This window comes from Schistosoma mansoni, chromosome W (genome assembly GCF_000237925.1).
Source record: "Schistosoma mansoni strain Puerto Rico chromosome W, complete genome".
Lineage (NCBI taxonomy): Eukaryota > Metazoa > Platyhelminthes > Trematoda > Strigeidida > Schistosomatidae > Schistosoma > Schistosoma mansoni.
In genome coordinates this window covers 16454267-16526355 of record NC_031502.1, presented here as the reverse complement: position 1 = coordinate 16526355, position 72089 = coordinate 16454267, and the positions used below count along the sequence as shown (strand labels likewise).

The 72089-nt window shown below is 34.2% G+C and overlaps 4 protein-coding genes across 4 annotated transcripts in view; 1 reads left to right on the top strand and 3 right to left on the bottom strand.

Annotated features, from left to right (window-relative positions):
- Window positions 1–12511, top strand: part of Smp_150770 (putative teneurin and n-acetylglucosamine-1-phosphodiester alpha-n-acetylglucosaminidase) — a gene marked incomplete at both ends in the record, with an annotated part of 72881 nt that extends 60370 nt beyond the window's left edge. The window contains 7 exons of the mRNA XM_018788770.1: window positions 1–21; window positions 847–991; window positions 2705–3316; window positions 5929–6189; window positions 8201–9172; window positions 10473–11171; window positions 11630–12511. The exon at window positions 1–21 is cut by the window's left edge and continues 212 nt beyond it. Coding sequence (XP_018654280.1) covers window positions 1–21; window positions 847–991; window positions 2705–3316; window positions 5929–6189; window positions 8201–9172; window positions 10473–11171; window positions 11630–12511 — 3592 coding nt within the window. The remainder of the gene's footprint in view (window positions 22–846; window positions 992–2704; window positions 3317–5928; window positions 6190–8200; window positions 9173–10472; window positions 11172–11629) is intronic.
- A 26806-nt stretch (window positions 12512–39317) lies between these two features.
- On the bottom strand, window positions 39318–39572 carry Smp_203470 (uncharacterized protein; the record flags this gene model as incomplete). Its single annotated transcript, XM_018788769.1, has 1 exon — window positions 39318–39572. One exon carries the CDS (start codon window positions 39570–39572, stop codon window positions 39318–39320), a length of 255 nt encoding a protein of 84 aa, XP_018654279.1.
- Window positions 39573–44206: 4634 nt separating this feature from the next.
- On the bottom strand, window positions 44207–46975 carry Smp_053420 (hypothetical protein). The gene has a single exon (XM_018788768.1). It carries the CDS (start codon window positions 46900–46902, stop codon window positions 44338–44340), a length of 2565 nt encoding a protein of 854 aa, XP_018654278.1. The 5' UTR covers window positions 46903–46975; the 3' UTR covers window positions 44207–44337.
- A 23484-nt stretch (window positions 46976–70459) lies between these two features.
- The window catches only part of Smp_053430 (hypothetical protein), a 2492-nt gene continuing 862 nt past the window's right edge, over window positions 70460–72089 (bottom strand). The window contains exons 4-6 of the mRNA XM_018788767.1: window positions 70947–71065; window positions 70682–70903; window positions 70460–70642 (exon numbers count right to left, since the gene is read on the bottom strand). Coding sequence (XP_018654277.1) covers window positions 70559–70642; window positions 70682–70903; window positions 70947–71057 — 417 coding nt within the window. The 5' untranslated portion in view covers window positions 71058–71065 and the 3' untranslated portion in view covers window positions 70460–70558. The remainder of the gene's footprint in view (window positions 70643–70681; window positions 70904–70946; window positions 71066–72089) is intronic.

Here is a 72089-nt window from a genome sequence, read left to right as displayed (position 1 = left end):
ATTGATACTTGCATATACAAAGTAATTTATTGTTTATCAATATACTATCTTAGGAATATAACTTATTGAGATAATTTTCACTGTATCCATGGTCGATAGTTGGTGAGGAAACCGATTTCCAGCTGAATCCTAATCATCATCTTACTGGTTTTGACTACTCACTATTATCGATAAAACTCAGGAGTCATTAGACATTTGGCTGTAGTGGAAAAAAACTGTTCCATGTTTTTCTTATTTACATGATAGCTGAATGTAGTGCGTTTGATGTTTGAAGTAGAATTAAACTCAGCTTAGCAATTACGCGTTATAGCTCAGATACTTAGATACGCAACCAGCCATTAGAAAGGTGATGATTCACTTAGTTTCCTTTTAATTCAGCCACCATCCATGTGTAGATTAAGACAGCAGTATTCTATGTTCCATGTTAAATCAGTGTACTAATAAAATAAACTCTATGCTTATCTGTAAAATTAGTGAAAATGTATGTGAACAAATTAATTAAGAACTTAAGCCACATAAAAGAACTTCAAAACAGGTTTCCCAAATAGAAAGCTACAGAATAGTAGAGAGAATTCTTGGAAAACAAAGTATCTATTGGTTCCACTATAGTTGTTCCGTGTTTTGAATTATAACTAGAAAGAATTCTTAGTACTATGTTGTGCTTCTATAAATACTAATGAGATGGTCTTTATATTCATCTTTTGCAAAGTTGCCAAGATATATGTGACTAGTTTGGTTACTTAGCTGTTGGCTAGTGAATATTTCTAACTGTAACGACAGTATAACTGAATTAATTATGAATCTTTAGATAAAATAACCATTCGCTTATTTTTCTTGACTTTCTAGGACTGGACATTTAAGTGCAGTTGAGTGGGGAAATACAAGTTACCATTTTTCCTATGATGTTCTGAATCGATTGAAAGCAGCCGATTTAGGAAGACCTGCAGATACTCTATCATTTCAATATGGAATCCAAAATATTCCATTTCAGGTAATCATTAATGTTAAGCTCAGACTATATTGTAGCCGAGTTAAACAGCTTTTTTGTCTTTTCCGAGAAACATTTTGGTTTTTAAATTTTTCTCAGAAACTAGCTCCGAATAGATTAGTGTAGCAATTAATACTTGTATGAATTCCTAATATGACAGTAGTTCAACAGTTCCTATGATAGGAAAGGGAAAACAGAACAACATAGAACTCCACAGAAAGCTCATAGTTTCAACTGGTTACCACATGAGCGTACAAAAATTAAATAGGTATACAGTACTCAGATGTTGAATACTCAGAGGAATATAGGTAGCAATCACATTTACACGATTGTGACCGATCTTGCTTTATATTATTTAAAGTTTGGGACTACTGAATTTTGACATCTTGATCATTCTTATCAAACAACATTAACTGTGTTGTTTTACCCTGGTTAGTTATCAGTGTCTTTATTGACTAGTTTGATCACCCTTCGCCTTTTTCTAACCTATCTCTACGTATACCGAAATTTTGCATCATGGTAGGCCATATAGAAACACATGTCTCAGCTACATTGCTTGTCCGTAAGTTACCAGTCTTTCTTTGTGTGTGTATGTGTTGACATAAATCGGCAAATAGTTATGATAAAAATGCTAATGAAGTTCAGATACATCATATTTCTTTTAGTTTTTTTGTAGCGTTAATGCCAACATTATCAGTGAAAGGAAGAATGTATTACTTTTCGACAAACTAAGATAATGAGATTCCCACAAAAATATATATTATACAAAGATAATCTTTTCTCATAGACCGACATTAGCTGAAAAACTAATTAAGATTGACGGGACAGAAGAAAACTGCTTAATTTGTTGTGTTAACCACAATATATATTTGTTGTTTTAATCCTATCACCTGAAGTTAGTATTTGCCACCTCGCCATTGCAAACTAATGTTGCTTTCTAATTATTCTTTTGCTTCAACAACACTGTAACCTACATTTCAATGCTCAGAATATTTGACAGTCTTATTTGTAGAAAGAGAATTGTATATCTTATCAATTTTCAAAGTAATAACCTGAAGATGATCATTGAAATCAATGTTTAAATTACTAAGTAACTATTGAATTATGATGAAGTATTTTTTGTCGGATGAAGTATTTGTTTTCATGTTGATTTATTTCTATGAGAATTTAAAAATCATGTCTCCTATAATATTGATGACTGTAATTTTACTTCAAGTAATAATGTCTTGGTCTACTCAGCGTCGAAATTCAAGATGCTCTCATCGAAATAATAAACGTGTACTACACTTTTTAAATATATTGCGCTGAAAATTTAAAAGAATTATGCTTTAAGTGTAGTCTTCATTATGATTCTTTCTTCCCTCTACAGTGTCAACTAGTCGTCTAGTTTTTAACAAAGTTATAATTACCTGTATTTGTTTACCTTCTGATTAGAAAATAAAGTGTTTTGCTATCGGTGTATAAATGAAGCTGGAAAATAACCCGGAATTTAAAACTGTTTCACTAATTGAATGCTGCTCACTCAGATGACTGAGCTGTAAAAAGCCTACACAATGAATAAGTCTGATTATTGTGCACATTAATCATTAGTTGACATATATTGTTTGTTGACTATTTATTTAAAATTAATTATGAATTACTTTAATTGTTCTATTTATTTATTTATTTATTTTATTCAGTAAAAATTGTATATTCTTATCTGTTTGCAACTTACAGCCAACAATGGTTTCTGTGAGTGGATCAGGTCTCTACACATTACTTTATTCTGATAGTTTTATTGAGTCTAGTGAATATCAAGAAGCTAGTTCATTATCATCATCAAAATCAGACTATATGGGTCTCTCTGGAGTTATCACTCCAACTAGTCTCAGACGTCAGTTTACTCGAATTAATGGAATAAAAGTTAATCGTTTGATGTTTACACCATGGCTGGACTCACCCGGTCCCTGGATCTATGAATGGGGAAGTGATGTTGGCAGTTCTATGAAATTATCATCAGATCATTCACACTTGCTTCGTTTCATATGGCCAAGTAATTATAGGCGTATATCAATATTTCCTAAACAAAATTTTGTAATTTACGATAAAACATCAGTTCGATGGGATTCCAACGGTTTGAAACAACCAATTAATATATTAACTGCTCCACTTGTACAGTTAACTGACACTGCATCTGGTTTTCGGTTACAATATCAGCGTATCTTTCAAGGAAGTTTATTACAGTCTTTGCATATTAATCACCGACTACCAGGTGTAAAAACTGCCCATCCTAATCTTGGAGGAATCCTCAATGCTAAATTCACTTATGGTTATGACTTAAATATGAATGTAAGTTTTCCTGAACGAGTGGGTTTTTTTATTAGACATAATGTTATATGTTATTACATTTACTTCACATAAACCTCTTCAAGAATCATTATAATTGTCAACTACTTTGGAAATCCCTCAGAAGACTGTACAGTTGTCTTTTGTCGCGCACACACCTAATCACTTGATAACAGTAATAATGTAGAATAACTACTCTCCTCTTTATTCAGTGACAAACATATTAGTCCACCTGATTCTCATAATATAATGTTTTGTAAAATTTAACAGTTGAATATTAACTATCATATGGAAGCTATCATACTTCAGCTATGATCTCAAAACAGATGAACATTAGTACTAAACTAAGATTCTCAAACAGCCCTTGCAACTTCTCATCCAAACTTGTTCTCTGTGGGTTTTATTGTTTCATTCATGATTTCACTAAACGAGTATACAAGTAGGAGTTATATAGTCTAACTGAACTTCTCAATGTCCTCCACCGGTCGATCCAAACAGTACCTGTGTGTATATGCCACTGACTGTTGATATTCACACTGACCAATTGTAGGTAAGTGAGTAATTCAATGTTATTATGTTGTTACATGTAGGTTGATGTATATGTCTTTGAACAACAATGCTTTGCGAGGGTTAGTGAATTCATTGCATTAGTTTATGAGCCTGTAACCTATTGTTTGAAAATCTATTTCTTTAACCATTAAGTTACTGTTGCACTAAGTCATTTCTCTAAGGAGCCGCGATCTTTCTTTCTGTTTTATTTTCAATACTTAACGTACTGCTTTATTACGGAGGCTTTCTCAACTAGCCTGCTGTTCTATGCAAATCTTTACAACTTTGAAATGAATTACCTAACTAAGGTAAAGCTTGTGTGGAATCAAGTACAACGTTAGGGACTTGTAATATATCCTCGTATTAAAGTGGAAGCATAAAATATCAGTATGAAGAGAGTTTTTATCAGCAGACTTAATTACGACAATACTTACAAATTTAATATCCTCTTAGTCTTAGTTTATGTATTTATATGAAGTTACGACTAACCAGTACTACTATTCATTTTCTCTCTTATTTTGTTTAGTAATATTCTGTTTCCCATTTGTGAATGAAATGCAAAAAATGGTCATAATTACTCAGGTTATACACAGAATTTATGTTTAGTACCAGAAATACAACAACAACAACAACTAAAGTGTGATTTAAATTAAAACCATAGTGAATACAGATTAAATTCCAGGGTTATACATTTTGTTATGTATCAAATAGGCACAAATATGTCTTTTTATGGGGACGAACTTGTATAAACTGATCGTATGATATGAAGTCCTGTAAACTTTATCTGATTTCAAACGTAAAGGATTCCAATTAGTTTCGTGTCTTCTTATGCCCTTAACGTTACTAAATCAACAACATTATGTAAGAGGGTCAAACACAAAAGTTTTTTGAGCGAATATATGTGAGATACTACCTTGCACCAGACTAAATTAAAAAGAGTACATAGTGTACAATACGTGAAAGAATTTTTCAGAAAGGTTCAATAAATCCTTGGGTACATATACAAAACTCAAAACGTACAATTTTCAAAATTGTGATAATTTATTAAAGAGTACGTACCAACAACAGTACACCACAGCAGTTTCATTAAAAATACTGATTTTTTTAATTATCTTCATCGGTAAGCGAATTTAGTTCATTAGTTCACTACTTTATGTAGTGAAAACTCGTCAAAATTCGAAAGAACAGTCTCACAGGAATTATTCCCCAAGTATTTAGAAGACACCATATATAGAATTATATTTTGATTTAACTCAGCAATGAAAAAATTTTCACAAAGAAGATCAGGCCACATTTTCAAGTGAAATATTTGGACTATATAAGTTTATATAAGGAGTAAAAGTAATTCAGCGCAGAAAACCTTTATTTCTGATATCATTTTCTGAAACAGTACAATCGTATCTCTGATGGTTTGATCTCCTATTCTTTTATAGATTCATACACTTATTAATTCACTATAAATACGACTGTACAGCTGTAGTAAGTGGTATCATCGGAAAGAGAATTTTCCTAACCAAATTACCTTCTTTCAGTGTCACAATAGGATTTTTTCCTTGTAATTGTATATCTAATATTTTAAACAGTTTGAATAAGACTATATTATTACACCAATGGAATTATGGAAAATTTACTTGCTCAATCTAATGTACACTGGCCTTTTTCATATATTTTGTCAGGATAACAGCTATGGATAAGATACTAAGTGCGACAATAGAAAATTTAAAATATCGTTTTCCCAGTTTGTTTGTGATTAGAAGATTGGTATCGCACTGCATCGTGATTTTTCTTATACACTGGATAAAATGTACGAATAATAGGCTAATAGGTGGATTACTGTTTGCTTATCCTGACCACAGCCTAATACTGTGTTTCATATGTACTTGAACTAATCTAAACAGTTGTTTATTTCTGTAAAAGTACTCAAAATATTTAGTCTGACTTGCCTCGAATAATAATACATGAACCATAATAGGAAAACTAAATTTTAAAAATTCTGTTTATACAACTGACTTTTTGTAGAATTTGACTAATCTTTGATTTATCATCTTTATCACTTCCTAATTTAGCTTGTAAGTATTCATACATCATTGTTTATACGAAATAATGAAGATGATTTTGGTAATACAATTAATTCTGATGATAAGACAGTATTGAATGAAGAATCATCAATCCGATTAGATTCATTAACTGGTCGTGTATTAACTATGAATGAATTTACTATCAATTATCAATCCTCTTCATTGCATATAACTTATAATTTAAAAAATATGCAACTTTATCGTCAATGGGATGATCGTCAACGTATTATACAATGCGTATTACATTCAGTAAGTAATAGTTCATGTTTTTTGTCCCTATTTATATTTTCAAATACATCATAAATGTTATTAAATTACGGTTTTCCAAGGTTAAAAACGATGTAATGTCAGTTACTATGTTAAACCCACATAACTTATTCTAGCTTCTGGACAGGTCAATTTATCCATTCTTCTCAAGCTACATTTCGACCTTGCTAATTATTCACATATCAACCTTGATTGTTTTTATGTGAGCGTATGTGTGTACACTTTTTATCCTATGCATCGTATTTCTGTAACTTATTTTTGCCTGATTATAAATGTTGATTAACGCTTGATTAAATCGAGTTGGCTCACACGCCTCCACTGCGCATCATTTTGCTCCGCTCTCTTCTCTTCGCTCCGTTCCTCTGATTGTCTGTTCAGATCAATGAGTGTACAAAATATACGTATTCAAACATCCATCCTCGTACTTGACTTATTTAATTCCGCTATTCATTAACGCGAGTCAAGTCGATAATTTTATACGAGGAGTGAAGATATAGGTATTTCGACAGCAATCATTGAATAACAATCATTTGTACGATCTAACTGGAGTCAAATCTCGGGCCACAAAAACGAGTTCAACTAAAGTATATATTTATATAGTTATACTTTGATCCGATTGGCTTAACGAACTGACTTTAATAAGTAATGACTGAAGTTTAAGATAGTGAATAAATCCTTGTTCTTTCATACTGTTTTAGAGTTCGTTCATTGAAAAATGTATTTAGCTTTGCTTTCATCATGATTTCAAGCTTTACCATTTTCTCCTTTCGTCGATTACATTCATTAATTCAGATACTTAAAGCTAACTTTTGAGCCCTATCGATAAGGTTAATACGTGTTCTTACCATTATCTCTGCTGATCCGGATTCCCCAAGGCATCTAATACTTTTACATTTTTGTTAAATAATTATAGGTCATAGAAACTCTCTTAATCTTTTGTCGAAAACCGGCGAACTAACTGATAACTGGCTTGTTTTTTTAAGAGCCCGATTCATAAAGATGAACTTCTGGGTATTTTGATAGAAGTGAGTACACTGTCCAGCAGTAGAAGTAAGTTGAGGGACAGCGAGGTGTGGCTAAACTAAGGCGCTGCATCAGTCCATAAGGTCATTGGCTGTTCGTCTAAGTCATGTTGGTGGATGCAGACTGTCTACTTGAATCCTGCATGATAGCTTCAACCAGTGATTGAAGGCTTTGGCTGATATGGTTCTGAATCAGTCAAAATGGCGCAGATGTATTTACTCCTTACCTTACCTTTGATCATGGATTCTAGTATTCCTTTATACATACCTTTCCATTCCTTCTTTTCGAACCATATTCTCACTGTTCAGTCTCATTGATTATGGCTGCTATTATGCTGCTGCTATTACTATATTAAACCTACTAATATAAAAGATATTTGGAAATATATCTCTTCGAATCCTGTTGAAACACTTCTATGGAAGAAACAACCTCCTAATCAAGGATACCTCAGTCTGAGAATTTTTCGGAGATTGTAGTATTTTCACAGTTAAAATAACGAGTCAATCTAAGCTAAACCACCACTGAGAACCTGGAAGCATTGGACGGCCGTTTCGTCCCACTGCAGGACTCCTCAGCAGCGCACATCCACCATCCCTCAAGGGGAACTCGAACCCAGGAATTCGCACGAACGATTAACCTCTAGACCACCGAGCCGGCATCCAATAATGTTAATGTCCAACTTCAACCAGTCCATGATCTGGCTCAACCAGTGCTTCTAGGTTCCCAAGAGCGCTCTAGCTTAGATCGATTAGTGACTTCAACTGTGAAAATTGGTGATATGTTTCATCGTACTTTATTCTGTTTACTTAATATGAGTACAAAATACTAAATGGAGAAATTTCGACTATTCATTATACATTTTACCGGAGATTGATTGCGAAATTTATTATAACCGTGTTACTTGTATTTATTTGTTTGTACTTGTTTCGTGAAACGTTAAAATTTTTGATATTTTTCTTTTGTTAAATAGCTTAATAGCAGACGTGAATTGTTATATAACTTGTCATTATCATATCAACCAAACGCTTTACAAGCCTTACAACAACGTGAAGAACGTGAAGGTCAAGTACCACGATGGATCACATATGTACATGGTCCAGGTGGACGTTTAGAGGCTGTGGACCGTGAAGAAGCTGGCACAAGTTTAAGATCACATAGCCAGTTGATTTATAATGCTGAAGGACGAATAGCACATCTTCGTATAGCTACATCAGATCCTCAGCTACCATCGAATGAGCGATCAGAGTCGGGATTAACAAGTCGTTCAGAAGAACTACAGTTCATTTATGACTCAAGAGGTTTATTGGTAAGACGAGGCAATTGGCACTATAATTTTGATGAAGATGGATTCCTCGTAAAACGCCATTTGCACAATCTTTATATTACAGATCAATTTGCTTACAATAGTAAAGGATTGCTGATATGGGCCGAGCGTACAGTTGACAAAAGTGTTGATTCATCGTCCATGAACAATTTTCATTCAACACCATCATCATCACCACTGGATCAATGGGCTTTAGAAGATGACGCAGGTTTAAAGCGTTCTTACTCAGTTCAATTCATTTATGATTCTGAAGATCGGTTGATAATTGTGCGTGATACTTTAATTGTACGGGATTCAGTTCAATATTTTTACGCTGATCCCAAACACCCTACACGTGTAACGCATATTTTTAATCATGGACGTTTGAAAACTATCCGACTGTTATATGATCCTATACATGGTCATGTATTTGCTTTAGAGCAATATGATAATGGTGGTTTAAATGCAAATAACGGTAAGAGAAACCATCTGAATTCTAATAGTATTCCATCTCCAATGAACTCATTCGATGATAATCAGTTTCATCATGATTCTAATACTTCGGCACAAAAACGTGTATTTTTCATAATTACTAACCATGAAGGTAGTCCAACTGCGGCCTTTTCTGAGAACGGAAAGGTATGTATGGATTATTTTCCTTATATCTGTTTGTTTCAATATCCTAAAGTTAGTGCACGATAGCAAACATCCTTGTTTTCCTCATATAGGGATATATTTATAGAGCTGTATTGAACTTCCTATATCGGTTAAACGGCACAGTCGTAAATACGACTTAATAACGATGTATATATTCATGCGGCAAAACGTTAATGGTATCTGATTAGTGCATGAATTTTTAATAACATTACTCAGTTGTTAGTGGACAGAACTATATTTGAACTCATGACTCAACTTTCAAGCAGTTAAATGCTGAAATATTTGAGACAGATCTATTTACATAATTGTCATACAGAAATAAAAGGGGGATTATTCCTTTATAGTAGTCAATTTGATACATTAATGGAAAGAATTGACGTTTAAATTGAAAATTAATGTAAAAGAAATATATCACATCCAATTCTCCTCAAAAATATACGTTAGTTTAATCTAATACATAAGATTGGCAGTATTATTACTTTAAAATTGGCACTTTTTCTGCGTTTAATCACGTTACTATAAAGATGGTTTGTTCCTTAATCATTGGTATTTTTTTTAAATAAATGATTTATTAGGTACATTGCTTTATAAACTAATCCGTGTTAACTCTGATACATAGTGTTATTTTTTTTATTTTGACCTCAGAACTCTTCTGTGATCATTACTTACAATAACATACTTATAATGTTATTGTTTAGACAACGTTTATTAAATGTGCGATGATTTTACTATGACCTGTACTACTTAAACTTGTGTTAATTTAATTCGGTTATTTATTTACTCTGAAGAAATGGCTTACATTTAGTCACGAAACGTCAGAAATACAATTTTTCTACTCATTGGGATATAACAAAAATTTATTTATTATTATACCAATAATGATCACCATTATGAAAAGAATTACGTCGAAAGATGTCAATGATACTAAAGTTATCGTAGGTTCCTTTAGTGTCTCTAACTTGTGTTTAGTAATAAATGTACAATTTAAAAATAATCACTAGTAGGTTATTACTTTTGAACGTTATAATAAGTTTTTTTTCATTGTAACATATCCAGTTATTCGTTTTATCATGTGGACTAGTGAAAAATAACTTTAATTATTTTGGTAACCCTAAACTTTTTTATTGTTTGGTGTATTAAATGTTTATTAATGATAAGAATTGTAGCGTATAGCACATCAGATGATAGTCTAGGACAAGTCATCATTAAAGCTAAATAAAGAAATTTATGTATTCCTGTTATGCTCTTTTAAATATGAATATTTTTTATACCATCTCCTTAGTTGGCATGGGCTGCTGAATACTCCGCTACAGGAAGTCGACGTCTAACATTATCTAGCCGCAACAATTTCTTCACACGTGCCCTTATTGAAGAAGTTGACTTACCACTGGGTCATGCCTCTTGTATTACCGATTTTCATACTGGATTTCTTTTCTGTCCACCAACTAGTCGTGCATATGATCCTCTTGGTGCAACATTTACTAGTCCGGATTGGCATGGCCTTATTTCCACTCGACTTTCAAATATTAAACGTGATCCATCAGTATTGGATACTCATAAATGGGGTCTGATTGAACAAGAAGCGTTAGGAACTGGCCCAAATGGTCTCTTTGCAGAACTTCGTAAAGCTATGACGTCACCTATTTGGTGGCTTAAACAAGTTGGTTTCAATCTGGACAATTTTCTGACAAAATTTGATACGTTTGAAGGAAAGGTGGAAAGCAGCAAAAACGCACTCAAAAATTCATTGCCTTTATTTCCCATCGATATGACATCCATTCATTCATTTGATCGCACTCACAACCAAGGTTATAAACAGTTAAACAGCAAATTTGAGCATCTCAGTATGCTGAAGTCTAATCAGTTAACTCCTGGTGGACCACACGGTAGTGGACTATCAAGCTTTCTTCTAGACTCAACAGATGTTAATGATGAAATGTCTTTGCCTCTGTCACCTCCAAACACAATGTTCGGACCCCAAGTAAGTTTGCAATAATTTATTTTTAGGATTGTTATGTTCATTTGTTCAAAACGGGTTTACTATCAACTCCATTGCTAACAACGGCTTGATACCACTTTAGTTTCTCGATATTCTCTATCTCGTATAATCTAATTGTATTTCCTTTTATAGTACTCAGTGTTTTTAAGTATAGACTCAGATTTCCTGAAGTTATTGCATTTATAATTCAAATTACATAGATTGCATTTTTTTCCTAAACGAGTACGTGTATCATTTTAGGAACTTTCATACAGTTTAGCACATCCTTTTACAGAGTAATTTCAGTTAAAATCACCATACTAAATGTTGAAATTCAAAGTATTTTCAATAGCTAATGTCATGAATTCTGCTGTAACAGAGATCGAAGACAGAATTACTTACATTTTGATTGTTCCATTGTTTTTGACTGCTTCTATCTCTTCTTTTTTTATCACCTCAAGGTCAGTTATGTAGTTGACGACGATACTGGATATGTTAAAGTTATCTCGATCAATCAATCCCAGACAACCAAAACTCACTTTAAAGCTGCATCAATCGACGGTTCACTAGAAACAAAACTTGCTTCTATACTTGTATCAGATACAAACCTTGTAGATTGGTGGAGTTACTTGAAATCATCCTTCCCTTCCTCCCCATCACCATCAACAACACAAACAGAAGTACCACAGCTTAGTACAACACTGTTCACTCAACTATTTCTATCAACTAAAAAGGATTTTCATTCTACAGTAAAACAGTTAGCTACATTAGGTTTCCAACTACCAATGTATGATCGCGTTAATGGTATCAATTTCACAATAATGAATACAAATGAAAAATATAAAGAATTGTGGATTACACGGTATAATTTACAGTGGAGAATAAGATATTTCAATTCACCATATCCATTATCACCCATGACAGCATGGTCTGTTCTAGTCAATTCAACTATTGACGATGCTAAAAGACGTGGAAAAACATTAGCTTGGTTAAATGAAGTTAAATTAATTCAGCAATTCATCCCAACACTCAAATCAACACCAACATCAAAAATCGACCATCTTAATATCAACCAAAATGATTTTGTCTATCATAAACTAACATCAAAGTATATTTTGGGATTTAATTACCCATGGAATAGGCATGAACTCAGCGAATTAGTACAAAACAACACTGTTATGAATTATCGTTGGATCCCAACAATAGATTTTCTACAATACTCATCTTCTCCCTCATTATCTTCTGACACTTCTGCAATGTGTAGGTTATATGACCATTCAAGCATGTATCAGATACGACCAAAGGAATTGCATAAGCACAAAGAAAAAGATTTGCAAAAATGAACGAAAAATTTAGTTTCCAGTGTATATTATAATCAATATTTTTCAAGGTTAGTCTATCAATCACATGTTGGCTTTTTTGATGTTTTTTTTATCTAAATGGTCAAGTTAGCACTGAAGTAATTTGTTATATTATTCACAAGCCTGTATTGAAAATGCCACAACTAAGGTAAACTGAATTTGGAAATTCCACCTTGATTTCTCTTAGAAAACAAAACATTCAAACCACAATATATTGTCTATTTGACAATATCAAATATCAATAATACCGACATAAAGACTATACTCTATATATGAGCTGTATAATTACTGAGCCAAATCGGTAATCCTGCCTCTCCAAGTCTTGATAGGTTAATTAACGAATTCTTATTCTGATTGTTTATGAGATCCAATTCGAGGCTTCCAATCCTAGTGAAAATTATGTCTTATCAAGAATATTTATCAATGATATATATATATATATATATATGATCGAAATTACTGTTATCTTCTGCCCATAAGGCTCAGTGTTTAAACAGAAAAAAATAGAAGTTCTTCCAAAATTAGTTCAGTTAATGAAGCAATAGATTTAGATGTGATTGCAATTAATTTTGAAATTAATCGACGCATTACTAAGTTTAATCAGCAAGCATTCATGATCATTGTTCTAACAATCATATTATTATTGGTTGCATTAGTAGTAGTAGTAGTCTTGGAACACAATAGTATTATTGATAAATAGGATATTATGATAAACAATAAAGCTTTAATTATGATTATTTTCTAATTGTTCCTCTATCGATTAATTTTTGTTTGATATAACTATGTACAATAAATACCCTATACATTTGACCGAAGCAGAGAATCTAGATCTTCATTAAAAAAATATGATACATTGTGTAATACGAATAGAGTTTTAGGTAGCTTAATTAATGTAGTCATAGAATATCACTGTTGTACATTGAGAAGAAGGAATTCTGTATTATGTGAATGAGTAAGCAATATGTCAGATTATCTTAAATATCTCTATTTTCAAGGAGACTAGATTCCGAAAATAAAAGAACCAATTCAATAAATGGAACGCTTTTAAATAAGGGATTGTTGCTCAAAGAGAGAAAATGAAAAAATCCCATTAAAAGTCTATTTTAAATATCCGTCCTATCGAAAGTAAAGCTAATGAAAAATGGTTCAATCAGTAGAGTAGTTGTTTCGAAAAAAAGATGCTCATATTAATTAAAAGCCAGTATGGGTATAGTTTTCGCACTCAAAAGTTTTGTCTTTCTATAATGTTGTTATTGATGAGAGTGATATAAGACGTATTTTGTCTTTCCCTATCAGACTGTAAGTTTAAAACTTCGATTTTGGCCCTAATTCTACCACAATCTTTCATTGCAGTTAATAATTGATGTAAGTTTCAATAGTCCTTTTTTAAGTCGATTTTATAATAACCACTTTATCTGGTTAAAAATGAACGTTTAATGTAACTTGTTCACATGACATTTTAAAAAATAATAGGTATTCAAAGAGAAGGTTTAAACAAGAAAAAAGAGAGTTCACTGGAACTCCAAATTTCCCTTACATCTTACCTAAGAGACAAAATTGATAACAGATAGTTCTTTCGTCAAATTTTTTCATTCCCGAATCATTTATAAGAATCGTTTTGAACAAAATTGATACTTTCAACTCGATATTGTCTACCAAGTCGAGGAACCTATAGCTCCGAAAAGTTGTAAGCGGTTGACTTTGAGGAACAATTTCCTAAACTAGTAAAAGGTGTTTTTCGACTGTTGTGATTGGCATGACATTGAAATATGAGTTACCTCTGTACTCTTATCTGGTTAATCCACATCTCAGTCAATGAAATATTATTTGGTCGTTGATTCATTCTGTAGAGTTTATGAATTCTTGTTTTAATCACTTTCAGTTAGATATCGAATCCAATTACAATTTGTGAATAATACCTTATCGTTTTTTTTTTGCAAACATATTAACTTTTGCTCTTCTGTTTTTAATTTTTTCAGTTAAAGAGAAAATATTGAGGTGGAAATTGGAGACTAGTTCATTGCTACAATAATGTTACGTAATCCAAAAAATATCTGGTGAAAATTACCTTATCTATATTAATATCTGTTTTTTTGGGCATTTATTCCACAGACTGTGTTCAATTTATACAACGTCTTTCATGAATGTTTCTCCTTCAAAAGCAAACAATTTATATGCTTGAATGCTTATTCCTTATATATATAAGGGAAGAAATAATTTTGGAATAGAGTTATCGAATAACAATTTACGAGAAATCAAAATGAAACTATCCACCTGGTCGTAACTGTCTCTTTAGCTTCTTCTCCACCTGTGGATTTTTTTTGTTAATCGGTGCAGACATCTGTTTTTTTTTTTAATATATTCCTTCTGCTACTAATGAATGGCTAACTTTAAAAACAGAGGGTATATATATATATTTGCAAAACCTTCTGAAAGGTTATTAAATATGTAACAATAATAATACGGTAACATGATTTTGTCCTTGACTCCATTTTTTTCTTGTCATTCTCTACATCATTTTATTATTATTCACAATCTAAGAAAAAATTCCCAGTTATTTTATTAAGATCTCTTGTTGTACAACTAGCGTTTTTTAGTGTCACCGTTTTTTTCTATTTTTTTTTCGCTCCTAGTAGTAACGTAATGTGTTACGAACATACAATGCAAATTTATATTTTTTTATCAAAACTATTATTATTATTAAAAATTGACTTGATTGATTTAATTGTTATCGTCTAAGTTATTTACATTATGACTACAACTATCATTGGAACTAATACTGATAACAATATCAGTAATAACTGAGGAAATAGTATTGCTATGATGATTTGTTTGTGTTCGCTTGCTTTTTTAGTAGTTACTGAACATTTACCAAACTTGAAATATCACAGAAGCAGTACAGAACATTGTCTTGTTGATAATCATGATATTATGTAGATTGTTGTGCTTGGTTACCTTGTTATTTCAAGTTATTTTGTTGAGATTATTTTACATTTGACTTACTTTTATGTTAACAAAAATCATCTACGTTTCGGCTTACTCATATACATGTACACGTTCACAATACAATATAACTGCATATATGGGATCTGAATAATGTAGTGAAAATTGTATTTGGCGTTATCATGTTTTGTTTATCTGTTCACTAATCCGGTTACACTTTGTTCTTGTCGTAGACCGCCAAGTACTCGTACAAATGCATAAGCAAATATATTTTTATTCCGAACTCCTCCATTGCATTCTTTCCATCTTTTAAACATTTTATGAAGGATATATTTATTTTTTAATTTAAGTTTTCAACTGCATGACTTCGATAATCGTTGTTTATAACCTCCTTCTTTATAAGAAAAATAACACTGAGTCTTTTCCTGTGTTTGCGTATTTGTGCGTGATTGAGTGTTACGAAGTACCAAGAGAATATTACTGGTAATGGTGTTTTCACTCTCCTCATCTCATTATTAATGCTGTTATCATAATTATTACATTGTCACATTAAAGTAAAATAGTAATGTAAAAAGTACATTATATATATATATCCTGTAAGTACATGTCTTTTCGATTTTTGTATATGTGTATGGTCTGATTATCGTGCTATATTAACTAGTATACACGAAATGTATTCAGAATGAGATGCGTTTTTTGCCTTTATAGTCCTCTACCTCCTATTTATCTTTCCTTCTCGAATTTACTTTTCTTATAGCACAAACATCAACAACTGCATCATATTACATTTATCAATGTACAATTTTTTGTAATCATTATAATCTGCATGCACTAATATTATGCAGTTTTTATATTGAATATAAATGGACTAACAATAATCATTGCATCGTCGTATTGTTCTTCTTCATGCTTTTGTTTCTGTTTATTTCACGATTGTGTAAGCAGGCGGAAATAAAGAATTAAATTCAAATTGTATGTCGTTTTTTTCTCGCGATTAATCTTGATCTGTATTCACTTTGCATCATTCATATGTATACTAATATTGCAATCAATTATTATTGTTACTTATATATAACAAATGTTTTCTCATTCAAAGAGATAACCATTCTTTTTCCCAATTCTATTTTCCATGTAGTCGCTATTTTATTTCTGATGGAAAATAATCATAATTGTTAATAATAATTGCATACATGTACTCATTACCCCACCTATTAAGACTTAATGACAACTTCCTTCACAAGATTCGATATCCTTTACTTTTAAAATACTATCAGTCATGTGATAAGGTCCCAGTCCACTCGAAAATCGGCGAATTTACTACTTATATTAATTAGACAACATTAGTAGTTGTTGACTAAAAATTAGACAGTCGGTTACAGTCAATTTAGGACTTGGCACAAGTATGTATCAGTCCAATTTATGCCATCTGAAATAGGCATATCTAGAAATCATCAAAGTATTCTATTCTCGGACAATATATTCTTATTGTTTACAAAGACTGGGTACCCTCATATATCTTGGTTCAACATACGCTTTATATAATTCCTAGTCTCTAATTATGATTATAATACCTGATTAGGACATTAGTTTTCAGATAATAAGTAACTCGGGATTAGCAAGTGAATATACCCTTTATAACAATACCCCTCCAATAAATTTAAAATAGCTCGTTATTTCAGTAAAAACACATCTCTTGACCCACACTACCTGAAAAGCATATCAAAAGTGATATTCAGGTTTTACTAACCTTGTTACCTGAACTAATATATTTATCAATAATTGACCACGTATTTGCAACTAATCTACTATTATACTAACAATAACCTTTTTTCAACATTCTATGTTCGTATATGCTAAGTAATGATTAAGGTAAAGTTACTTTTGGGGAATTTTACTACGGAAGTTTAATATGTTGGCCTTGGGGCAAAGTTTTTCACATGATGTATTAAAAAAGTGCTCATGCTTCAATCCGAAGAAGTTTGATGTTACTAATAGAGTATGGTAGGTTAGTTGCATCTCAAACTAACTATATCAAGAGCGAACGTCAGTGTATCAATGCTTTGACTTTATAAAAGACCGTCTCCAATTTGTTATGATTTTATGTCCAGCTTTTTATCACGTGAATTATCCACCAATTGGAATACGACTTTTCCAATCTTAGCACTGTGCTAACCAACGACTTCGACCGGTGTGAGCAGTCTAGCGTCCTTATTGGTCTTTTGTCCGCCTAGCCCTTCCAATTGAGTCCAGAACACTAATTACAGCTTCTGCTATGCGAATCATTTATTTCAAGCATACTCTGTTTATATACCAGACAGGCAGACCACATCACACCATAAAATAGAAAATAATATTTGTACAAGATCAAGCTAAATTTGGCTGTGGACGTGGGAGACAAAAATCAATAAACTGAATATAATTTAGGGACAGAAAATCGCATAATAATAATTCATAGGTCAAAATGTAGCTTATAATAAGATGAATATAGATATACACAATCTAATTACTCAATAGTTAAACAATAAGAATATATATATAGAATAATAGTCCATTAATAGGTCCTGGGAGTTACCCGTACTTATGTCTTCACCAGGATATAACAATCAAGTGGAAGAAATAGAATCAACTTGCGTAGTTGGTAAATCAAAAAAATGAAATTAATGTAAACTTGGAATAAAAGGATTTCTAAACGTCTTGTTCTTGAAAAACACAACCACACACAAAATCCAATTTTTATCACTAGATATTTCCCACTTCTTACTAAGCGGTTATAGATTTGGGGATGGTCATCACATTCAGAAAAAAGCTTAAGGCCAGCAGATACTCAGCAATTTATTCAGTCCATTTAAAAAAATAAAACTCGTATTTTTTCCCGGAAATAACCTCTCTGGCTTTGAATTCCGTAGTGAATGCTTTGCTGTTGTAAACATACATCTAACTGATTGACAAGTAAATCCTATAATATGCTCGACCAAACAATCGCCTATGACATTGGACTCGAGTAGTGACTATCTCCAAAGTGGATGGCAGCCAAAACACAAAAACGAGTTTTGAAATATTACGAAAACGGAGATATTAATCAAGATAAATAATCACTAACTATTTGACAGCAAATATAGTTAACTGTAAATGAAAAGAAGCAATATTAGTCGTCTAACCGATAAACTCTAATAACTGAAATAAACACTGGGTTTCTGAACGTTGTAGTTGTCCACCTTTTCACACATAAAATCCCAAGGTGAATGTTGATGTATTCTTTATGCTATGGTTAAATCTCATTATTTTTCTATGGGAATGTAAATATAAAATTAACGATGTGTAAAATAATACTTCGCTACCTGTCAAACAAATGCTGTACGCCGGTATTTTGACAGATAACCGAAATACGAGTTTGAATATAAGATTTACAAGAAAGGTAGCATTTAATAACTAATATAAGTCCAATCTTAATTACCATATAAGATTTGACTTCGTCCAAACCTGTTACTGATTCCCACTGTATTGTAACAGGCTCTTTACTCATGGAAAGTATGAAGGGCCTTTAAATGAAGCAATGAGAAGTGTTCACAATTTCAAAACGATAGAAACAATCTGATAATGCTGTTAAGTAGTCCAAATAATAATGTTGTAGTGATCAATACTTATGACGAGTTATTTCAGCTTAGCATTTTGTAGATCATCTATTTACACTCTAAATATGACAGGTTAAAATATTTTACAGAACCTACACACAGCTTTCAAATTATCTTGTTCATAGCTTTATGTAGACAGTGAATCAGGAAAGCGAGTACTCAACTATAACTTTTCTGTAGATCCTTGTAAATTGAAGTAAAAGTTGACTTGTGTTTTCAAATGATATTTGCATACAACTCAGAAACCAAATGAAGCACTTGACTCTTTCAAGACGAAATAACTAACTTGATATAAGAATTAACCACAGATCCCTTAGTAAAGAAAAACTCTTCTCCAGTTATTTTCTGAACTAAGTATATCCTGCTTTACTCCACTCTTCTGAATGTGTGTAACGTGTTTAACCTCTAAACAACAAAACGAAAGAAGTGGTTAATCAAGTGTTGTAATAATTCCATGTCATCTTAGAAATAGGATCAATAAAGTTATTGTTTTGCAGTAATCTAAAGTACACGGATATTATTAGGACGATCAGTTAGCTGAAATTCGACCTAGGTCATATTCTGCAGGGGGTGACAATCATCTGAATGTTTCATAATTGTCATACTAGTGATTTCACAGTAAAATCTAGTCACCCATCTTCATTTCCACCGCAAGTGGGTCCGTAGTGACGATTCCCATCAAAATATTGTAGAATTTACTATTGCTGCTAGTGCCTTTATTGAATGCCTCATTCTTTCTATAGAATAGCATTTTAACTGACTAGTTATCTTTTTATATCGCTTTAGTTTTTATGAACAAATCTATTATCAATTAAGACTTGTTAATCGATAAGTTTCGCCTTCTCAATGACTGCCATCTAGTCAAGTAATCGTATTAAAATCGACTTTAACTCAGCCATACGAAAACATTCGTTTTTATGTCCAAGACTCGAAAATAATAAACCAATTCTTTGTCAGCCAACCATCCAAATACTGTAAGCTGCTTCCTCAAATTAAACTCAAAATGATGATAAGCATCTCACTGCGAGCCACACTATTGACGACCGTAGCTATAATTTGTGTACATTTCTATCTGAATTTCATTATACTACTAATGTCTTTTCATCCTTTCAAACTATGATGTATGATGAAAGTGAAATTATTCTTCTAATTCAATAAAATTAATATATAAATTATTCCATAATTTGAATTATAAGAACTCAATTTAACTTGTGCTAACAATGGAATGATCAAAAACCTTCAATTTATTCACATGTGATTTTATCGCTATCAAGAATAAAATAAGAATTTAAATAAAACATGTATAATACATTATATGAAAATGATTCATGTTTGTTTGAAATGAACAACGAACTTTTTGAATATCTAACAAATGTATTGTATATGATTTTTTCACCAGTCAATCCAGATGATAAGAACTAATCAATAAGTGATAGTTTCAACAAAGGGAATTTCCAGTTAACCATAGTTGTTTCTGCTATCGCTAGGTAAATATTTAACTGGCTAATTACCAAGACGCAATAAAGCTTATCTACTGCAACTCCTTACTAACGCCTGTTACCCCTCGTGGGGGAGCATAGGCCTCCCACCAGCACTTTCCATCCAACCCTCTCCTAGGCAAACCTTTCCACTTCTTTCCAGTTCCTATTCATCCTTTTCATATCTGCTTCTATTTCCCTGAGTAATGTGTTCTTTGGCCTTCCTCTCTTCCGCTTCCCTTCAGGATTACAAATAAGAGATTGCCTCGTGTTGCAGTTCAGTGATTTACGCAATGTATGTCCGATCCACTTCCAACGTCTTTTCCTAATTTCGTCTTCAGCTGGAAGCTGGTTTGTCCTCTCCCATAAAACGCTGTTGCTGATAGTGTCCGGCCAATGGATGTTGAGTATTTTGCGTAAACAACTGTTTATAAATACTTGTACCGTCTGGACGATAGATGTAGTAGTTCTCCACGTTTCACCTCCGTACAGTAGGACTATCTTGATGTTCGTATAGAACATTCTGACTTTGATATTGGATTGCAAACAGTTGTTTTTGAGTTCCATATGTTCTTCAATTGTGCGAATGCGGTCCTTGCTTTGCCAATCCTCGCATTTACATCTGCATCAGATCTTCCTTGTTCATCAAGGATGCTTCCCAGGTACGTGAATGTTTCCACATCTTCCAGAGTTTCTCCATCAAGCGTGATTGGGTTGGCGTTCTTCGTGTTGTATTTGAGGATCTTGCTTTTTCCTTTGTGTACGTTGAGGCCTATTGATGCAGAGGCTGCTGCTACATTAGTTGTCTTCGTCTGTACTTGTTCCTCTGTATGGGATAGGAGGGCTGGGTCATCTGCAAAGTCCAAATCATCTAATTGATTTTGAGCTGTCCATTGTATGCCGTGCTTTCCCTCAGACGTGGATGTCTTCATAATCCAGTCAATTACCAGAAGGAGGAGGAAGGGGCAGAGTAGACAGCCTCGTCTGACTCCGGTCCTTACTAGAAATGCATCTGTCAGCTGTCCTCCATGCACCACTTTCCACTGTAGTCCGTCATATGAGTTCCGAATAATGTTGACAGTCTTCTCAGGAACTCCATAGTGTCGAAAACGTTTCCATAATGTTCTCCTATCCACACTGTCAAAAGCCTTCTCATAGTCGATGAAGTTGATGTATAGTAACGAGTTCCATTCAATCGATTGTTTAACGATGACCCATAGTGTCACAATCTGGTCTGTGCACGACTGATCCTTATAGAATCCAGCCTGTTGATCTCGAAGTTGGGCGTCTACTGTGTCTTTCATCCGGTTCAGCAACACTCTGTTGAAAACTATTCCTGGTACTGACAGTAGTATGATGCCTCTGTAGTTCTCACATTTACTCAGATCTTTCTTTGGTATCTTGATGAGGTATCCTTCTTTCCAGTCCGTTGACACTTCTTCCTCCAAATCTTCTTCAACAGAATGTGAAGCATGTTTGCAGTTACTTCAGTGTCTGATTTCAGTGCTTCAGCTGGTATACTCTCAGGTCCTGCCGCTTTCCCGCTCTTGATTTATCTGGTGGCCATCTCAATTTCCTCGGTCGTTGGTGGATTGACAGATATAGGAAGGTCAGTGTGTGCTGCTTTGATGTCCGGTGGATTCAATGGAGCTGGCCTATTCAACAGTCCCTCGAAGTATTCTATCCATCTTTTTCTCTGTTCTTGAATCTCCGTGATTGTCTTCCGTTCTTTGTCCTTGACTGGTCTCTCTAGTTTACTATATCTCCTTGCTAGTTTTTTCGTTGTATCATATGGTTGTTTCATATTCCCTTCTCTCGCATCTTTTTCCACCGTCGTTGCTAGTTCTTCCATGTATTTCTGCTTGTCGGCCTTAATGCTTTTCTTCACTTCCTTGTTTGCTTCTGTGTAGTCTGCTTGTGCCTTGACATTCTCTGCTCGTGTTCCACTGTTGTTAATTGCTGTTTTCTTGTTCTTCCTTTCTTTAATCTTGTCCAGGATTCCCATAAAGATCCATTCCTTATGATGATGCTTCTTGTGACCTAGAACTTCCTGACACGTTGAAGTTAATGCTTCTTTGATCCCTTTCCACTTGTCCTCCATCGTAGTTTCTTGTTCTTTCAGTAGATCCTGTGAAGCTTGGAACCTGTTGTTGAGAGTTATCTTGAATTCGTTGAGTTTGTTACTATCTCAAAGGAAGGCTGTATTGAACCTTTGTAATGCTGCTTGTTCCAGTGTTTCTTTAGCTTTAGTTTCATCTTGGCCACAACAAGCTAGTGGTAATCTGAAGCTATGCCAGCTCCTCCCTTGCTTCTCACACCCTCCATTGACCTTCAGAATCTTTTGTTGATACAAATCTGATCTATCTGGTCCTCTGTGGTGTGGTCCGGTGAGATCCATGTAGCTTTGTGTATGCGTTTGTGGGGGAATGTTGTGTAGTGCCGCTATTCGTTAATCGTTCGTTTCGATAATCGATATAATTCCAATCTTAACGGCGCGTAAAATCAGAAGACAAAGGATAGCAGCAACTACAGTTTATTGTCGAATAACTCTGGTCAGAAAGTTAACAACACCTGAGCGAATATCAACGAGCGAGTGAACAGGCGAATAAGCGAAGGAAGCGAACGAGGCGGAAATGACATGCAGTAGAGATGGCTGGGAAGCCAACTCGAGAGCGAGGCGAAAGACGATGCGTATTGGAGATGGCTGGGAAGCCAACTCGATTTAAGCAAGCGTTAATCAACATTTATAGTCGGACAAAAATGAGTGACAGACATATGATGAATAAGATACGAAGTGTACACATATATGCTCATATAAAAGTATAGTCAAGGTCAATAAGCGAATAATGAACAAGATCAAAATATGACTCATGACAGGCGAACTGGATTGGCCAGTAGCTAGGATAAAGTATATGGGCTTAACAAATAAACTGATACTACAGTTGTACCACCTATAACTAATTTGTTGAATGCACATAGATTTGCGAATCTCTCCCCATTTTCATTTCTCTCTCCCAGTCCATGTCATCCAATTATATCTTCATATCCTGTGTTGTCCACTCCCACTACAGCATGTAGATCTCACATCAGGATGCTGAGATCCTTTCTTTGGCACTTCGCTATGGTTGATTGCAGCCTCGAGTAGAAGAGATCTTTATCGTCGTCTTTGCTATCAGTGGTGGGTGCATAATATTGGATAACATTCATTGTGATCCCCTCCTTATTTGTTTTGAATGATGCTTTGATAATTCTGGATCCGTGAGATTCTCATCCAACAAGTGCGTTTCGTGCTTCTCTGGACAGCATCAGAGCAACTCCCTGAGTGGGTGGAGCGTTTTCCTCTTCGTGACCAGAGTACAGCAGCATCTCTCCCGTATCTAGTCTTTGCTGTCTAGCTTGTGTCCAATGAGTTTTGCTGATTCCAAGTACTGCCAATTTGTATCTCCTCATTTCCATTGCTATTTGTTTTTCGTTATATGGATGTACAGAACTGAAAAGAGATAATCAAAACTCAGTGAAATCCAAGAAAATCGGTAGATAAACACCATGTTTGTATTTCGATTTCAAAAATCTTACATTTGTTAATAGTAAATTGCTAACTAAAGGAAATAATTGAAAGATTTAAAATAAGATTTTACAGCCCCTAAACGAGCTGTGAAGCCGTTTTTAAGCATCAAAAAAATTTCACAAGTTGAAAACCAATAGCTAGAATTTCCTCAGACCTTTTACGAGAAACCGAGATGACTCAAGTAATGATATTCAGCAGATGTCAACAACAGATCCAGTAATATGGCGGATGATTTACAATACTATATGTATATATGATTTATAAAATCACTAAGCAAAACAAAACGAAGTAAATCCACCTACAAATTACTACGATTTACAGATTGATAAGCTAAACATTATGATTCTCCCTTCCCCCCCCCTCGAATTCACTGAAACGTTTAGACTTGTTATACATTTATCTCTGTTTATCATAACTACACATGAAATCAATAAAATATTGGCAAACGCTAATTATTTACCAGATAACCAATCAGATAATTATGCATAGATGTCGTTTTTACATAATCGCAAAAACACAGGTACGACAATCATCAAATCAAAGTCCTGTTAATTCAATAAAACAGTAAACTGAAGTATAGTTAGTGGAGCTTTTGCTAATTACCAGTACAGTTTAAGTAATAGGATAATAAAAACAAATTAGAAATAACTTAGATGCAAACAGTCGGTCGCTTATCTCATACAATCAAATTCTTATCACTGACTAATGCCTTTCTATCAATTTTTCATTGAGGTCAACATCAAAAGTTGTTACATATCATAAGATGACACTATCCACAACATCCTCATATTCATCAAGTTTTTCTCACCCACTACCTCTGGTCACTTTTTTATCTATTAAGAGGTTGTGTGATGCATATCAAAATGTAATTCTCACCAAAAATTTTATTCCAAGCCCTCATTTTTATATTTGTTTTTTCATTATGTCGGGTCACAGTACAACAGATATGTCCACGGCAGACAGTTGAGAATAACTCTAGCTTATGTGATATGCGGTTAGAAGAAATTAAAGCTAAGTTACCTACGAACTATATGCAAATCTCTAATCGTCAACAATTGTTTTTACTCGTTAAAGCCACAAACTGATAACTCATTTTTCCAATTACTGTTTATAATATCAGATTTTAGTAAATTTATAGTTGAGTTCATTGAGGAAGTCACCCACTGCGTCACAGGGCAAGCCCTCACATGGAATCCTGAAGGTCAAAAGAAAAGAGGAAGACCAAAGAACACATTATGCCGAGAAATGGAGACAGGCATGAGAAGAATGAACAAAAATTGTATAGAATTAGAAAGGAAGGCCAAGGACAGAGTGGGTTGGAGAATGCTGGTCGGCGGCTTATGCTCCATTGGGAGTAACAGGTGTAAGTAAGCACGTAAGTATAGTTGAATTCATGAGTCATAAGGTTTTCCATGGTGGTCTAGCCTCAATCAACTAATGAATTCAACGATAATATTATTACAACACATGTAAGCGAACAATTGTTTCCAATTAGATCGTCATCAGGCTTTACTCTAATATACATGAATATTTATACGAAAATGTTAAACCAATCAAGGCTATTTGAGTCAATAATCACAATGAAATAGAATACGTCACTAAGCGTAATAGATAAAAGTACAAGTTGATAGTGGGAAGACAGGTGTACTGATAGTAGTAAGAATATTAAATTATGATAACAAAAGTCTTATCAATAGTTAAACATTGGAAATAGGAGGTCATACGTGGGTAAATAGACTTATAATAGTCTTCACAAAACATTAAAATCATTACGTAATAAGAAGCATGTAAATAATTAGATGGTGAAGAATACAAACGGAAAGAGGCGGAAAATTACAAATAAATAACGAATGTGAAAATGATACTAATAATAACAAAATTAAAAATAAAATTTAAAACTAATAATAATAATGTCATTTATTAAGTTTTATTCGGTCATGGAAGGGATAGGGGGGTTACGAATTTCTTCTGTACACATTATATAGTAACTATCCTACAATCGATTTCGATTATGGTTAATTTTGGTTAGGCCTTTTTATTAACTTACTTAACAGACATTGTCATTTGGGTAGTAACAATTCGCATATTTTTTTGTACTGTTATGACCACTAGAACACATGACACTAGGCAAAATGTTGATTGCTTAAGTATCATTCGATTACTCATCCTCCTCCCCATATATGCGTGCACGCAAATCCTACTATCATCTTTTGTTTCGTTTTGCAGTGTCCTTACTCAATTTGACTATAAATTGCTGCTGCTCGCTGATACTTGCTCATGTGCCTGTAGCTTTGTGGCCTGAATCATTTGATAATAAGCTGTAATTGCAGCTTCTCGTTGCCTTCTGATTTTATGCACCATTGAGATTTGTATTATAACCGTTATCGAGGTGAAGGATTAACGAAGCATTTCACTACAGAATTGGCGACCCTGACGAGCGAACACGAACCGAATTGGTAACCTTCAACGTACGAACACAAAACAATTTTCGAGGATATAATCTAATTCCGAAAATCGCTGAAAAATTCCCATCATATTAAAACAATTATATGAACGAAGAATATTCTTTTCAATAATTTCTCATCAGGTTCTACAATTATAAATTAATAATCCATAAAAGAAGATTGGCCAAGTTTAAGGCAGAGTACATCAATTTAAGAAACTGTAATATGTGAATCAAGGATTGTTTGTCATATAAAATAAGATCGAATCGTTAATGTTTTTGGGATGACTAATATGAAGTGTTAACTTGAATCAGTTTATAGGTGAAATAATCAATTTTGTAATATGGTGACATTAATTTGATTAATGTTCATTTCTATATCTTAAACTTAGTTTATCTACACATCTTACCAGTCATTATTCTTCTTCTTCTTCTTCTTCTTCTTCTTATTATTATTATTATTATTATTATTATTACTATTATTATTATCACACCTGCTAACCTTTTAGAGAAGTTTATTCATCATCCACCCCCTATCTACTATATCTGACCTCATTTATATTATTCTACATATTACGTAATTTCTGATTTGTAATCCCATTTTTCTATCTCTCACCTCCATGTCAACTATATATATTCTGATAATTTATCTTACGATTTTATTTCACCTATAAACTGATTCAAGTTAACACTTCATATTAGTCATCCCAAAAACATTAACGATTCGATCTTATTTTATATGACAAACAATCCTTGATTCACATATTACAGTTTCTTAAATTGATGTACTCTGCCTTAAACTTGGCCAATCTTCTTTTATGGATTATTAATTTATAATTGTAGAACCTGATGAGAAATTATTGAAAAGAATATTCTTCGTTCATATAATTGTTTTAATTCCGAAAATTCAACGCGCTTCGTCTCAAATTGGATTATTATATGGATTATAATCATAATTGTGGATTTATTATATCACTAATTTAGTTACACGTACGTTATCTTACAAACATTCTTGAACGTAGCGATAATATTCATAATAAATAACGATTATTCACAAACAACTGATATATTAGTGCAATTTAGTAAGTCGGTTCTATGTTATAAGTTGTACCATTTGTTATGATCATTGTTTTTGTCCGTCCATTTTTTTCTTGCTGACATTTACCTCATATTCGTGTACTATTTAAAATTCTTTTTGCAAACATGTCTTCCGAAAATACTATATCAAGTCTACAGCAAACCCCGTCCGTGAGAACTCTTAATCTTCCTGTCCCTTTTTTTAAGGTCACTGCTCCGCAGCTGTGGTTTGTTAGACTCGAAAATTATTTTTTTGGCTAATTGCATTAACCTGCAAAGAGATAAATTTGGCCTCACAAGCACACTCCTCTCAGATGAAATAGCAGATAGCGTACGGGAGGCGTTATCTTAACTGGACACTGAAAGGTCATACGACGTATCAAAGCAAGCAGTAATTAGAGCTGTCTCTCTAGGTGACCAACAAGCTGTTGATCAGCTCAACCAAGTACAAATGGGGGATAGGACTCTATCACAGCTAAAAACTTATATGAACACTCTTCTGGGCAATAGAAAAATAGACAATAGCTTCTTTTATCAATTGTGGCTTCGCCGACTCCCGTCCAGTGTACAACGGCCGTTGGAGATACTGACGCCAACATAGACAACATAGCAAAAATAGCTGATAGAATATACGAAAGAGAAAAGCAAGCAAGCCCTCAATCACACAGCGTAACGGTAGATGATGGAATCGGTACTCTACAAAAAGAGGTAAATGTTTTGTGCTGAAAGCCCACAGAATTGTTACAGAGTGAGAAGCTACGAAGATCGTCACGAGATGGCTCAGGCGGCAGAAGCTGATCAGCTTCCAGAGGACGCGCAGCTCCGTTGATATGTTGGTATCATCAAATGTACGGTCATAAAGCTAGAAAAGTTTTACAACCTTGTAGATTTAGCATAGTAGGTAATCGATACCCACGATTGTCCATGACGAGGCCATCAGAAAATAGCCGTCTGTTTTATATACAAGACCGAATGACAGGCGCGCAATTCTTGGTTAACACGGGAGCGGAAATTAGCGTGGTACCTCCCAAAAGCGACGATAAAAGAAACCTTAATACGTCATTAATGCTAAAAGCGGCGAACAAATCGGATATAAAAACGTGCGGCAAACGAAATTTGTCCCTAAATTTCGGACGAGGCGCTTCATACCGCTGGGACTTTGTCATAACAGACGTGTCAGTACTCATAATAGGCATCGATTTCCTATGTAACTTCGATCTAATAGTAGATTCGCGGCGCCACAGACTCATAAACGGCAGTCACACTACTTCGATAAGGAGAACACTTACAGAATCCGTTTCCATGAATTTAGTGATAAATAAAAGCCCCGATGATCCACGTAAGTTGTTGCTAAAGGAGTTTCCCGAACTTGTAAAATTAACGTACGGTAAAGCGGACCTCAAGCATTCTACCAGCACGATATCATAACGAACGGGCCACCACTTAACGCAAGGCCAAGAAGATTAGACCCAAGAAGACCAGCGATTGCAAAACAGGAATTTGACAAGTTGATAAAGCTGGACATTCTAAGGCCTTCAAACAGCCCGTGGGCATCCCCGTTACGCATGGCCCCGAAAAAGAATGGAGAATTAAAGCCATGTGGAGACTACCGAGCGCTTAACAAGCAAACAGTAGCCGATTGATATCCTATACCACACATCCCCGATTTTACTTATAGTATAGAAGGCGCTATGGTATTCTCGAAGATAGACTTAGTTAGAGCATACTATCACATTCCGGTCGCTCCGCAAGACATACCAAAGACAGCGGTAACGACCCCGTTTGGACTATATGGATTCTTACGCATGTCTTTCGGACTGACTAACGCAATGCAAACATTTCAACGATTTATCGATCAGGTTATCAGAGGCTTACCTGGAGTATACGCGTACATAGATGATTGACCAGTAGCCAGCACTACTATGGACGAATATATTGTGGACTCATAGATTTTACTTAAACTTCTCCGCAAGGGCTTTCTTCTTTACACTGATTCACTGATGTAAATGTAATTTCACCTCGCTCTGTTGCCAAAAAGACTCCTGACATAGAATGAAATCTGCCGTTGCTGACCTTTTCTTCATTATCACTTACTAAAAAAAGTATGTCATTATTACTATTATTCATCCCAACATAATCTTCTATCATGAATTCATAGCGACTAAGAAATAGAACTAGAATGATATAGTTAGTCACAACTTTCTGAAAAAGTAAAGATCTCTATTGATTGAATGTCCTCACTCCCACTGTTATATGGGCCAGATATTCCTGTCTACTGAATAATCATTTTCAATTACACTAGATTTCTCTCCTAAGCTTTAACATGTCATTTATAATTAAACTATTAAGTTACTTAAGATAAACTTTACTATGCTGATTTATTCAGTCAACAGAATACCAGTAATCTATTACCATAAATGTTAAAAGGTCAGTAAAATATCTGACTCGTTTCACTAAAAAAATATCTTACCATCATTGTTGATCTCTTTGTTTTGTTTTACTTAACAATGATAGATCTCAACAAAGTGATAGCCCGCATAAGCATTCTACACATTTTTGAATGTCACCAAAATCTAGATTTTTCAGTCACAAAGATTGTACTTTTAATAGTGAGTGAGTGAGAGGCAGACAGAAAAAATTATTATTTATATTTCCATCTGCTTATGGATTTCTGGTTAGAAGATAGTGAATAAGGTAGGCATACTACACGAGACAAACTATGTATACCATAAAGTCTTACCCTTTTAGAGATAAAAAGAAACGAAAATGGTGTTACGACGAAATTAATGATTATTTTTTAAAGGCATATGAAAAGATTTGGTTCAAGTGGAAAACGAATCTGCAATTATTAAAATCTATCGGCTAAGAGAACTTGCATACCAGTGACAATTTAAAAACACAGAAAAATGAACAAAGTATTACATAGCTGCAGCTACCTACCGTTACTAGTTCCAAGTACTTTACACAGAAAACTCAACTGGTAAGTACTTTTAAAAAAAAGATATTTTCTTAGCATTCAACTCACCTATATATAGAAGCCATGATTTACATTTAGTCCTTCCATTGTTTTTAACAAATAGTATGATACTAATAAGTATACTTTCCAGGTGCACATAAAACTATTTATCTGACTATCATGAAGGAATGGACACCCTATCCATTATACGAGTATGTGAAGAAAATGTACATCATATATTTTACTTACCCCTTCTCATATGATATTTAAATTTCAGTGAAGATGTATTTGTAGTATTTAAAACATAAAAGACACGAAATTCACAATTTTCAAATTATAGTTGATTAATTCAACTATATTTTTTGTATATATACGTCAAGATACAGCCTAATTTAACACAATATTTACAAATTTATAAATGCAGGCCCTGAAGAAGTAATTTAAAACACTTGTTCACTCGAAAACTTTATTTTCAAAAACACGTGTAACTTCACAACTTTTCATTAGACAGTAATTTACAATAAAGTTATCTAGGTTCATTTCTGCACTTTCAGTGTACATAAACTGAATAAACGCTGAAACGTACCAGCCAAGTGGTAATCACAAGACTAAAATAATCTGTAAAATGGTAAGATTGCACCAACCTAGATAGTATATAGGTATGATGAAGTTTTGAGTTTGTTTGACCTTTGAAACCGAAATCTATCTACAACATTCAGAAAACTCATACTATCAATGAGACTGAAACTTATGTTACTCACTATTCCAATCAGAGACGTCATTTGTAATTTACTAGTATTCAATCTTGTTTCTCTAGTAGACTTTATTCAAAGCATACAAAGTGAACACAGCAGTCACCAAAATGATATTTCGATTCTTAATCATGACCGTAGCTGCTAATTTGACGTGGTGGTCGGCCTTGTCAGTCATCATGACACAATTGAGCCATATTGATGGAAATACTTGTTTCTTTAGGTCCTACCACTCCAAACAAGTCGGTTTGATAGTGGTAAGACTAAAGCATCATCCTAACGTCTGAGGAGGAAGTTGTACTAATGACTGTACAGAGGTGTTATAGTAATAAAGTATTCCCTCAAACAATTAGCATCTCCAGTGATACTGCATTCCTACAATGGGTTGAAGGGATTAGAAAAGACAGTCCCCCCCAAAAATACACATCATTTTATTTCATGGCTTTCCATCGCCGACTACAAGGCCTACAAAAAGTACAGAGCTAGCATATTCATAAACACGTGCAAGAAGGCTATGTGCAACCTGCCTCAAAAAGATTGTTCCTTGAACACTGAGTTCACCATCTCGAGTCACTAAAACAATTACCAATCTAGCTTCCTTTTCAAGTCCCTCTAGAATTCTTTAACGCAATGGACAACCCGAAAGTGTAAACTGCTCTTGCATTTGGATTTTATTAGACAGTTGCTTGTGCACTGTACGACTAGACGAAACTGTAGGAACTCAGAAAGTGAGGAGCTCACTCATGCCTATTCGTCGCCTCTGCCTACACTCATACTAACTTTCACACAATGCCTTCTGACGTCCTTCAAAAAGATAAACACTCAGATGCAGTAGTCTTAGCAGCAGTCTCAATGGCTAAGTAGGTGATCTATATCCAACTGAAAGGCACTTAGTTTGGTACTATGGTGTGCTGGTCAACAAATAGGCAACGACTGTCGTCTGGCGCTACTATCCTCAGGAAGCAGTTTGTATATAGTAAATGACAACTTCAAACATAAGAAGAGATTTTGTCTGGCACGGCGATCCCCGAAATCGACTCAGTAATGAACTCAAGTAAACCATATCGTCTTCGTCTATCACTATAGGCTCGATAGAGAATCTCATATCTTTCTGAAGCCCATGTTTAGACTCTAATCACGCTCTCGTGCGAGCACATATCTACTAGCGTTTTACTGGATGCAGAAAATCCATGGAAGAAAGATTCCTTAGTGTCCAGTTTATTGATGAAGTCAAGGAAATACTCCAGAATCAATTAGAGATGTCCTTCAACAGTCATCAAAGTGATATTCACCACAATGTGGGTTGGCATAGTGTCCGAACGGCTGCGACGTCTATCAGTGACTTAAACCAAAATGTTATGAGAAGTCAGTGGATTCCGGTAGTTTCGACTGAATCGATCGGTGCTAAGAGGCATTCTGTCAGGCTGGTGATAAGATGAGGAGCGAAGACTATTTAAGCATAAACTGATAAAAGGTGCACCTTGTGATCGTGACCGGTGGTTGTAAGCGAAAGCAAGAGAGATGGGAAGAAGAGCAGCGATAGGTAATAGTAGATAACTTTCCAAAGAAGGTGTTGGAAATTCAGTTGTTAGTGGAGCTATTTCTAAAAAACGTGTAAGTATGATTTACTTTCAGCTCAGACGACTAGAAAGATGGAAAGAACACTTTAAGGAACAATTCAACTGTTCTCAAGCTTCTAGCCATTATGAAACAGCAAGAGTGGGAGATTGAAATAAGCCTCACAACGTTTAGTAAAGTCGAAAAGGGTTATGGTCAATATAAGGTGTGGGAGGGCAGCTAATCCTGATTTATTAACCCCGAAGATCTTTAGGAATGATGATCCAGTTTAAGCAATGAGATTGGCTGAAATTTTAGCTAGAATCTAGGAACTAAACATAGTTTCACCAAAATGGTCTCAACCACTGATCATCTTAGTTCGTATAAAAGGAGCTAAATCTACAGAGAAATCAGTTCAACTAGCATAGCATCTAGAATATTACAATTCTCTGGAGCTTAATAGGACTTGTGAACAGCGAACCAAGGAAGTCAAGGCTGACTTCAGGCCTGAATATAAATGCACCGATCAAATATTCACCCTCCTTTAGATTCTGAAATACAGACATACCTACCAAAGCCCGTCTAGTATTATTTCCTTGCTTTTAAATAGCTCTCGTTCTTGTTTATCTATATGTTGTATGGTAGTCTCTCGTTAAAACGGATACCGAAAATGTACATCAACCTTTTACAGGCTCTCTATTAGAAAAATATTGGTCACATCAGAGCTTATGGCACACTACCATGAAAATCCATATTATCAAACAGTGTTCCTCATGGTTTCCCACTTTCCCCATAGACACTCTTTCAAAGATAACGTCTCCATCGTCTGACTTTTCAGGAACTGATTTCCTACAAGGGGATTTACGTATTAGGTTAGAATACCCAGATGATATAGTTCTGTTTAGTGAATGAGGTAGCAAAGTTCAATCTTCTGATCGTTTTGATTTACAGTGCAAGTATATTTGAGATGAGTTTCTTTCCCTGTAAATGCGAAATTTTGCTTCAAGACTGGTGTGCATCAACGCCTAAACTAACAGTAGAGAGCGAATTATTTGAGCACGTCGACCGCTTCACTTATCATGGGTTTCTCACCAGTCTTCATGGTCTGATGAAATCTTGGCACGGATTTGAGAAGGCTCCTTGGCTTTTGTCAACTTGCATCACTAATTGTAACTGACAGGAATCCGTTCTGCTTTACTTTATCGTTATGAAACATGGCCATTAGGAAAAGAGGATACTCGTGGGTTAGCAATACCTGATCATAGACACCTTCGAAGCACTACCTGCATATGTTGGGTAAGCTGAGTTAGCAATGTAGTTAGGTGGTTACCGAATAATTAAGGAAATTCGGTTTATGAAATAGTAAATCTTGATTAATTGAGACGGTTGTGACATGTATTACGTATGCCTAACTACCGCCTGCCTCAACAAGCAACATTTGATGTAGGACTAGGTCGTATTGGTATTTCCAGACTAACTAGTTGGGATGAAATGATCGTTTGCTTTGGGTGACAGTTCAAAGTCAATAGCAATAGCGCAGACGCACTCATTCTTCGTACGTTCTTAAATCTTGAATTTTAAAATTATCTGATCCTTTGTTATTTCACGGATTCAAATTTTTCCTCGAACCACATCGTCTGTGCATAATCTTTCCTGCTACGACTGGTACTGTTACTACTTCTACTACTTTATCATCTCTCTGTGCTGATATGGTACGGTAGCTCGAACTGATCCATATCTGCCCTAGATTGCACGTTGCTTATGACTGCTCGACTAATTCTATGTCATGTCACTAGTCTTGGTAGTTATACTCTCACTTTAATCGACGAAATTCAGTCAGCACTAATGATCACACCACTAATTAGAGTTCAGTGATTATGTTTAAACATACAGACCATGTGAAGAAACTAAAAAATGTGGGTATCTTCTGAATTCATCTGGAGTAAGAGCGTCCAACTCTTTATGTGGTGTGCGAAATTAAAGTAGAATATTTATTTACCTCCACTATGATTCCCAATAACTTAGACTATGATATAAAAGTCCCAATTATACCAAATATAACTTAATGGAGTTGTGGATATTTAGGCAGCTCTTGTATAACATCTACAACACCTACTGAGGATGAAACTCCAACTAGCATCCACTTCTATCTCATTTACAATCATTCTTCCTTTCCCACATAATGTCCACTTCAGTTACAAATTCTTCTGTAGCTATAGCATAAATAAGACACGCGGAAAATTTTTATTGTGTATACAATCACTACCCTGATAAATCATATATACATATGTATTGCCCAGTCGTCAGTAATTTTTCACTAGGCTGCGGGGTACGATCTCTCTGGCGAAGTGGGGTCAAGAGTGTGCTCATAGGAATCCTCAGGGCAGGACTACTAAGTGATATGTAGGTTGATGACTGAGTGTGAACACAAAAAATGCACTTACGACTAAAAATGAAAGCTAGCAACTAACAATGAATAACTGGGAGCTAAATTCAGTAGGGTATTTGTAACTATAAGTAATAAAACAAACTAGCCAACTAAAATATAATTTATATAAAATAATGTCTACATATTTCTTTTCATAAGCTGTGCACCCGTGATGTAAAACATTATTCTTGTGATCAGATTCATATGATCAGCTAACTACGCAAATCAATAGTCTACATACTTCAAAAAAAAAAAAGCTGTTTTTTTCTCAAACAAATTCCAATGAAACTCTAAAGTAGTTTATCATATGCTCTTCTACCGAAAAATTTCAATATTATTTTATTGAATAGAAACAAAAATGTAATAACAAAGGTTGGTCGTTATTAAAATATGTAAAGTGAATTTGGAAAATGTTGAGAAATATTAGTTTTAAAGAATGACTAAAACGGTTATGGAGTGTTTGGTATTGTATCTCCTAATCAACAGACACAATCAATGAGACGCTGATTGCCGTTTGATGACAATAACACAAAAGGTAATAGAAGTATATTGTTAAAACAATTACTAGTTATCACCAACTAATGATATTGAAGACTTAAATCATGTATATTTATCTGTTATGAACTTGGATAGAATGAAATACCAGCAAATCATTTTGATATAATCGATTGTGAAGTGCATATAGCTTGAACACTCATGATTTACAACTGCAATGTTATAAAAAAGACAGTGAAAAGTATGACGTGTAACTGAGTAAGATTTCCAATATCCATGGTTATTTTAGTATTTACACAGAGATTTTAACGAATTCTAAATAGTTCGCTTATAATTTAACACAGGCATGCTTATATATATAATACATTTTCCTTAGGTTGTTTGTTTGTTTGGTATTCATCTGATGTAATGTTCAGTATATTCTAAGCACGTGCTGGGTCGTTCAGGATGATAGTATCAATTACAAAATGATATTAACGCCCTGTTTGTCCGAAAAGCTACTTTTTTTAAAATCCATGTGATTGAATCTTTGACTGATTTCCAAAACAATTCTAAATATTTGTAAGTTTTTCTAAATGGTTTATCTACTGTATATGAAATCTAGGTGACTGGCTGCTTTTTGAATAGCTCAGATTGCCCTTTGTCTCATCCTTTGAAATATCTTTGCAAACTGTCGATTCTTAAAACTTGACTAAATATTACATCCAAACAGTTCAAAGCATGAACCAGTGGAATTTAAATAAGAAGCATAAAAGTAGTATGAACGTAAAATTTGGTGCTTTGAAGTTTGGCTAGTAAAAGAATTAGAAGTTACATCACCGAATAGGCTCCCTATAGATCTTCCATTAGTATTTTTGTGTACTAGAAATTATATTATCATTTACAATTGCTCATCAACAACAACTACTAAGTGACAAATGGCTTGTCTGAATTTGTTCAGTTTGGTTATTCAGCTGATGCCAGTCAATAATGAACGCGACTAGGTAATTTTCTCATCTTCGGAATTCGCACGTCAGCTCTTTTACGACTAGCTTCCTCTGAAATGTATATTTCGCAACACCTCATTACCAGAGCTAAGCCATTTGCTCTATTGCTTCGATTTTTCTTAAATACCCACCTAAACAAATTACTAATGTTCGTTATGGATGTAACAGGTACGAATTGTTAGGTATCTTTCTCAGTTCAGTAAAAAAGATACAAAAGATCTAATAACTTTTTTTCCCATTCACACCGAACTTGACATTTATATTCCAAAGCACAAGTATATTGTTCACCCCGACAGTGAAGAAAGTTCATCGATAAATCGACAAGACTGAAAAATCTACGTTGACCCTAACCTTTAAGGAAATAACAACATGTCTATAAAATCAAGTAGGCTAACCCTGTCCTTGTATTATGAGTGTGGACATCTATTGGTCAGTTTATTGGAAGAATGAGAGAAGAAAGATAAGCCAGAAAACCAATCAACAATGATGAATAAACTAGGTAAACACGTTATGGTTTGTTTGCAAATTAACAAAAAAAAGAATATGATTCAATGAAGAACCAGAAACCGTTCATTTTACTTCTAACAAAACACAAACTCAGTGTACATTCCAAATGACGACAAAGGCCTTTCCTATAAACTGAACAACTGGATAAAAATCAAGTCACTTGTTCGATTTTTCCATTCTAAAACTTCATCAATACGCAACCATGAACTTTCGTACAAATGAGGTTGAAAATATATTGACCATTTGAAGTGTTTTTTTTATAGACCTATTCCAAGAATGTCACCAATCTAATGAATTTCAAAATTAAAAGCGTTGAAAAAAGGCTACAAATTTTTAGCTATTTACCAAGTTGAAATTATGGAAAGTATTTTAGGAAGGATATAAAATTATGCTTTGCGTAGTAGTGGAAATAAACTCCCAGAAAGGTATTGATTGAAAAAACATAGAACTATAAGGATGCAATGTGTCATTTCGGTTTTTAGAGTAAGAAATAGCAGAGCAGGATAAAGAGAAGGAAGATACAAGAATCATGGAAAACGTCACCGAATATACCTAGCTCTTTTCACTATCCAACAATCAATCTGCTGAGAAGTTTGGAGAAAACTTGTGTTAGAACAGGTAGCTTATTTGAAGTGTGTGGATAATAATCTATAAAGTATTAGTATTATTCCCATCATCGAAAGTGCGTTTCGAAATATCTTAATGAAGACTTTTAAAAAAAATCACTACAAACATTTTGCCAAATTTATAAACTACAGTTATGTACAGACTAAAGCTTGAGACTTTGTAAGCATTTGTTACTACTCTATGACTTCGCTAAAGTTAAAATGGGCCAAGTTTGAAGGGAACCAAACTATCTAAACCATCAAAAGGAATTACCTAATCCTCACCAGTGTAGTTCAAAGCCTCTTTTTAAAAAATGACCATCGATCTAATAGTATATTTTTGAGACATGGATCGTGATCATAACATCTTCAAAAACCGGAAATATTTGACCATTTTTACAATCCTGTAGAATTGTATTTTGTAACTCCAATACTAAGAATTAGAGAGTATAGAATGATTTAATTCGTACTACGCCCCCTTATTGAGAATTAAGCACTAGTGATACATGTTTACAAGTACCTATGCTGTAAATCAAAGCTACACCTAATACAATAGTGTTTATAAGCTCCCATAGATCACTCCTATTTATGCATGAATAGCTTTATAAATGCAATAAATAAGTATCAGATGGTCACAGTTAGTAAATTAAACCACTGAAATGCGCTTTTTTCTGTTGTATATTTGTATACAGCTACAAATATATATAACTAGTCCACATCTAATTCATGAAAACCTTATTTATGAATGGATTTCATAAGAAATCAGTTCTTGAATGGGAACTTATCTTAGTCTACATATGAACTATCATACTAAGTTCTTTAGCATCTTCAAAACATTTTTATTTTCTTATAATAAACCTGTGAAAATACCTACGAAATAAACAAGTACTCTTACAATATCAAATGCAGAGAGTTTTTAAAAAAATCGGAAATTAACAAAAAGATATTTGCGACTGATATCAGTTGAAATCAAGCAAAAAGGGGACTCTATGAAAACTTATTAACAGAAACGTGTGTCTGTGTGGAGACTTAAGCACGTTGATAACTGTTTGGTTTGATTAAAATAGGATATGAATAAACAATACCAATACCCAGGTAGCAAAATCCGACTCAAAGTCTCAAACTGGCACTGCTAGGGAATGGGGGTAACTTTGCTAGCTAATATGGGCGGTCTGTAAGGTCAGATTAATTCACCACTGTTGTAAACCGGACTAACTGGGTTCCATTTACGAGGCTCTCTAAAATCTTGAAGACTGCCCGATGTGTATGCTTATGTATATGAATTGCATGAGCCTTGGCTTGTGTGGTTCATGTATCCAGCTATGTACAAAGGATACACGCGTAAGTTAGCACCAGGAACGTTAGTTGAGAAATTTCTGCCCTAATCCTTCAAGTCGAAGACATAATGGAAAAGCATGTTTATGCTCATGTGTGCTATAAAGTGCAAAAGTGAAAGCCTTTGTACCAGTGATATGCATGTAACGTGTAAGTGACAGCCAGCTGTAGCAAATACATTCGAAGGGAGCGGTGACTATATACCATACTGGGTGGGTGAATGTACCTTTATGTATGCTATGGGATGCATGAGTGAAAACTTGTGAGTTACCAGTGTGCATATGGCGTATATTTGCTAACAGGGTAAGTACACCTATATGTATTCCAAGGGATGCATGGGTGAAAACATATGTTATTGATGTCCATGTAAACTATACTTGCCCCTGGTGCGATGCCCGCGCGGGAAGTAACAATTACCCTACAAAAACACATCCATGCAATGGGTTTGTGAGCTTTTGGAAACGAAAACCATTTCCAGAGAAGCCACTCGGTTCCACCGGATAAGGCTTGACCAACCTTGACACAACTGAAACAGTACCAATATATAAACACACGCTATAAAGTTTTTCCATCAGTAGATTATTTGAATTATCTACTTACATTCTAGCTTCAAATGCTGGAGTACGGATATGGGTGATGAGAGACCGCTCTCTTGAAAATGCTCATATACGGTGACGGGTTCCCACCATCTGCCACGGAAGTACTACACGGTAGGGATTTTTCTAGGGCAGTCGGATGGTTGAAACTGTAAATCTGGTGGCACATAGGGTTCATCAAAGGGTTTGAAAAACCTTGATTATAAGCTATGCGTGAACATGAGCTTCAAGATCTTGAGGGGACGAATGACTTAATCTTCTGTTTTTGCTCCAGATCCTTAGGTCAAAGGTTCGGGGATTTAATCCCCTGATAAAACTGCCTGCTTCGGCCTGACTATCGTAACAGTATTCTAATACACTAAGTAGGTTAATGAATACTAATGAAAAAAATTATGACTCACTAATGTTAAAAACTATAAAAGCATTTTTTTTCTAATCTATACCCTTTTACTTCAGGTACATATGATTTGTCGGAAGGGGGTTTCGTGGAGATTTTAGTAATTTAATAGTTTAATTCATGAGTCAATTGAAGCTAGACCACCATAGAAAACCTGAAAGCACCAGACAATCGTTTCGCCCTAGTGTGAGACTCCTCAGCAGTGCGCATCCACGATCCCGCCCCGCGAGATTCGAACCCAGGACCGATCGGTCTCGCATATGATTTACTTAAAAGCGTTGGGAACGAACCATAATTATTAGGTGAAATATTTTATTGAATGAAATCTACACTTCAATAATCTTCAGGGAAAACCGTTTTAATTCTCGTAATGTTAACCTAGAAAATATCTAACGTCCTACAGATTCCGATTAGGTATCGATTTATCTGACAATCATTCAGTAGTCTACTATAACAGGAAATTTTAGGAACTATTTCATAATTGTATGTAGACCGTTGGTTTTTATTTTAGAACCTTGAGCCATAAAGTGCTGATTCTAAATTTCGAGAGAGTTAAGAACCACTATATCTGGAAAAGGTAAAGACAGGACAAACCAACTATCTATAAGATCTTTTTCCAATATTTTCTTAAACCAGTATGCTTTTTATTTAAAATGCTGAGTAATTTTTTGTTGCTGTGTTTCTTTTTAGACGTAGTAATTATGTACAATTATAACACATACATGCACATTAAAACACAACACTTCACACCACACATCCGCATACACACAAACAGTTAACACTAAAATAATAAACAAATAATATAATGGATAATCAAGTAATCTGAAGGCCGTAAAACATATATTCACAGCCTAAAGATGAAAAATGACCTAGCCATACGTCCTACCAACTACCATAAAGTAACAAATACCGCTTCATATATATATATATATATATATATATAGAGAGAGAGAGAGAGAGAGAGAGGCAACACCCAAAAATTTTGGCACAATAAGAGTAGGTAGGCAACCAAATACTTGCGAATAAACATTGAAGGAGAATGAAAAATAGTCAAATGAATAATTTAATTATCATTCTGACCTATTATTACTACTAGCTACCCATAAAATATACAACTAAAAATGGTTGCCAAAACACTGAATAATTTCAAAATAAAAACCTCAATTTGAACAGGTCTCCACTTGTGCGAAGATATTTAGATATGACTTTAATATGGCCGCGTAAAACAGAATCCACAGCCTTACTATTTTAAAGACCATTGGCATCAATCCTCACGCTTTACTTGTGAATTCTTAAACTCCCAAAACGGATGAATAACGTAAAAAAGGGAATCACAAAACGTTCACCTCATAAAACTTCTTGAGGTTAACAGGATGTTAGCAAGTGATGGTAAATGTTGCAATCAGTGTGACAGATGATATGTTATATGACTACACAGTTAAAAGCCCATTGAGAAAATAGTTCCTGCAAGTAATATTGTGGATTTTCAGACATTCTTTATGGGCTGGAGTTTTTTTGAGTGAGCGTTCCAAATTTAAGCACGACCGTAGGCGCAACTTTTGAATCCGTGTTTAATAGATATTTTAGTTCGTCATGCGTAGGAAATCCATAATTTGATAACTATGTAGATAACTCATTGCGATTAGCACGAAACAAGATTGAGTTAGAATATTATTACGGAAAAATGATAACGTTACCTAGAGAGGAAGTAAATTTCTTTTATTCCATTGTCTATTACCGTCAAAACTGATTCGATTGTTTCTGAGGCCAGTTTTCATGTATTGAGATGAATTGGTAAAACATCAAAAATTGATAAAAACTGGACAATTGTCTTGTCCTAATATAAGACATCTCAGTAGGGTATACCCTCAAACCAATATTGTATCGAACACAGAACCTTTGGGCTTCATGACGAACATATTAACACTGAGCTATAAAACTGAAATAAAGTAATATATAGTAATCAATTTTAGTCAATTGGTAATATGTTGCGACCATCATCCGTTCTTGTTCCCATCAGAACTGACCCCAAAGGTCATGGTTCTTCACTGGAACTTTAGGTAATTCTTGAAGCTAGTCACTGGTGAACGCTGAGTTACTATTAATAATTTAGTTGCATTGGATACCCTGATTAAAATAAGACAGAATAAAATCAACATGTAATAGATGACTTGGCTTTACCTTAAAATGAACTATTCAGATAAATAGATAACAGACTATACCAAAATCGTGTCTAGAGTGTCGAACGATCGAGTTCAATTATGAAGGGAAAATCAATAATGAAAAATCATTTACTCTCTATTGTAGGCGGTTAAAGCATGACCAGTTATTTTTTGTCATCAGTTTGCGTAGATGGTGAAAAAACCTAACTGTATGAAGGGTTAAAAATGCTAAATTTTGTGAAAGGACTAACCAAATCGAGAACTTTATTTAAAGCCTTATGAAGTTTACATTACTGGGAACGTAGGTTCAACTCTTGGAAACCTTCAAAACAATCCGAAAACGATAGGATGGAGTCGTCCGAATACAATTATCATGATATTCAATGTCTTTCATATTCAATCCAGTAGAATTCAAAGACAGATGAACAACAAACTATATGAAAAATTCAACTGTGAAGATCTTCAAATAGACCTTAAACAAGTTGGTCTACAACTAACTAAGCTCGTTTTACGCACTATCACAAAAATTATCATCTACATCCAGATATTAACATTGAAAACCTTGAAAGGACATGGTAACAGCTGTGCTAAAACGAAAGGATATTTCGTATCTTCTCATTAATCTACGAGTCTTAAGTGGCATTCATGTTTTTTATGACATATCGATTAATTCTGCACAAATCAACCGTGTAAACACAGATAAATATCACATTCGTTATCGTAATCAATTAAATATATATGCTAAGAAACCCACTGACGAACCGATTTTCCTACTGAAACGATAGTGGAACAAAAAAATTGAGTATAATCTTCCGAACTTATTTTATTTAAAAACAATCCGAACACCGTAGCAAATATATGTAAGAATATCCATAGGAATATTACCACAAACTGAATCATATATATATTATAAATACACAAGATTATCGCATAAAATCACTATAAGATAAACTAAAATCCAAGAGCAACATATACCGACTTCCAAAGCTTGAAGAAAAAGGGGTCCGTAATTTTTGTCCATTTAAATCAAATCAAAATACATCAGTATTCTAATAATGAGAAAAATCAATAATCAATTAATAATTAATTACTTTTTTTATTTAATAAGATAGTGTTAGTGACGTTGCTTCATTTCTTCTATTGAATAGACCAAAGCATAGCCAAATGGAGAAATGCTTGCAAAAGAAAGCAATTTAAAAATAGCGGCTGCTAAACGATAGATTAATTCATCCATATACATGCATAGGTATCGCCTTTAAAATACGATAGACATAAAAACACATATGGATATATAAACACAAACATAATATACTCATAAAATCAATAAGGCAACATTTAAAATTACAGTAAAGTGTAAAGCTTATTCTGAAAGACAAATGGAATATAATTATTATAACTATTATTTAAATTCCACGCAGTTACTTTGTTCAATGTACAGCGGTAATACTGACAGTTAAACTGGAAAAATGAAATAAATTCAACTGTGAAAAGTGAACACAGAACAAGCTTCAATTACTGATCAGAATTTGAATTGAATGGTAATAATAATAATAATAATAATAATAGTAATAATAATAGTTATAACAATAATACTGGTGAATAGACGATAGCAGCAATAAAAAAATCTCACATTTAGCAGTGCCAGATAATAATGATCGTAATAGCTTACTTGAGAATATATGTAGAAAATAGAAGTCTTTGAAATAGAATATAAATCCAATCCTGCGCTCATCTAATCAAATGAACTGATAGTACCGAGGATGTAAAAGTCGCCAAAATATTTCCAGATTTCCCTTTGTTGGAAGCGACAATGAAATGAGTGCGAATGTGACAAACGTGAAATTAAGCAACAGCATAAGTTAGTTCTAGATGCTAAGCAACAATCAGGAACTCAATCATTTGCACCAGTTAAACGATGAAATAGACGTTCATTAACTTCTTGACTTTTTTCTAGATTGCGCTGACTAAGGAATATGTACCCACCAATAAACTCTACAATTGTCTTACAGTTGGTCGACAATGGTCGAAATGCCACTTGTGAATTACGAAACTCTAAAATGACTTTTTCAGCATCCCAATTAACATTCCATGAACGTAGATCAGAAAAATTCCAAGTTAATAAAATTTCGCCTGTTTGTGGGGAAACAACCTCAATACGACCCTGACAGATGGCTATAATATCATCCATTGGAGTACTGAATAACCCTCCACCATTTGTATTTGGCAACCCCTGTAACCCACGTTCAAACTGTACAATAAAGTAACTTCGGCCAAATCCAGTCAGTCGCTGCCAGGTTTGAACATATTTATATTTGGCCTCTAATAGACCAAGATCACGAATATTTACGTGAGCTTCAGTAATACGTTGTCTTAGAGTATCTTTAGAACGTGCCTTCCGAATGATACGATCATTACAGAAATCTGTCAAATCACCTAAATAGGCTGTAGATTCTGAAAGTGACATAGCTGGAGATGGTCCAGGCATTTGAAGTTTGAGTAATTCTAATGTAGCTTCAACTTCTTTACCATAGGCTACCTTACTTGCCAATGTTTTTCCCCTAGAACCAAGACGACATGCAGCTAACCAACAAGCATATTGTTCAGCTGAATCAAACTTCAACCATATTTCTTCTCGCGTAGAGCATAATTCCTTAGGTGTAGAGGAGTTAGCCGAAAAAATGAGAGGAGAACCATTACTTGTCTTTTGATCTAATACAGAAGGAACTGATAGTTTGATTATATATTTTTGATGTGCAACACTGACATCAAAACTAACTGTACAATCGCGAAGTGGATACTCAGCTAAGCATTCCTTTGTTTGTGCTTTATTTTTGAATAAATACAAACGAGCTTCTACAATAACAGCCCAGTATGCTTTGTAACGTTTTAGGAGGCGAGAGCGATCTCGGAATACTTTAATCGAACCTTCAAGACTCGGTACTTCAGAAGTATCCGTCATATCATGACCAGTTGGTCGAATCGCATTCTGTAGATTACGTGATACTGGTTCAGACTCATCTGCAACCCCACACGATTGTTCCAGTTCCGATAGGAGTTCATCCACTTCGTCCACACCACCTACGTTATGTACATTGCTCGGTATTTCATCCACCAAAGCTGAACCAATTGGCGATAAATTCCGAGGTAACTGTGAAACTGACCCACCACTATTATAATGCGGATAGTGCTTTTTTGCCAAGTCAGGACTCGAAGTAGCATGAACTGGACTACGATTTACATAATTAGAACTTACAGTTGTACAAGCACCTAAAGTTGAATAAGGATTTGTATTATTCATATCTGGGAAGTTGGTGATACATAACTGCTGACTGACAGCAGCAGACTGTAACTCGGCTTGCAGTTGATAAGCGGCAAAAACAACCATCTCATCCTCTGTACAATCAAACTGGCCAGATAGAAGGGACCAGCGAGCTTGTTCATAAAGCTGATGAATACGAACAGCGTCATATTTCAAAATCACATCGTAAAAAGTGAAATATTTGAAGCATAGATATAGAGTTGGAGGGTTAGGTGGATTATGACCGTCGAGTTCCAAAGATGATGGTTTAATCCCTTGTTCTAGAAGTGACCGAGATGAGTCTAACCATCCACTGTTGAGACGTGCTTTTTGAACTAAATTCTTGGGTTTCATTAACCAGCTATCGGCAAACACTGCTTTCGCAGAACGTCTCAATGAACAGTCAGCATAGCGAGCGAAATCAACTCTTTCCTGATCTAACGAGTTGTCAGATTTAAATCGCATTATTGTACCAGCATTTGAATTCAATGTGTTATACGGATTAATTTTTTGTCCATCAACTGTAGGATAAGCTGAAGACGCAGATGAAGGGACCTTCGATTTAACAGAAGACTGATCATTTCTTGGATTGGGCAAACTTGTACCAGGACGTCGTAATCCCGGACGAACAGTAGGTAATGGGCAATTTGTTTTAAGCATATTTTTAGTGATAGGAAGTGTTAAAGATAATTCCTCTGAATGTCGTATGTTTAATTCTTTACATATATCCCGAACGACAGTAAACAACCGGGCGGCATAATTGACACGAAGTACTAGAGGAGTTAAAGAGGGTAAAACAATTTGAACATCGTTATGCATACGATGAAACACCAATCTAGCATCCGACTGAATTCCATATTGATCCAATGTTGTCCGGCTCTGCAAAAGCCATACATTTCTATCGACCCACCATATTGCATGATCTGACCAACTTTGTTGTAACTTCACTTTTTCGACAATTAGATGCATCAAACCACCCAGTGGTAGATCACCCGAAACACGTACTGAAACATTTGTGTTTATGTCTTCAACGCGAACAGATAATTCCCAAGATCCATCAATATAATTTCCATCCACTACCATCCGACTGATAGTTTCTGTTCCATTGAAAGTATGAGTACCTCCATTATGGACACTAAATGGATCATATGCAGACATCGGTTAAAAGTACTTCACAAATTGCATGCACACGTAGTCAAGATAGTATCACTGACAATACCGATCAAAATATATTTAGCCTCATACACAAAGCAATTTTTATGACTCTTTGAACGCCTACCTGATGTGTCATCTACTATTGGCCAAACCTGGTCTGACTATATGTAAGTGCTTGAAAGACACAGTTAGACATTTGTAAGTTTAAACCAATCACCAAATAATTCACGTGATCATACACCCACATTTTCTTATTCTTTTCTCTCACCCTAAGAGCCAACCAGAAAATAGTAAATGGCATAAGAGTAATATTTTTTCTTAAAGTCATACCTACTGGATTTTCGTTTTGATTACTTAAAAATTGATTGCGATAAACACCACGATTCGAAGGCTTTCTATAACCATATGTTCCCAAGCCGTTGAAATGAGGTTATAATTCACTTGAAATAGCAGGATATAAACTCTCATCTGAACGAAGTTTAGTGGCTTGGTAACATCGAGTTTGATGTAGCACCATAATTTAAAACACAATTTGGACAAATATAAAAGCCATGCCGTACAAAAATAAAGAGAATTCAGCGAAGAAAATTTTCTTTACTATGAAGTCATTTACTCAAGCTGCACATTCGCATTTATAGTTGTTTGGTAAATATATATCTATAGAAAGATAAATAGACTGCATCGTAAAGTGATTCGAGATTTCAAGTATCAAGTAAGGTTGGAGAAGAGTAGGTCGATGAAAATAATTTACGGGTGAGAATTATGGAAGATAATTGTCCATTTGAAAGATATGAACAAAAATGATAAACGTAGAGGTCATAATAGTAACTGGATAATAATCATGGGAAACTGTTAAATGATAATAGTAACTGACTGCGGTTTGAAATTACAAAACACTAATTAAAAAAAACACTACAGAAGGGAATTAAGGCTAAGGAAGGATGAGAGGTATGACGTATCGTTTTCACACACAGAGTTCGGGCTTGAATTTGCGGATCGCCAACTCCTCAGTAGTGTATAAGTTTTTGATTCGGCCTCTCTTCGATCCAGTTAATTAGATTGTGTAGATTACTTTGAAGGAAAGTCTTTTAGAACGACCTGTCTAGAGTTGATTAGATGCTCCTGTATTGAACTGGTGATTGCTTTGCATTCTTTTTTTAAAAGCCACTCCAGGTAATGTTCTGAGATGCGTTTGGTAAGTGATCGCGGTCAATGCAACCTGGTCCACAGGAGCAAGTAAATTTATAGACGCATATTGATGTGGTCCACAGCAGAAGTTTATCCTCAACACATACGTGAATGGTGGGCCGGCTTGAGGAGACGTTATGAAGTCTAGCTGAACAGAAGGGTTTATCAGGTATTAGTAAATCTGTTCATCCCAGAGTTGCCAGCCGTATCTCCTTTTAATCGATACTCAAAAAAGTTTCTTTTGAACTGCCGATACTTTTCAGGATGCTATCTCGGTGTTAAGTTCCTATCGACAAATCTAGATGGATAACCATCTCTGAAGAGTATCTGCCGAAGCTGAAGTAGTTCTTCATCTATTGTGTCATTGTAATATATTCATCTAGTCTTTGGGGGTTAAAGAGAGAATTAAATTTCTCTTTCTTACCAATCTGATCCAGCTATGGAAACTTGTGTATTGGCCATTCCATGTCGGTTTCTTATGTATAGATCTAACAAGTGTAATCTTCGGTGGATAGCGATGCTTCTTTATTCACACTGAAAAGTGCCGTTAGGTTAACGATTATATCACTGTTGGCATGAAGCTAATTTCTTAATCTCGTAAAATTCTCCACTTTTACTGAGTGCAAATAAACCTACTTTCAACTGATTCTGACACAAATCAAATGTGGTGAGAAAGAAAAATAGAGGCATATTAGGCGCATGATTAGAAAAGTGAAATTTGTATATTTTAATATGCAAAAGATATCCCTCTTTCTTATGTTTATTTTTTGGCTTTATTAATCTCTAAATTCACTCAGTATTGTTTGGTTAAATCTTCCCATTGACGTTTAGGACTGCAGTTGATCAGTCACTTATTGGCCATATGTGCATACTGTGTGTATTGCCTCGATATAGCCTTATTTCACAAGCATTATAAGCAAAGACGGATAGTGAATAGCAGTGGAGTCCAGGATGCGCGTTTCGCCCTCTTTGGGACTCGTCAGTTGATGATGAAAATATTTTGGATGTGATTAAAAAGATTTTTAAAAATAAATGATCGGTTGACTTGTATTTGAAAGTGTGTGCTCATATGTTAATAAATAAACATTTTGTTGCCTGTAATAATTTGTTAATTGTCTATAAATTGTGCATTTTTGTAATCTGAGTAGTTCAAACCAAAGTACCATAAACTGGTTTGATTGAATGTCAAAATTTGCATTTTCACATTTGAATTTTATGTTTTAAAAAGATTCTATCAGTGTGTTTCTTCCGCGCTTTGATATAAAGTTGTAACTTCTGAAAAAAGGACATCAATTCTGATCGACCGCCATACAATACTCTTGGCTGTGAATGTATATTGCGATAAAAAGTGGGATTAATTTTTTTTCGATCACGTAGACATGGGACTGAAGTCGTCAGTTATTGTGACCAGAGAAAAACTATGCATGTCATTAAAAGAGAAAACAAATTTCCAGTTTAGCGTTTCCATGAATTATTTTGACATATCGTTTGAACTTGTAATGATCGTTGTAAACTTATGAATAAATTATTGTTATAAGATCATGTACAGTGTATATATTATTCATGCTAAACGTCAATGATTGGTGAACGAATAACAGTTTATGCTTTCGTAAATGAATAGCAATTTAAGAGGTATAGCAACTTGGACCGATGCATATATGTGCGTGGTCCTACGTTGTAGCTGACTGACTGATTTACGTATAGGTGATACTTGCAAACAGGAATTCTTAATACAATGAATGTATTTTGTTTCGCTTTAAAAAGGTATCGACAATAAACGAAACATTGTATTCCTGAGTATAATAGTCCATAGGTAAATAGATGCTGCGTAATTTTGCCAATTTATCAACATAAAAATTGTTTTCAACTATACGGTGTACAATCTGCGTAGTTGACCTGTATATAAATATGATAAAAAAACTTATCTGTGTATGTAATATTGTAAGTCAGTTATTGTGCTTGAAAAGTGTACGGTTAGGTCTATTTTACGTAATGTCGATAGCATATGTTTTGTGAATATGTAGTAATACCATATCATTATTTTAATTCTCAATTTAATTTCGTAATGTTAGCGCAAACGTTTTTAATAATTGAAATATAAAAAAAATTAAAGTTCATTAATCGATTTCTGTCTACTTTATCCCATTCAGTTTACCTCACAGTAACTTATTCACCTTATTAGTGACATGTTCCGTACTTGATATTTTTTTATTAGCCACGTCAGAAATCATTTGTAAATGATTTGATTTATTTGTTAAACATATAAGAGGGACACTAACAAATTCTATGTACATATTCGCGTTATGTGACAGTTAAACGTCTCAATGAAAACCATATTGGACAAGTAATTAAAATATAAATAGTGTTAATTAACTGGTTTAGGTCTGACAATCTTTTTTCTAATCGATAAGACTGCTAGATGAGAATAAGGTCAACTATATGAACTGATATTTAGATATACTGAAGTTTAGTTTCGATATAATAATTGAAAACCTATATTTTCCGGCTGAACAAACCAAAAATGTTGAAAATGCGTTATTGAAGTTTGTATGTACGATTATTAAACAGATCAGTGTTCATTAGATGATATCGGCTTTTGATGAACCATAAAAAAGTATTATTTATAGTAAAATCATGCAACGTTAATGATAACTGAAACTTAATCCTATCAAGTTTTAGTAAACATTATAAGGTTAAACAGCATTTTTATCAGTATTGACTGAATCGTACTACGTAAAAAAGGAGTTCACATGCGCTGATAAAGGGTATAATAATTTCACTTAATTCACAGGTAACATAATGGTATGTACCAAGATAACGGATATTGCTTATGGGTGAATGCTGATACAAATTAGCCTTCGCGCAGATAATAAAGGTTCTGCGATTATACGGCTGAACGTATTCTTATGTTTTCATGAGTGAAGGACACAAGACTAAGTGCATGTTGCACATATTCATGTGTAAGATGTAAAAATGAGTACTATCGGATGACTGTGTTTTTACTTTACACCTTCAGTGATATGATGCATATGTACCCATAACCATGTCCATGTTCACGGATAGACTGTAATAACCTCGTCAAGCATTTAACTACATTTTCATTATTTTAATTTAGTACGATTTAGTATAGCCTAAACTGCACTCCAAACCACTATCTCCATTTACTATTCTTAAATGTGTCATCAGTACAATGTAATCAGTTTCTTACAACCACAGAATTTTACCAAACTTTTTGTTGAATACACAAGAACTATCTCAACTTAGTTATCAAAAAAGTAAGAGGCACAATAGATGCAACTGTAAATCTAGCCCATGGATAACTAACATTAAATGTAATGACGGCTGAACTGTCATAGAAAATACAGAAAACGTATATGGAATGCGAATGACAGTAATTTACTGATGTAATTCGTAACGAATTAAAAAAAACTGAAATCAAGTTGTGCGCGGCCTTAAAAAGGGCCTTCTGTCGATCTCTTGGTTTCAAGCCTACAATCATTTCTCTTGCAGGGTTTTCCATTTCACTATTCCCGTATTTCCTCAATAATCAGCTCATAAAAAAACGTTAGTTTCCTAGTTAGTAACTGAAATGTGAACGTACCGTTCCGCTTGATGGTTGAGCAAGATGGCATATATCATACAGTCCTTTTTTTCTGTCACCGAATTCTTCCGAGTTTGTAGAAACAACATCACCTTCTTCGTGACTTACCATTGCATCCGAATCCACGTTTGTTAATCAGTTGGTAATATTTATCAGTTGGATTCCTGGAATTTCCTATCCGCAGAAGTGGAGGCTTCGATATGAGGTTCAGGCACTGTGGATAACATCAACAGTGTTTGAGGCATTCTTCTGATGCTTATGGAAATGAGAATCACGAAACTCGTAATGGCAGTATGTCGCTCTTCCATAATTTCTGATAGCGATTGGAACGCTCGAAACAATACATCAAATACTTTGTAAGTCACTTGGGTTCGCTGTTTGAGAAAAGGTAATCACTCGAGGAATATTTGATTTTTATATCACTTTTTAGAACATAATAACCAATGATTACCGTTTTAAAGCAAATCGTTTCACTGTACAAAACGGGATAAGAAATTTTTTTGATGAAAAGTATCACAAAAATAACTGTGCGATAAATGATATTCTGTTTTCTGAATCCATAAATACTACATTTCCAGCCTATCCGATTAAGTTAACCATTTACACCTCCCCTATCTCCTGTATAACACAGCTGTAATTAGACGCTAACATTTTTTACCCGTATACACATTCCAGAATAAAAAGTTCATGATACAGATATGACACTTCTTTAATAACCATTTCTAAAGTGAAAGATTTATTGTAGCAAAGGAAGACATTGAGATTTATATCTGTCTACTGAATCAGGGAAGTCCAGATGGACGGCATGATAATACACCGTTCAAAAATACTTTGATAAACACAGAAATATGGACGCCTGCATGACAAAAAAGTAATAAATAATGTGTTTTTAAAGTATTTTGTACACTTTGAATAATTAAAAGAAATATCATTTAAACATGAACTATGGTGGATTAAGCTTGATTTTAACCACCAAGCCACTACTCATTTAAAGAATTGTCCATCCATGTTACTAACAAGACTGTTCTATTTGACTAAAGAAGGAACAATTAACTCAGAAGAATGACATGAATTCATTATATTCCGCGGTTTCTCATCAGCTGTTTACAACTTAAATATAGTCCTATTAATCATCGAAAATCCATATGCACATATTATATCATAACATCACGAATGTTCACATTAATGAAGATTAATATAAAGAGCGATAAGTATGGAAGAACCATAATAGGATGGTGATTTCCAAATTAGTCAGAAAATCCCAGTCTGGGAATCTAAAGTCAATAGCTAAACTAGACCATTTACTAGCTCAATAATAAATATTCAATGTTTTGTTTTGAAGAAATGGATTCTTGAGTTGACTGGATCCTCTGAGAATCTATTATATTTTGTCAGGATTTTAGTGAATTTGAATAACCTTCACTGAAGTCTATCCAACGGATCGAAGTCATTGTTAGTAGTTAGTTAATTGGTTCTCCGCTTAAAAACTAGAAAGTCGTTAATTATTCTCTGGTAACATTCCCATAACTTGGATAGAATGGATGCAATCCTATACGGAAGAATTATTAAGAGGAATCCAGCTTAAAAGCAAATAAGATTATCAATAATGACTATCCTAACGACCGAAATTAAACAATTTCTCAATATGTAATACTTCGTACTACACTTTGTTTTTCCAAGCATATTTGTAGCAAATCAATTCACTAGTGAATAAATCTCCAAGACAGGTTTTCTTATGTTATGAGAGATTGAAGGAAAACATAGCCGGACGCTGATTATTAGTGAGGCCATAACAAAGACCATCAAAGGAAAAAAGTTCAAAAAAGCACACACATTCAAAGAACCTAATCGATGAAAATGAACGCTAATTAATTGTCATCAACCCTATAACTATAGGTAGCTCTTTCTATGGATGATTCAAATGAAGTTAGCCAGACTTTTTTACTACAGAGTTCTTTCATAAGGTGTGAAAACCATACGTTCAATACTTCATTTTCAGATCCTCTAGCGATTGTCTCAAACTTCATCGCTCCTTCATTAGGATAATAAGTACTTTTTGTTCCCGTTCTCTTCGATTTTATCTTTCCAACCTTCTACTGCCATGCATTCCACTTCTGATTGGTGATACATGCTACTTATGTCTGTCAATATAAGCAGCATACCCTACAGTGTCATAATTTGTCTTAATGTAATACTTAGATTATCTTGTAAGCTTTTTGATTTTCGATGAGATTTTACATGGATGGAAAGTTTACGTCTATTTCTCTAATAATTCATAATGTATAGTAAAACGACTTTCTTAAAATCTTGCAAATTTCACCACTAAACCTCCAAAACAGTACAAAATATGCCCAAACCATAGTTGAACCGTAGACGGTGAAAAACATGTAATTTTTGACTGAAATTTAACAGCATGTCGTAAGAAGAAAAAGTTTAAGTTATATCGGGTAAATATAAATTCACGTTACAAAAAAGATATAAAAAAGTTGAGGAAGACATAGTGGATGAAAGTGAAAGTAGACTCCATAGTGACCTCATTTAAACCAATGGGGTCCAGGTTAGTGCCTAAGCTACATGACTTGACAAGTAACGAAAAATTTACTGTTAACGAAGGCTAGTAAGATGTATTATGAACAACCGAATGTCGGCATGAAATAAACTGCAATATACTTTTGATTAGACGACTAACAATTTCTATTCTGAACATAAATTGGATGAATCCTTATTGATTTTCTGGAATTATTCATTTATCTAATTCTAAGAAGTATAGTTTCTAAAGTATTTTATATCATTAATAATGTGAACAAAAATTTATCGATTTATCTCCATTTAACCAAACTATAACGTGAAGGTCTATTCAGAAATATTTTAATGATAATTATAATAATTCTATCTTCAATAAAGATGAATTATCATATGACTCTTAGAGTATTAGCCGAAATCCTACTTTCAAGTTAATGGGTTGACATTATTACTAATCAAAGTAATTCTTTCTAGTTTAGTTATAAATTTACAAAAGGTTGCAAACGGCTGTTTGTATTAACAATTCGTAACTATTACTCCTTGATGTTGTCATGGCGTCACTTTATTCTAGTGACGCAAGTTTTTTAAAAAAAATTAGAAAGCTATTTGTTCTTTAAACTTTGCTTGAGAAGCGAAAACGATACGATCTTTACTCATGTGACTGTTTTCTGCTAACATGAATTTGGCACTGATTTATCCTCTTGGTCATGTGATTAACCTAGTGCATTTATAAAGGTTTATATATTATATACACTGATTAAACTTCAATGATAGTATATGTATATATCTTTTCTAGTGAAAGTACTATTAACATGTTTCATTGGTCCGCATATTACTGGAGGGTTAATAAAACTTTTCTGTCACTAGCCATTTCAATCCGGAAAATAACTATTAAGAAGTAGTTCTCCTGGGTTGTAAAAATATTATCAATTAACATTGGTTTAAAGATCAATAGAAATAAAATTGCAAAGAAAATGCATTTTCATAAACAAATATATCCGTTTGTCTTCAATATACACCTTCATAATTATCAAGCATCATGGTACAGTCTTTGTGATGTTTGTCTGTACGAAAAAAAGTAGAAATAAGAAATGTCGAATTAACTGACGTCCATATATTCACTACTATAGTTCGACGATAATGACGATGATATCTGATTGATGTTACAACATTCTTTGTTATTTATGGTACATTTAATTCGAGTAACTCTTTTGATAGGTTGGTGCATGATCTTTTAGACACCATTTTTCTGCTTACTGATTGGAATACTTCACCAATTCACATGTTTTTTAGTTCATTACATACCTAAAAATCACACCCTTATAGATTAGCCAGTATTTTAGGAATTTACTGGATCCAAAACCTACAATTTACCCTAGTTGTATTCATATTCTAAGTTCACAATCGGTATTAAGAATGGTAGTAATAATGATGGTGGATGCTCTTTAAAGGTCGATCAAATCTTGTCGAAGTAAAATACAAGTGTGATAGTGTTAAGTATAGGGTTTTTGGACACAGAAGACTTAAGGTAGTATGAATAAAGGTTGCCAGAAATAACAAGTTTTTATCGTCCTTCAACTCTTCTAACTTATTTCTGAGGCTATTTTCCAACTGTGTTGATGCGAAGTTTGATAACACTTATGTCAAGTTCTCATTTGTTTCTTACCGCCCTGTTATCTGTCCATGTTAAAGTGTTGTGTAATTCAGTCACTAAATTTATTTGTTGTGAACTAGGGAGTGTAAACTAGTGATTGTTTTTTTCAATGACAACAACAACCTCTCTAAAATCAGTTGGTGTATTGTTGAACAAAATCAATAATAAGTGTGTTGTTTGAATATTAAAGAATGCTAAAATAAATCCAGTTAGGACGAAAAGTATTAATTTTGAGTAGTAGGGCATGAAAGTGAGTACTACTCTTGAGGTCGCATATAAACAGGTGAACATATTTGTTTTTCAAAATAACAACTAGCAATAACTAGCAGTTCACATTTATGGGCTGGTAGAATATTCCCTCTTAAAAGAATAAATTGAACACTGAATAAATAGTTCACTTACAGTGTCCCTATTGGTTACGTAAATACATACCTAGCTAATTGTATAGCAGGATTTCGCTGATCAACATTTCTGTTTATTTATTCGTCCAAGTACGGTTTCAGGTAGATGTTTTTAGAGAAGACTGACCATAGGGATTCTTACTTGTTTTTTTTAATATAACACAAGAGTACCACATTTTTGAGCAACACTTATAAGAACTACCGAAAGAATAGTGTTTGTTTGTGGTGTCAGTGAAATTTCGTTTTTTCTATATCAAGTCTTTTTTCTCACATTTATTTGAAGTCATTCATTTCTCAACTATAAATATTTTTACGGAAAATCTGAGTTCAAAGATTTATATATGGTTGTAATTTATTTCATTCTACTCAGAAAATCTGTTATTCCTTTTATGATAGTCATTATTTAATACCAAAAAGGTAAGAGACTCTGAACAACTGTTCCGGACTTTTAGTCAGTGCACAGATATAACCATACACAACATCGAATTCAGGACTTGGATGCGTTTGAGTCAGATTTTAATGAATCGGATTTTCAACTTCAGTTACTTCAAAATACTGAAAGGTGAACATTCATTGCTATCAATAACATTAACGTTATTCCTGTCATGATCAGTCCGTGATATTAGCAAGCATTGACATTAAATCGCGTTAAACTGCTGGTTGTTGAATAAAGTTCTATAAGTTAACGGTTGGGTATGAAATAATTTAGTAGTTTGATTTTTCTGTTCATTCTTTGGTTGTAATATGGGCATTTAATAATGATTAATGAATATTCAGTGAATGTTAATATACTACTGAGCTATATTTTGCGTCAATGATGTCCAGTATTTTCGGTATGTAATACATGCATTTCAAGGAAGCATATAGTACTGAAACTTTTTAGATTGAGATGTTACCATGCTTGTTTTCCTAATTTATTCCGTTTATGTGTTTTGATGAGGTATCTTTCCATAAACCACTTAACCTATTTACTGTGTATTTAGTTCACTCATTTTGTCTAGTTCAGTCAATCAAATTTTGACTTGAATTTCTAGAACAAATTCATTCACAAACTTATGAAAAATTACTGTTGAAGATGCTATAGGATAAGGTGATTAAGTAGAACAATGATTTTTAAGGTCAGACTACTGGTAATTATTTTCCATATCTAGTTTTACCAATTTAACATGGAAAAACAGCTATCTGGAATTCCCAGTTTTTCGAATTTATTTTCAGTCGGACGACAGAATTTCTGCTACTTGTATTTCAGAAACTCAAATAAACTACCCAGATATTTCTTTTTACCGAAATACATATAACTCGTTAAAACAGAATAACAGGATAGTTCCTGTAAGTAATTTATTATTTCTAAAACACTAAGGCTTAAAAATGAACGTGAAATTAGAAAAAAATAGAAATATTTACATATTAGTAAAACAAATATCCCAACTGTCCAACAAATATCACATATTAACCCGATTAGCATAACATTAACACCAATGTTTGTTTTAAACTGTCATTCAATTAATTTATATGTATGCTTGCAAAAACACAGCAGTAATTGTTCTGTCAAATTATAGTCCTTATTTAAAAAGTTCAATTATCAATATTATTTATAATGAAGTAAGTTAATCTGTGTAAATAAAAGTCAGTTTATTTGTCGCTTTCAATTTTTCAAAATCGACTCAAACAAATCAACAGTCTAAACAGAAAAAAAAAATTTATCAGTTTTATAAAAACTCTGTTTAAAAAAAAATCCATTCATAAATAAAGGAATAAGAATGTTTCCGTCCTATAAATAAACCATATTTCTTTACAACATCTACCTTACTTTGAATATTTGACAGTTCTAGTTGACTAATAAATAGAATGATCAGGAATTTAGAAAAGATTTATTGATCTCAATGTGTATATGTTGAATATTTGTAAGGGTTTTGACCAGCTAAACAAACAATAATCACACTGAATAGTTTGAGTAAATAAAACATTTATGAAATATAAGATTTGCTATGAAAGTACTTTATAAGTTAAGAATAGGCCTCAACGTACACAAAGGTAAAAGCAAGGTCCTCAAATACAAACACGGAGAACGCCAACCTAATCACGCTTGATGGAGAAACTCTGGAAGATGTGGAAACATTCACGTACCTGGGAAGCATCATTGATGAACAAGGAGGATGTGATGCAGATGCAAGGGCGAGGATTGGCAAAGCAAGGACAGCATTTCTACAATTGAAGAACATATGGAACTCAAAAACAACTGTTTGCAATCCAATATCAAAGTCAGAATGTTCTATACGAACATCAAGATAGTCCTACTGTACGGAGGTGAAACGTGGAGAACTACTAAACCCATCGTCAAGAAGGTACAAGTATTTATAAATAGTTGTCTTCGCAAAATACTCAACATTCACTGACCGGATACCATCAGCAACAGCCTTCTGTGTGAGAGGACAAACCAGCCTCTAGCTAAAGAGGGAATTAGGAAAAGAAGTTGGAAGTGCATCGGACATACATTAAGGAAATCACCGATGTGCATTACAAGGCAATCCCTAACTTGGAATCCGGAAGGGAAACGGAAGAGAGGAAGGTCAAAGAACACATTACGCTGGGAAATGGAAACTGATATGAAAAGGATGTATAACAACTGGAACGAACTGGAAAGGATTACCCAGGACAGAGTTGGATGGAGAATGCTAATAAGCGGCCTATGCTCCTCCACGAGGGTTAACAGGCGCAAATAAGTGTCTCCTTATAAATGAAATGCTAGTTTATGAAATATAACCAATTTGAAATTGATGTTCTCATAATATTTGGACTAGAATATTTTAATAAATTCAGCTGAAATTTTATCAAATGTTCGGATTGTATGTAAATGTTACTAAGAGTAGCATTCTATAAATCTACTTACAAACCAATTGTTATCAATCATATCTGAACAACTTTAAAACTCACTATCATTATTATAAATCAAATTACTAAAGACAAAGTACACTAGTAGATACAAGCCAGAAACTATATTCTTTTACCTGACCTCCTTGTAATTAACTTGGTTGTCTATAACATTCCTTTCAAATCAATATAAATTGCAAGAAATTCTAAACGGTATGAATGGTATTGTGATAGAGTATTTCAAGTTGTATAGTTCATCCAGGCCGAACTTTATTCAGTTATAACATTGATCTCTAATCCTCTCTAAATAATCATAAAATTCACCGATAAGACCAATGAAAATATACAATGGTGAGTAGTAACTCATACTTGGACAAAAATGTTCATGAAATATGGTCAAATTCAAAAGCCTTTCTGTCACTAGAAGATAGAAGGCATCCAGATACAAAAGGGTTGTACATTCTATTTGTAAAATTGGGAATGTGTTGTACGTGTAAGCTGTGTTATGTAATACAGTCTGAGGATTTCCTCCGGATAATCAGTCACAGATTATTTCTTCGACCAATAATTCTACAACCGACTACCGGTCTCTCACATTTTCGGGGTGTTCCATATACCTATAAAAATTGTTGCTGCGGTTATTGTAAGGGGCAGTGGCCTCATGACTTCCGAAGAGTCTCGGCTTTCATCCTGAGGCGTTATAATTCTTCCTTCAACTCCCAGGGCAGAGTTTAAATGGTTTGGATTATTCTTTCTGGTTAGCATTTTTTAGCGGGTTATTTTTCTATGGGATGGGGTCGCTAACCCTATGCCCAACCCTCCTCCTTTACCTGGGCTTGAGAGCGACAGTAACTCTAGGAGAGCTACAGGCGGAGTTATATATATTAACTGATTGCTTAACCCATTCAACCTAGTATTACTGTTCAATCGTAGGTTGTTGACAAAGTGGAAACTGATTGGTCGTGATGGAAACTCTTAAAAATTTTGAAATTCGAAGGTACACAGAAACATTTATTATTTGTACAAAGTTCATTTTCTCTCTGTGTCTTGTTGGGAGTCTTTTAGTATTTGGGTCAACGGAAAGATTATATGGTCGATAGCTTGTACTGGAACGTTTAGTTGTTTGGTTTAGTAATTATACTGAGTGCCCGAGAGATGAAATTTATTCAATAATGAGTTCTAGATAGGATTATATTTATTATTTTCCAATAACTTATTGATTTCATTTTAAAAGTTAGTGAAGAATAACAAGATAAGAACAACTTTTTGATAAATTAGAAAATATAGGGTTTGAGACTATGTAATCTACCTGTTCAGTTTTAGTAGCAGTATTTCAATAGGGATAATTACATTATCTTATGCAAGAACTTATAGGTATATGAAATATATTAACTTATAAGTTATTGGAATTCACACATTAAGGATATGAGAATTACCAAATATCAATAAGTGAAACTGAAATTAATAATGTGCATTCATTAGAAGAAATAACTTTCTATCGGAATCAGTCTTAAGTAAATATTCCGATGGTTGACCTAATAAATGATCTATAGAAATGTGAAAGTTATTGACAGCTGACCAGTCGGTATTTCAGCGCAAACTTATGTTTATTTAATCTGAAAATGAGTCATACTGCATTTTAAGTTATTTGTACACGAAGTATTGTTTACTTTAGTCATTCAGTCTCATTGTACTACAGATTTCTAACACATAAACACTCAATTAACGATAAAGTGATCTTTTTAAGTATTTAACAGGCAGTTCATCTGATACTTTGGAGGAGTTTAGATGTATCCTGAGTACTTTGCATTAGAAAGGTTGGAGATAAGTGAGCTGGTAGTGCTAATTAACCATTGGACACATTGAATACCAAGTTAAAGTTATCAACTAATATTAGCTATCTTCGAACTAGTTTTTTTATATATGGTGAAAATCTGTAATCCCCAAATTAAATACAAAAAAGAACAAATGACTAACTGAATAGACTTGTTTAATAAAATGACACACTTGATTTTATACAGATGGTATAATAGATATGTTATAACTAAGGTTTATTTGATATATAATTTCTATCTCGAAATGATACTGATTGGGGAACCATTAGAAACCAAGGTGAACTGGACATGTATTTCATCCTTCCTCAGAACTATCAGGTAATGTTCACTCATGACACCAAATGTGATCTTCAGGTTTGGTGGTAATGACGGTACTCTTAGAATACTGAATCAAGATTTTTCGATCCATGTTTTCAACTTTACTCGGTTCCATTATGTTTCTGTTTCACAGAGAAATGAGTATAAAATAACTTTCGACTTTGAAGGAATTCCAAAGTAATCCATCAGGATAAAAACTAAGATATGATACAGTGGTTAATTTGGAAAAATCCGTCCTCGGTTATTTGATTCTCGATGCTACACAAAATAAGTGTATAGTACTTTAATTATCATCTGTAACAAATTATCGAAATTATTGGCAAGGGAAATAAATTACAAAATATTTTACTTTTTTAAATAAGCCGAAAACCTAAAGTGGAATGGAAGATTAGTCAAGAATTTTGTGAACACTAGATAACTAAGATAATTCTGGAGAAGAAATGCAGTCAGAAAAAGTACAAAAGGCAGAATAAATTAATTTTAAAAAAAATTGGCTAATTTAGGAGCGGTAATTTGTAAGACTGAGAATAAAGAACAAGTTATGAGAAATGATTTAGCACACTTAGTTATCAATTCTTTGTGTATGGAATGACAAATAGCTGAAAAAAAACAAAGGAAATAACACATTGACCTTTGGAAGTGACTATCCGTCTTATAACTATAAATCACCGATATATTATAATTTGATGACCAGTGTTTAAGAGATGTTTCATTATCACACTGCCACCTGTTTGCAATCAAAAAGATATAAAAACTGTCGTAGTGTAAATGCTCTTTCAGTTTCGATGACGTTTCATAGAAAGAGAAACTACATAAACAAGAGTTTTGTTGAGGATATTTTTTTCACAAAAGGTGGCACTTCTGGCAAATAATTTGGACGTTGAAATCAGTAACATATTTTAGGAAAATTGCCTACTGTCCTAACTTGTGTTTTTGAGGTAAATTTTCCACATAGTAATGAATAATAGTTTAAACTCCAATACTGAGTTTCTTTTTAGTATTTCAAGAATAGGATTTGAAGTTAGAAACAACTAGATATTTTATCATCATTTAATATATATATATATATATATATATATATATATATATATATAGGACTGAGGGGTATATAATTGTTTATGCTCCCTTATACTAGCTACTAAGCGGGATCATGTAATTCATGGTTCTATAAAAACGACCATGTTTTCAAGCCTATCTTAGAAATATATGTGCCGAACTGGTTTAACTGGGCTCAAATGTACCCGTTTTTTTCATGCAGTCTTTTTTGGTCTAAAATTCTATGAATTATAGTAACAGACTTACTCTAAGTTTTAGAAAATAATATTTACCATACGTTTGTAACTAAAATACAAGCTGCTTATACAAATACTTTTATCATATGTATTTATTAAGGCAAGAGATCAAAAGACTGTCCCGTAAATTAAAAAGACAAATATCACACCCAGAGCTATTTCCACAGACATTACTTGTGGTCGAGAAGCAATATAAATTTAAGAGCTAACATGAGACTCCAGTTGTATAATGCCAATTGTTCCTATTATTCATCCATCATCATTTAGATGTCACGATCAAATTTCAAGTTAGTTGGACTAGATGTTCAGTGGGAATATCACGTAGACGACCACTATTTCATAGTAAATAAAGAAGAAAACTTTGTTTAATATGTTGGGGCAGTGAAAGGGAACCATCATTAAATGAACGAGTTACTAAATACATTTTTCCACGTATAAACTTAAGCGAACTCACAGAATCATTAAAATCGTGTCAGCACTTTAAAAATGGCCAAAAATCAATTACGGAAAACAATGAACACGTGAAACGAAAATGCTCCCTTACTATAACAGTTTTGATATTCTACCGTTTCTGATGATTTCAAATAGTATTGTCTCTTAATCTTGACTACAGAATAACGCATATTATCACTCTTTGAATGATTAAGAAATAACCTGTTTCACTCGATAACCGAAGGAGCATTATTTATAGCTATATTTCAGCACGATATGTATGGCGTGTGACCAGGTACAACAAGCGAATACCATATGTCCACTGAAAAAGTCATGAAAAGAAATAAAGATTCGCCATACTACTCGGTAATATCAAGTAGCATATATAAAATACAAACATGTAAATAAGATAAAATGAGGTTAGAGAAAAACGGATATTTAGTTTCGACATAAGTTTATGGGAACTGTTTAGTTTGTGGTTTACACAACAAATGACGCTAGTTAAGTGGTTGAGTAAGCTAAAGTTGCTTGTATGTCTGAGTTCTTAATCTGTGATTATAGAGGGAAATGATCAATTCATTATTTAACGTACATAGAGTATAAGTGCTGAAATTCTTGTAGATAATATTTCAATCTTCTATACAATGAACTGGACTAGGCTTCGAGTAATATTTTGGATTATCAAAGATAGCTTGGACACTTTCCCAACAAATAATTATCTAAATCGTTCACTGAAACACCAGATCATATGACCCATTATTATCTAATCAGCTGTGGAATAGTTTCTGGCAAGCGTGTGCACTTTTCTTGTCTGCTTGTACATGAGAGTATATTTAATTATGACAGTATTGGGATTACTCCTTGTGGATCTTTAATTTGGGTAGGGAGACATGACAGTAATAATCTTAAGTGATAATAATTTATGTAATATCAGCTTCAACCTCATGAATCTTTTGTTGCAATGGTTAGACGTTTACACTAGCTTTTGGTCTATTTATCCAGTAAGAAATGATGGAGAAGTTTTTTTTATTTTTCAATACCCGTTCACAGCTTACGGGTAATGAAAAAAACTAACAACATTTCTTTACTATTTTATAGTTTTATGTTTGGTATGCATTTAGTAGACAGTTGATTAAAAAAATAAGAGTAAGTCGAAGAGAATCCAGTGCTTTTTGAAAATAAAAGTAGATAAGGATAAAACTATTAAACCAGTTTAGTGAGAAGCCCGTGAGGGTAAATCAAGTGATTTGGTAAATTCTAAATAGCCTGCATCCTGGACGACATAATTATGGCTAGAACAGTTGATTGAAGCAACGAAACTAGCACAAAGTGAATACTAAGTACCAAGTTGTAGCTTTTAGGAGAGAAGAGGTGTTACTTATCACTATTTCTTAGTGATATCACTAACTGAAACCAAAAACAACAGTGAAAGTGACAAAACCTTATTAGTTCTTCTAGTGAATGAATCACGTCACTCGAGCAGTATGACTCAGTCTTTTGGTTGACTATGGTCTCATCAGAACTACGCTTCATCCTGATAAAACGTGGGATCATCCTTCATCCTATTTTTAATATAGACGTGGCTTAAATACCTTCGAATTCTGAAGTCTCAAAATATTATATGCATTATATTGGTTATCAGTGCCAAACGTCTTCGATTTATTTTGACCAGCACATCTCAATCAACAACTTAAAATTAACTTTCACAGTACAAACTAAATGAATACGTGACATGACCAGATTAAAAAGGCAAAATTACGTTCTTTTACTCATTTTAATATTTGGTCAACACTATTTCCATTTTTCTATTCAATATGATGATTATTCGGGGCAGTATTTGTTTCCGTTTTCCACTGTGATATGTTATTCAGTATGGTATTAATTTATTTGAGTATGATGTTTTATTCAAGATACAATATTCTTGTATTAAATTAATGTAAACTATGCACAACATGATATGTAGTATGTGATTCGTTATAAATGTGGGTATTTTTCATATATATATGGTCAAAATAGGTTTTACAGTCAATATATATGTATCAAAAATATTTTCGACTAGGGTCGTCGTCCTGTTTTGAGGTTAATAAATTTTCGCTTGTACCAGTCTTGGTGTTCTTACTTTGTGTGGTGGAAAATTGCAATCATTCCTCGTTTTACAACTATAAGTAATAAGCAATTCTGACATAACAATTAGCAATGACCAGACTTAACAATTGATGATCAGTCACAACAGTTATATTACTTCAAATTCAAATGCAGTGACAGTAGTATACCGTTGTGGTAGATTAAAATTTAGAAAATAGATTGATATTTGAAATGATATATAAATGGGGAATACTACTGACTACTCATTTACAACTTCTATAAAATGCCTAGTCGCAACAAGAAGAATATCCTTAAATGATGGTGGCTTACAGTTTGGGAATCCGAAACGTTTGTTTATGTAATTAGTGACTTCATTATTAAGCACAATGTACGCACTCTATATTTCAAAGGGTATTTTATGAAAATTGTAAGTTATACACACGGACTGACTAAGATTTGTTGGTTGTATTATTCCGTCTTGACTGTTAGACAGTACTTAACTCACAGGAAAACAGTAATATAATTATGAACAATTTATATCATCCAATCTCCGTTTTATATTTATCCTAAGTGGATTCCTCATCACTGACCATATACCATTTAATCTGGGGCTAGAATATTTAATAAGGCACCAAGGATAACTTTTTCCCATTGACCACTGAAGGCAGTTTTGGTGAGATGCCTGATAAGTTGTTGACTACCGAATCGAAAACGAAAATTTGAGCATGACTCTAGAATCTTCCTATCCTAAAGCTCAAGAACAAAATGTCAATTGCTTGAATACTGGATATAATCCTATTACTGCTAAGAAATTCAAAGACCAGGAGAGAGATTAGGTGGAATTTTTGAGTCCAGAAATCCCAAGTCGCATACAAAAGAGACAATGACAAGATTGTTTAGACAGAAGAATACCGTTCCAACTACTAAGTGTTTATAGTCTGCTGACACTGACTACTATCAAGGAGCTGATCTACAATTCACGAGAGGTCTGCTTAAGAATGTTGATAAATCTATGGTTTGTATGCATGTCAGCCACACTGACAGAATATTTTTTGAGGAGCCAGGTGAGTCAGTTTCGGTTTCCATTGCAACTTTCAATACCAATCAGTCTTCTCTAAATAATATTAAACCTAACCCCAAGATGCTTTCAAGGAATCTGGACAGGAGACGTACGAGAAATTACAGAAGGCCCAACATCCGTTTAAGTTGTGGCAGTTGTGATATTTATACTAACTGACGATTTTCTTTGTACATGATTCCGCAACTGATTTGATTTCCAAATACAATACTTTCAGTTGTGGTCACTGTGTTCGCCAAGACTTTGATACTGGTATATACAAGACTCGTAACCATACCGAATTAATTATAACTGATTATCATAACACTTCATACAGCTACCAGTAGCATCATTTCCTGACATCTTAAAATCCAAATGTCGAATATAAGTACTATTTTGCAATAAACCACTCAAAAAATCAATTTGTTTTTTAGGACTATTTAATTTGTTAGAACCATTAAAAGTCAACAGGGTTTTAAACTTCATAAGTCTTCTAAAGCTTAAAGAGATTTGCATCGACGATTGAATGACTTACTGTACAATTAATTTGTAATACCATAAAAATCAGTTAGTTAATTTTATAACCTATCTACCAACATGGCACATGAAATTCATGAGATATTGTAGAATTCACAAAATATAACAGGATACTTAAAGACTTTAGAAGCTGTTTCTTAACAGAAAGTACAGATAATTCAGTCTTCATCTAATAGTGAGTAAATAAATGATGGTCTGAATAATCGCATCTTCAACTTTGGCTTACATATATTTATCCGGACTCCAAAATACAAATTTTATATAATTATGATATAAACTTTATGGTAACCTTCATTTGATACGGCTATGTACTCCTTTCGAAGAACGAGTATTAGGATGTTAGTAAACACAAACCTGTAACGACTTCCTGATAAGGTTTTCAGATACCGGGACGAACTCACCACATACCTGTTCGCCCGTAAATTTGTCAGTAGATTCCTCGTCTACATAAGAATGATTATACCAGCCGAAGTCGCATGAGAAAAAATGACAAACAAAAAGCTTTTTAGTGTGTACAAATGATTATATCTGACATATAACAAAAATATACTCAAACACACAGGTATGTGATGAAAATCTCAGTAGAGAACAAAAAAGACCGAATAGCAGAACGGAAGGCAAAATAATGTAATGTTCAGAGCTCAGAAGCAAGTAAAAAATATGTCCATCCACCTCATTGTCATACATCAAGAATTGTATTGATAGCCCCCAAATGCCTTGGTACGACCGAGGGTGGGGACAGTCAGCTCTCCATCGTAAAATGCTCTCACATGGCCACTCGTATACAAACACTGCCAGGAAAATCCTATTCTGCCTTCTCGCTATGGGGGTTTTGCTTACAAAATTGAGAGGACGGAAAGCGAATGTCTGGCGCTTTAACCGGGTCGGTGGACAAGGACAGTCCACCTAAGAGAGTTGTAAAACCGTGATTCCAAACCAATGGTGCACATGGGCTCCAGTATCCTGAAGGAACAATTGGCGTATGAACTAATCTTTGGTCACCGGCAACCATAGGACTGCATCTCCTTACGTTGCTCCACTGCCTTGTGGATCAGACCTTTAGGTCGAAGGCTCCGGGTGTGGCCTTCTAAGAAAACCACCTGCTCCCGTTTGGGCATGCGGGAAGTATCGTAGCCCACACACAAATCAAATGACTTGTTTGGGGCATACATATCCAGTGTCCCTGTGTACCAATAATTGTGTTCAAATAAATAAATAAATACCTTAACAACTGTTTACGACTTTCTACGTAAAACCAACTAGTCTGAATCTAACGCGACTCAGATAATCACTTAGTAATAAGGGTTTAATCTATAAGTTTAACAATCCTTAGCCGTTTTACAACTCTACTCCGAATAACATACCAAGTTGAGGAATATGAGTGTCAACCATATCTCATCATAACCATTTATTAATAAAACCTGTGTTGTTCACTTTTCATGGACATCCTTCATAACCGTAAACTTTTGGGTATTATTTATTTATTTGAACACAAATATTGGTACAAGGGGGCACCAGATATATACGCGCCACACAAAACAATGAGAATGAGAAGAGAAAAAGAGGGTAAGGTGCATATGAGAAAAAAAACAATAACAACCAAAGATTAGTGTAATAATAAGAATAATGGTGGGGGAAACAGAAATGCACAACCAGAACTCTTTTAATTAAGTTATGACCACTCTTTATGAAGAAAGTAAAAGAAGGTTACAGCAGGATCGCCACTGGCCTCTATTCTGAGTCATATCTGACAACGTCTCTAGCTGCTGTGTCGCACCATCTCTCGGACCCCGGTCAGGGAGTCGTGAAAGACCAACACAAACCAGCCCTTTGCAACTTTCTTTCATACCACGACACCATGTCATACGCTGAACACCTCTCCGCTTTTTCCAACCGGTCCCAGCGTCGGCAAATAATGCACAATGTGAAATTCTTTGGGATGAGACTCGTAAGACACGTCCAAGCCACCGAAGTCGATGTTTCAAGATAGTGACAGCAATTGAATTGTCATCGCTGTGCCCGAACACACGATGGCAAACCTCCTCATCGCTAACATGGTGTTGCCACTGGATTTCAGAAATCCTTCGAAGACAACGATGACAATCAAACACAGAAAGTTGTCTAACATCTTCAACTCGGAGAGGTCAGGTTTCACAAGCATAGAGCAAAACTGCTCTCACCGACGCGTTGTAGATCCGACCTTTTACAACCAGACCAAGATTACGATGGTACCAAAGGTGACAAAGATTGGCATAAGCCTTTCTGGTTTTCACTATACGTAAATCGATCTCGTCGCTCACGCCACCACCACCAACACTTACTCAGCTACCTAGATACATGAAATTCTCGACTACTTCTATCTGCTCACTACCCAGAGTGAGTGCAGGTTCAAGGTCCTGCCAGTGTTGTAGAAGTACTTTGCAATTAGAAGGTGCAAGGCACATACCATACCTACGGACACTGATTGCCAACTGATTAAGTGTGGATTGCATGCCTTGGGTATTGTCGTATAGTAAGACAATATCGTTCTCATACTCAAGGTCGAGAAGTCTTTCTCCAGGCAACAGATCGACACCATAATTACCTGCATCCATCAGAGCCGTTTCCAAAATGTCATCGATGGCAAAGTTGAAGGAAAACGGTGAGATTGGGCAACCCTGTCTAACCCCACTTCTTAAATGGAACAACGGAGAGAGGTGGTTGTGCTCCTCACTCTGCCTGAGGTGTTAGTAATATGGGGCTTTTGGGATGTTAATAAACTTCTCAGGCACACCCTTCTTCAATAGACAATCCCAGAGAACAGTCCTGTCCAACGAATGGAAGGCCACCCTGATGATAAGAAACACTGTGACATTTGGCATGTTATAAGTATGGCGATGTAATAGGATTTGACAGAGGGTAAAAATATGATCAATATATCATTGACCAGGACGAAAATCAGCCTGCTACTCGCGAGTCAATCTTTCTCGGGTTTTAAACAACCTACGAAGAATGACAGAAGCCAATATTTTGGACGCAATCGGAAGTAGACTTATCCCCCAATAATTATTACAGGAACGACGTTAACCCCTTTTTAAAGATAGAGACAACTATCGAGTCATTCCATGACGTCGGAACACTCTAGCTCCCAAAACTTTGTAAACAACTCAGTCAACTCTTTAGCCAGAAAGTCACCACTATCTTTAAAAAGGACTGGAGGTAAGTTATGTGGGTTCGGTGATTTGTGGCGCTTTAAGAGTGTGAGTTCCTTGCGGACTTCCGCCTCATTTGGTGGGGCAGTCGTCACCGGCCATTTAGGACAGGACAATCTGACCGATGTTGCCGGAGCAGCAGGCCAGTTGAACTGCCCTTCAAATAATTCTGCCCATCGTCCAAGACGTCGATGGATGATAGTGATTGGCTTGCTGCCAGTGGCTCGGATGAGTTGGAAGAGCTTCCGGCAGTTGCCAGATGCAGCTGCTGCTTCCAGCTCATTAGCACGCTCCGACCACCAGGCTTCTCGGTATTTACGCAAGCTTTGTCCAATTTCAACTTCTGGGTAGAATACCTTGTTTTGTTAAATTTGACAGGTAAATTTAAGCTCCATGTCCTCCGACCAAAGGTAAAAGATAACCTACATCTACACAGTCCACTTCCGTCAGTCTTACAGATCCTGAATAAATTCAAATAGGGAACCTGAGATGTTGATTTACTATCGTATCATTATAATACAAATACGAGAGTAAAATTTGTCCCAGATGGTTTTTCTGCAAAAAGTATTCACATTCACAACAAAAAATATATTTGGAAGCACTCGGGGAATAAAACGAAAGATATTGGAATTGTATTATGTACATAGGAGAAGATTCACAAAGGTTTAATCAGTTTATTTTACTCGTCGACTTTCAATTTTATCCAGAGAGAAATATAACCTGCTAAGAAGGCAGAAGTATCCACAAGGCACAATGGTCTGAAGGCAATAAAAATTAAGCAATTACTTTGTTCTTACTGCACTGTAATCTTTTAAGGCGACTTGACAATACGTTGTGAGCAGCATAAGGGCCATAATTCCAAGACAAGCGAATTTCTTGAAGGATACATGTCCAACAACTAACGTAGTTCCTAGCAATAGTTCGAAAACTCCCATAGATTGCATGTAGATCTGAGGACTAGGTATCACTCCAATATGCCGTAGTGGTGATACTTCAGTGAAATTCTTGAATGTCTTTAACTATGATTACGAAAACAGATCCCAATAAATTAAAGGAGCTTACCATTTCCCGATAAAGTGTTGTATTCAAGCGCACTGTCTTTACTATACCAGGCAGTATGAACAGCAGTCCGAGAACTACAGTTGACACATGGGTAGCAAGATGTGACGCCATTCTGCTGTCTTGTAACGTAAAAACGAGTAGTAACATTCTGATATGAAGATTTACATATTTCAAAAGTTAAAATATAAGAACACTGAACAACCGTTTTTAGACGATATTAGGATTTGAAAGACTAGTGAAAAGCACTCTACGTGTGACAAATTAACTCGTACCGAAGCAAACAAGTGACTAAGTTGTATCATATTTATACGCAATCTGTTTTCAGAAGGGTTAACAATGCCTAAGAAGTTAATATTTACGGATTCCTTATTGAGATCATCCAGAATTACATGTAAAGTAACCGGGCAATCAATAAACTAGCGTACATTTGGGTTAGTTCACGTTAACACAAACCAACATTCAGAGGAAAGTATTTTAACTTGTAAAGTCGTAACTTTGTGTCTACATGAACATTATAAATGTGCGGCATACATAAGTCTTGAAGCGAATTGTCAGTTTATACTGATAAGTATATAAAATAAATTTTCAATATTATTGCACTTGAAAACAAATGTTTGTAGATCACGAGATGTTGTGCAGGTACCAGGTATGCAGAATTAAGTCCGACGAGTGGAGTCAAAATGAACAGTTGTAAACGAGTATAAGCTCAGTAAGATGATCTTATTCTCCTATAAACTGAGCAAAACTACCAATAAATTAGGTGAAAACCTAAAACTATGGGAGATTTTTGAGCTTGACAAATAGTCTCTCGTTACGTAACAGTTCCCTAGAGCAGCCAGTGTGTAATGTTTATTGACATGTCGGTTATACATACTCCAAAAATTATGAAGGATGTCATAGTTTATAAAAATTTAGATACTAAATTTCTTGGATTACTGATTGATCAACAGACGAAAATTCGCGTCCACAAAACATGGTAGCAGTGGTAAAGTTAACAATAATTTGTAGCTTTGACGCCGAAATCAGTACGTTTCAACCTAATAATTGCGAAAGACCGATTAAAAAAGCAAGTAAGTGGTTGGAAATACGTTTATCACAAGATTACCAGTTATTTTGTACTAAACTCACAGAACACCACTTTAC

Bases quoted from the DNA above. Each gene is read 5' to 3' on its own strand.
- Smp_053420 (XM_018788768.1), bottom strand. From the start codon at position 46,902: ATGTCTGCATATGATCCATTTAGTGTCCATAATGGAGGTACTCATACT.